The sequence below is a fragment of the Gadus chalcogrammus genome, chromosome 1 (genome assembly GCF_026213295.1).
Source record: "Gadus chalcogrammus isolate NIFS_2021 chromosome 1, NIFS_Gcha_1.0, whole genome shotgun sequence".
NCBI classification, from domain to species: Eukaryota; Metazoa; Chordata; class Actinopteri; order Gadiformes; family Gadidae; genus Gadus; species Gadus chalcogrammus.
This window is the reverse complement of record NC_079412.1, coordinates 3,516,037-3,587,974: the sequence shown is the minus strand read 5'-3', so window position 1 is coordinate 3,587,974 and position 71,938 is coordinate 3,516,037. Positions and strand designations below refer to the sequence as shown.

General features: G+C 44.1%; 4 protein-coding genes across 5 annotated transcripts in view; 2 read left to right on the top strand and 2 right to left on the bottom strand.

Moving 5' to 3' along the window:
- Positions 1–9,130, bottom strand: part of ppil1 (peptidylprolyl isomerase (cyclophilin)-like 1) — a 24,823-nt gene extending 15,693 nt beyond the window's left edge. The window contains exons 1-2 of the mRNA XM_056608647.1: positions 8,922–9,130; positions 8,423–8,577 (exon numbers count right to left, since the gene is read on the bottom strand). Coding sequence (XP_056464622.1) covers positions 8,423–8,577; positions 8,922–8,977 — 211 coding nt within the window. The 5' untranslated portion in view covers positions 8,978–9,130. The remainder of the gene's footprint in view (positions 1–8,422; positions 8,578–8,921) is intronic.
- A 2,694-nt stretch (positions 9,131–11,824) lies between these two features.
- LOC130403895 (E3 SUMO-protein ligase ZBED1-like) lies at positions 11,825–13,851 on the top strand. Of its 2 annotated transcripts, none has more exons than XM_056608462.1 (3): positions 11,825–12,243; positions 12,391–12,502; positions 12,639–13,851. In XM_056608462.1, the coding sequence occupies exons 1-3, from the start codon at positions 11,920–11,922 to the stop codon at positions 13,001–13,003; spliced, it is 801 nt and encodes a 266-aa protein (XP_056464437.1). In that variant the 5' UTR covers positions 11,825–11,919; the 3' UTR covers positions 13,004–13,851. The 2 variants fall into 2 exon arrangements, with proteins under 2 accessions (XP_056464437.1, XP_056464516.1); XM_056608541.1 differs by having other exon boundaries at positions 12,665–12,709.
- A 17,454-nt stretch (positions 13,852–31,305) lies between these two features.
- LOC130391705 (G2/M phase-specific E3 ubiquitin-protein ligase-like) lies at positions 31,306–39,776 on the top strand. Its single transcript, XM_056601959.1, has 6 exons — positions 31,306–31,403; positions 38,310–38,512; positions 38,656–38,834; positions 39,108–39,280; positions 39,371–39,583; positions 39,723–39,776. The coding sequence occupies exons 1-5, from the start codon at positions 31,306–31,308 to the stop codon at positions 39,534–39,536; spliced, it is 819 nt and encodes a 272-aa protein (XP_056457934.1). The 3' UTR covers positions 39,537–39,583; positions 39,723–39,776.
- A 10,481-nt stretch (positions 39,777–50,257) lies between these two features.
- Positions 50,258–54,665, bottom strand: LOC130403393 (uncharacterized). The gene is made up of 2 exons (XM_056607766.1): positions 54,382–54,665; positions 50,258–53,839 (listed from the first exon to the last, which is right to left on the bottom strand). The coding sequence occupies exons 1-2, from the start codon at positions 54,557–54,559 to the stop codon at positions 52,572–52,574; spliced, it is 1,446 nt and encodes a 481-aa protein (XP_056463741.1). The 5' UTR covers positions 54,560–54,665; the 3' UTR covers positions 50,258–52,571.
- Between the last annotated feature and the right edge of the window lie 17,273 nt (positions 54,666–71,938).

Here is a 71,938-nt window from a genome sequence, read left to right as displayed (position 1 = left end):
TCAGCCTTTTCATGATTGGCTTAAAAAAATGGCTTATTTAAATTTATACCAATACGATGGTGGGAAAAGCTTACCAGTTTGTATGTTTTTTATAGCCTACTTCATTTTTATACTTGATCCGCTGACCGCTTGGAAGCCATCGGAGTACATATTTTTTTAGAAGAAAGGGGTTATGTGGTAGGATCTTTAAGAATGCTTAACTGGGATATTTATATATTCATGGCTCAAATATTAAGGATCATGCTTTTGACGTGTAACTAACGCATTTACGCGGTCAGCGATCCGCTGCCAGGCTTTGGTTCTCCGGGTTGCAGAGGCTTTAGTGTTCCCTTTCCTTGTGATAATGTCCTTCTCCTCGTCATAGCTCTCCAGGAGAACCTGAAGTTCCATTTCATTGAAATAAGCGGCCCGTTTCGCCATTTCGATCAGAGTTTCCATGATTCATACATCACGTCTTCTTAGGTTTGGCGTGGACGCGCACAACCCTGTGTTAACCAACCCCGAGTTGATTGAACTAATGCATAACCGCTGCTGTGGAACCGAAAACTCTGGGTTAGTCGGCATAGGGTAAATCAACCTAGAGTTCAGCGTTAACTCAGTGTTTGTTAAACCTCCGTTCGTGGAACACCCCTCTGGACGAGTGTTTCGCAAGCTCTCTTGCGTTGTTTGGCCGCATGCATGCGCATGCGGATGCGCGGTAGCCAGGCGACCGTCTCATCCAATGGCGAGCTCAGTTGGCGCTGTGTGCTTCAAGATTCCGATTGGCCCAGAGAAATGTCAATTATAAAAAAAAGATTCTGAAGCAAGTGCTGAGATTCCGATAAGCCCAGAGAAATGTCAATTAAAAGAATGATCCAGTAAATTTTCGCAATTCTGGACCCCCCCCCCCAAAAACGACTCTCCGGTTCTACACGATTCACGTGAATGACCAAATTGACCAAGAAAACGGCGATTGTCGCCGAAAAGCGACAAGTTTGCAGCTTTGCATTGTACTTCATTTTGATCAATAGCCTCTGTGGATGTTAGTTTCTGCTGGTGAAGTCCCACCCACTGGCAGTGCTCTGATAGGTCTGTAGGGTCAGTGGGTCCTACCCCCTATAGGGGGGTGGGACTATTGCTTGTAGTCTTACGAGATTCCTCCCCTCTTACACTTCCTATTTATTTCTACGCAAAAATCGTCATATTGCGTCATCTTAAACAGGAAGTGTTGGAGATCGATACGGAACTCTCCAGTCTCTCCAGAAAATAAGGTAATGATGCACGACCATTCAAAAATATGAGTGGGTTTAACGATACAAAGCTTAATGGAAATGGGTGAAGTTTCCCTTTAAAGGAAGCAGGATTATTACCTAATTGTTCACTTTATTTTGTTTTTACACATTTGAAGATTTTATTTAAAGTCACATTTGTCTTGTTATCTTTATTGTTGTCGTTGGTCCGAAAATTATCCGACCCGTGACTCAAAAACCGTGACACGATCCGAACCATGAGTTTTGTGATCCGGTTGGACCCCTACTTTATACCACAGATACTATAGGGTTGATAGCAGCCGTTCTCAATCTGTGGCACGTGTACCACTGGTGGTACGCGAGCGCCCTCTAGTGGTACGCAGAGTATGAAAGATTTTTTGAAGGCAAGGCAAGGCAACTTTATTTATATAGCACTTTTCATACACAAGGCAGACTCAAAGTGCTTCACATATAAACGTTGTCATACAATTAAATAAAATAATAGATAAGTAGAAGAAAAACATATGCAAAGAAATGGGTAAAATAAAAAGTTAAAGGCATTTTTGTATTAAAATAGAAAATAAAGGCAAAGTTAAAAAAAGCTTTTTAGAAAGTGCAATGTATTTAAGATACATTGCATAAAAGTCTTCAGTCTTGTTTTAAAGGTGCTCAGAGTTGGGGCAAGTCTTAAATCCTCTGGGAGATTATTCCAGCTATTTGTTGCATAGTAACTAAATCCTGCTTTCCCATGTTTTGTGTTTACTCTGGGGATAATTAACAGATTGGTCTCAGAGCTTCTTAGTGGTCTAGAAGGCTGATGTAGTGGAAGCATATCAGTTAAATATTTTGGGCCTAAACCATGTAGGGATTTATAGGTTAGCAACATGATTTTAAAATCAATTCTCTGACCTACAGGAAGCCAATGTAACGATTTCAGAATTGGTGTAATATGATCAAATTTTTTGGTCTTTGTTAGAACTCTAGCAGCAGCATTCTGAACAAGCTGAAGCTTCCTCCGAGTTTGTTTTGGGAGACCTGTAAGGAGACCATTGCAGTAATCAAGCTTACTATTGATAAAGGCATGTACAAGTTTTTGTAAGTCTTCGGTGGACATGAGCCCTCTAAGTCTTGCTACATTTTTAAGGTGATAATATGCCGATTTTGTAACTGATTTGATGTGACTGTCGGAATGTAAATCTGAATCCATGATAACCCCTAGATTTCTGGCTTTGATTGAGGTTTTCAGGGACAGAGAGTGAAGGTGTTGGGTTACTTTAAGCCTTTCCGTTTTAGAACCAAATACAATTATCTCTTTTGTCCTCATTTAGTTGAAGGAAATTTCGGCACATCCGTTCTTTCACTTGCTCAATGCACTGACACAGCAGATACATAGATTTGCTTGTCATCAGCATAGCAATGATGGTCCATATTGTTATTTCGCATGATTTGCCCTAGTGGGAGCATGTAGATGTTGAATAAAGAGGGTCCTAAGATCGAACCTTGTGGGACTCCACATGTCACGTTGGTTGATTCTGATACAAAGTCGCCAATGGAAACAAAGTAGTTCCTATTTTGTAGGTAGGACCTGAACCAATTGAAGACGGTGCCTGAAAGCCCCACCCAGTTTTCTAACCTGTCCAGAAGTAATGTATGGTCTACAGTGTCGAATGCAGCACTGAGGTCAAGTAGCATTAGTATTGAGGTTTTGCCAGAGTCTGTGTTAAGACGGATGTCGTTTACAACTTTAATAAGGGCGGTCTCAGTGCTGTGCAGGGGTCGAAATCCTGATTGGAAGGTGTCACAGCAACCAGTTGATGCCAGGAAGTGATTAAGTTGCTGGAGGACAACTTTCTCAATGATTTTACTTATGAAGGGTAGATTTGATATTGGTCTGTAGTTGTTAATAATAGAGGCATCTAGGCTCCGCTTTTTTAAAAGGGGTTTAATAACTGCAGTTTTCAAAGCTTTTGGGAAATTGCCTGACTGGAGAGAGTTGTTAACTATCTGCAATATGCCTACTGCTAGGCAGTCGAAAACATTCTTAAAGAGGTTTTCGATCCTGGAAAGGATGGGAAGGGGGGATGGCTGTTTCAGAAGGGGGATGATTTTGATCATTTTAATTCCAAAGGGGGATGCCATCCCCCCTCAACTCGTGTGCTGGAAGCAGGTTGGATACTGAACCAAGTCTGAGGCTAAAGCTAACCTCAATCGACCCAGACATCACACCCCTCTCACTAAGCATGATAGGCCTAATTTTCAATAGATACATTCTCCTTCAAACCTAAACATAGTTTATATTCTGACCTTATGGCACTTACTGCAGTATTTTTTAATACTGAATACGTTGTTTTTCTATGATACACTTGTTCTTACTCATGATAGTTTGATTACAGTGTTTTCGCAGTACACATGATTTCTCTCTTTGCTGTGCATGATTGCTTATAACAGGATTGTTTGACTCCAGTATTTAAATATTCATGTTCAATTCTTTGAATGTTTTGATGCAGTACAATTTACCTCACATGATTGGTTGACTGCAGTTGTTAAAATTAATATTCAGTGCTCTGAATGCTTTAATGCAGTATACTTGTTAATAACCTCACTAGATTGACTGGTATGTTATATGCCAGATGATATCCCCATTTGCTGGGTAGCCCTATTGAAGCAGTTGTTCAATTGTTAGTATTATCCCGTTGCAAGTGTTTAAATACAATACAGGAGTTATAGACAGTTGGTTGCTTCAGTCAAGTAAATTTATGTGAATAATAAATCGTATTATTAATATTAATGCCTTCTGTGTAAACTCTATGTAGTTATAGGCCTACGCACTTTATTTTAATTCCGGTGCTACTTGGAGAGCCAAATAATTTCTAAGGTGGTACTCATGATAAAACGTTTGAGAACCACTGGTCTATAGCATATAAACGCGTTTTCTGATTACAGTTTAATGTAACAGTAAGCTGACATCGCTAATTAACACCGCAACTGCAATTAACCACACGGATAGGCCTGTCACGATAACAAATTTTTCTGGGCGATTAATTGCCCCAGGAATTATTGCGATAAGCGATAATATTGCAGTTTTTCAACTAATATAATGATAAAGTACACCCTTTCGAAGATCAATAAACCTTTATTTTTAATGAACACTGGAACTGGACGTCTGGAAGACATTTAAAATATCCAGAATAAATTAACAAAACAACCAAAAACAATCTATTATTAACAAAAAATACTCTTGAATAAAAACCAAACACCACCAAAAACAATAAATAAAATTGAAACACTAAATAAAAAGGATGTAAACACGATTGCGCCAGGACTCCGCCTCCCACACAGACAATGAACAAGTTAGTAGCCGCGTTTACATGGCACATCTGATCCGCATAGATTTCTATGCGGCATAGATCTGTTCCTAAAATGTGTTTCGAATGTAGGCTACTGTAATACATGGCAGTAACAAAAGTGTCCGTTCTGTCTCTCGCGCACACCTGACACATCTCTGGACCGGCAGCGACATAATGGATGTCTTATCACTATCGGGGATTTTAAATTTGATTTTAATGAAAGCACAGCAGGAGAGAGCTTTTCTCTGCCGGCTCCTTCAATTAAGAAGGAGGAGGACAGCGCAGCAACGTCAATTTCTCGTCAGATCTTTATATTTACCTTAAGCTCCGCCGCAAACAAGAGGAATTTGGATGCGAGTCTGCAGCCAAGACTGGTGGGAGAGAGTGGTCTTACAGGAATTTAGTGACCAGGAATCCTCAAAGGTCCATTTGCGAACTACTGCAGCTGCCATCTCTCTAAGTTAAGAAGTATTTTAACGTTCAGCCTGCAAAAGTACTACTAGTAGCCTACTCATTTACAGTTACCTCGGACGCGCGCGGACACTACGATACGCGAACACGTCATTAATAAACACCCATGTCCCGTCGCTTAGCAACCGGACACGCTTACCGGACTACTTTTACGGAGTGATAACAAAGACGTGAATCAGGCAATAAATCCACTTTCCTTGACAGCGGTGAAGTTCGGTGTGCTTAAAAGTACTGACGGAGCTCAGTGGACCAATTGCGAACTACTGCGGCTGCTCCAAGTTAAACCTCAATCTATTCGGAATAAGTGCATACATGGCGATTAAAACGGACTACACCACCTCTTCTATTCGGCATAGAATCTGCCGAACAGATAATTGTATTCCGAATGAGGCGTATACATGATCATTTTCTGTTCCGCATAGAAATCTATGCGGAACAGATGTGTCTATGTCAATGCGGCTACTGACACTTGACGAGGGGGTTTACTTGTTGTGCCCTGTAATTATGAGCCGGAGCCCGATTTCAACCCGACATTTGTTACTTAGGCCTACCCTGCTATATATATATAATATATATACATATATATAATGCATAGAACGCCGGTCACTATCGGGAAAATAAGCCCCGACAGGGCGAACAGGCGACCGACACGCAGCGGAGGTGTCTTGCTTCACCCTGAAGGGGCTTATTTAAGATAATGACCGGCGACGTTCTATACTACATCATCCCGCTTATTACAAGGCTACTTGCCAAGACGAAAAAATAACTTCACATGGTGTGTCTTTTTACTCATTTTAATTTATTCGTTAGCAGCATTCGTAGCGTTGATCAGCAGAGAAATAGTCCTTCAAAGACGTTGACGTTGGTTAGAAAACGAAGACGCTGGGGTTGACAAGTTACCGGACTATCTATGCAAGTGAACGGAGCGTTCCACGGCATTGAGAAGACCCGTGTAATAAAGGCCTATAATATTTCTGTTTATGGCATAGATTTCTTCTCAGATTAGGCCAATAAAGCAATGATTTTAAAAAAAAAGAGTGCAAATGGAAATTATTGCGGCCGGCAAAAGATTATCGCTCATTTTAATTTATCGCGCAATTAATTGATTTATTGCATATCGTGACAGGCCTACACACGGATATAACCAAGGCGACCGGTCAGACAAATGTTCTTTTTGCGATCATTCTTTAAATATCGATTCCTCCAGCCAGAGGTCCGAAGATTTCAAATGACTTTGAAATAACAGAAGCGAACTCGCGAAATGGTTTGGCCGCAAGCCAGCCGGGTATATCCACTTTGTTTCAGCGCACGCACCACCTGACATCATTGATATCGCTCAGGTCCTACTCATAACATAAAAATAAATATTTCGTCAGATGACGTTTCTTACTTTTTCATGGCCTTAATTTGGGCTAATTGCATTTACCACCAACCCTGCGGAAACCCTGGATATATCAAAGGGCTTCTCAGAAATGTACTTCCTGTTTGGCAGCTGCGCAGTTGAATTTGAATGGCTGCCACAGCCAATCTGTGTCAAGTTTCGAGATGATTGGACAAAATGTATGATAGGAGAGGTCATTTGGAAGGTTTTTGATAAAAACCAAGATGGCGGAAATCCATCATGGAGGAAAACGACGACATAGGGTGCGTTGAACTCGGATTGGCCCAAGGATTCCAATGAATCATGTTTGTGAATATTGGATGAATGGGTCAAAAGTTATAAACATGAATGAATGTCCAACTTTGACCTGCTGGTGGCGCTAGAGCTCATGAGCTAGCGACCCAAATCTGCATTTTTTAACCACTAATATTGCTCAAAATAGCACCAACCCTTTACAGTACCCTGCACTTAAAACGAAGCATCAACAACTTTGTTAGCATATCGGGAGTTCTTTAAAAAAAGAGTTTTACAAGTCTTTGCCTTACCGGTCGGTCAATGTTTTACAGGAAATCCATACAAGTCGATTACCGAATGCAGCGGATTTGAGTTCAAGGAGGAACTTTGTTTTAATTCCATGGAAATGCATAATTGTTCTTACACAACTTGTTTATTCCGAGCTATCGACAGCATAACAATCCAGCATCACCACAAACGGCTGGCAATGACGAATGCCCCAAGCAAATGCAATGTAAGCCATTTGGGCTGTTAGTGTTGCTCCGGGCAAGTTCTAATACTGGATGATCAACAAAAATAAGAAGATCTGTTTTCATACCGGAAAGGACCCTGGGCTCCATTTTCGCCGGAATTACACTTTAAGTGTAGTGTAAAGCAGTGGTTTTCAAACTGTGAAACTCTGGCGCCCCTGGGGGGCGCCAGAGTTCTTCAGGGGGGACGCGACGTGAGAAAAAAATAAACCCGAAAATAAACCTGAAAGTCGATGATTCAAATCATCAGTCGTACTTCAACTGTAAAAGTAACATAACTAAATCAATTTTCAACCGTTTATCTTCGTGCAAACCATTTAACATATCTACACACTTGTATCTTCAATAATATTCAAACAGAATTTCGATATCATTTAAAATTTCTTCAGAATCACAGTTTTAGTTTCATACCGCTTCGTTTTCAGCTGTTTTCATTGAAGACGTCAGCCCATTCTGATACACCTACTTCTAGACATCGGAACTCATTCATTTTTCAACCGTTTACCATCGTTCAAACCATTAAACAAATCTACACACTTGTATCTTCAATACTATCTAAACTGAATTTTTATAGCATCGTTTTCAGTTGCTTATAATAATTGAGGTCACCATAGCAACGCCGGTAAACAAACCCCGCCGAATAGTCGAATCTCTGGACTGAAAAGGCAGATCTGATTCGACTCTGAAAATTCAGAGTCGGGGACCCTGAATGAATCTGTGTAAACTGGCAGTTTACACAGATTAAGATGTTCAAATTTATTTAAAAAAGGTTAAGCTAAAACATGCTGAGATAAAGTTGTTAAATTGTGTTAAGAAATATGTTTAAAAACGCATGTTGTAATGTTTCAGAAATATGTTTAAAATATGTTTCAAAAATATGTTTCAAATGTTTTACAATTATGATCAGAGATGTTTAAAATGTGTCAAATAATTAAGATAGCTTTCAAAACACAGGTATTTAGAACTTTTTTTTTGGGGAGGGGGGGGGGGGGCTCAGCTGAATTTTTTTTTCTCTGAGGGGGGGCTCACTCTCTCGCACTTTGAAAACCCCTGGTGTAAAGTAAATCATTTCATCTGCTTCATTTACCTGTAGGTATTGGTTAGTGCATGGTAAGCTCACCTGTCCCGGTGGGGTCTGCCCCCTGTAGGTATTAATTAGTGCATGGTAAGCTCACCTGTCCCAGTGGGGTCTCCCCCCTGTAGGTATTAGTTAGTGCATGGTAAGCTCACCTGTCCCGGTGGGATCTCCCCCCTGCACCATGAAGTCCTTGATGATCCGGTGGAAACGGGTGTTGCTGTAGTACCCCCTCTTGGCCAGCTCGGCGAAGTTCTTGCAGGTTTTCGGAGCATGCTTCCAATACAGCTCCAGCACTATGGCGCCCATTCTGAAAGACAAGAAAATAAAAAAAAACGTTACCTCACCGGAGAGCCAACATAATAACGCACGGCAAACTGGGGAACCAAAAACGGCATCCTTTCTTACACTGTATCCCGGGCTTGCTATTTCAAATAAAGCAAGACTCGCAGGAAGGAACCAATGGGGTACAGATCCCATCACAAACCTTAAGACGAGCATCACAGTGGCTGAGTGATTGGTAGAGCTATCCTCCCACCAAACCAAGGAGGGTTTAATTCGTCTTTAGAAGTAAGTTATTAATAAATATGAACACTGCGTCGCTATGACTATAATGCTAATAAGGTAAGCATCCATCGGACCAACAGGACGTACGTGGTCTCTATGGTGACGGTGGGGGGCCGCCATGTGTCTGGTGGGATCCCGGACATCTCAGCCTCCAGTTTGTCCGAAGGGACTTCAGATTAAACTGTTTTCGGAAAGAGGGCTTCTGACGAACACGTTTATTCCAGAAGCTATCCCAGCCGGCCAGCAGTAGCTTGATGTTTTGCTTCTTCTGTTCGTTCAACAACGGAAACTAGTTCTCATGACTGCCATCTGCTGGACAAACAATGTAAAACCATGACATGACTGCCATCTAGTGGACAAACAATGTTAAACCATTACATGACTGTAGACAAATAATGTATAACCAGCAGGGACGTGCACAGGGGGGTTGCTCAGGTTGCTTGGGCAACTGCCCATATGCCCTCCTCGACTCACGTTGCCCTTCCGAGAAAAAAAAAAAAAAAGATTTTTTTTTTTTTTTATCATTTAATGGATGCAGAATTTCATGTAGGCCAAGATAAAAAAAATCGCCACTCGAAACATTTCATAAAGTAAGCGTAGCCTCATTCAATTCCGTTCGGGCACTGAGAGTGAAAGGCAGTAGGGGGAGGGCAAACTCTGCCGCGCGGCAACATTCGCTTTGGCCGCCTCCCCTCTGCCGCCCTTCCCTCATTGAAATTAATGGAGGCGGCGAGTTGCCGCGCGGCGTGTGAAACGTAGCTGCAGCGCTGCACGCGACCGGAACACCGGCACCTGTGAGACGACTGCCTTGATGTTGTCGGAAAAGGTGAATTTGAGATGTATAACAAACAAACAATCATCATCACGTTTTATGAAATGAATTACAATCTTCATAAATCCAGGCTCAGTTTGCCACGTAACGTTTAGCCTAAATAATCAGACAGCTAGCTAGCTTGCAGACAAGCAGCCCGTTATCACTATAGTCTACACTTTTTTTTTTGGTAGGCAAACTAAGCTACATGTCTGCTGATAGTTAGTTTCTAACATTTCGTTTTAACAAGAAGAATAAATGATGGAAGTAATGCATCACATGAATTCTTTCATTCAAAATGGTTCATGCCTAAATCTTATCACTATTTTGGGTATTGTTTGTTATTGTTTAGTGAAGCCGAAATGCCCAGTGAAAAGAGGAGGATTCAGGAGAGAGAGAGAGACAACTAAAGGAGGCAGCAAAGAGGAGCACATCACTACAGGGTTGGCCACGAAAAAGCCAAACAGCAGGTGGGACAGAGACTTTGCATAGTGATAAAAAATGATACTGTGTAGGCTAATTGATAGATTTAACCAGACTCATATTTTTGCCTACTAATGGCAATTTTTCATAATTACATTACATTTAAGATGAGGAGCAGCGACAAGCCTCCAGACACTCGGAAAATGTGGACCAGGAGGAGGCACATAGGGCAGGTAGGCCTAAGTGCTGATCACCATATATGAGAGGACCATGCTAGAAAGTACAGGGTTAAAGAGCTGCATGGGGGGGGGGGGTGCCCTTTTTTCAGGTCAGAGCAACTGCCCCTCAAAATCCCTGTGCACGTCCCTGATAACCAGTACGATTGGCTGCCATCAAGTGGATAAACAATGTAAAGCCATCACAAGACGGATATCTAGTAGGGGTGTAACGATACATCGATCTACATCGATATATCGATACATTGTCGAACGATCCAAATGCATCGATGCAACGCTCAAACATCGATGCATATCGCTGTATTATACGCTTTTATTTAGAAAATCTCCTTGCGCGGGTGTTTGTGACACTATTTCCGGTCAAGCGCGCCAAGCCGCTCATGTGCGTTACTGCGTCCAGCCGTCCACCTGTTAAACAAGGCAATAATGAGCAAGAAGAGCACATGTTTGATTGGGAGGGTGTCTAGTTTGGCTTCTAGCAGCAGCAGCACGGCTAATCCTACGGCTAACAGCCAAGATGATGTTCAGGCTATTGTATCCCCTCTCGGATACAAGTCAGCGGTGTGGAAATATTTCGGATTTCTGAAAAAAGACGGGTCAACGGACAAAACGCATGCTATATGCATATATGCAAAAAGTGCCGATCCACCATTAAATATTCGGGAAACACAACTAACCTATCCGGGCATCATAAAGAGAAACACGGCATTGACCCCCATGAAGCACGCGGCAACGTCGTCGATGTGTCCGACGGCAGCTCGGCATTGTCAACACCAGCCCTGAGCAGTTTTTTCCCGCAAAAACTGAACCACAACTCCAAAAGAGCCATGAGTATCACAGCTGCCATTTCAAATTTAATTTGCAAAGACATGAGGCCGTACTGTGTTGTCGAGAACGCCGGCTTTCGTGAGCTACATCATACTCTGGAGCCCAAATATACAATCCCATCCCGACAGTTTTTCAGTGAAACTTGCATACCGAAGCTATACAATGACGCTAAAGACAACGTTAAACGTGAGTTGATGGAAGCAAAACGAGTCGCTCTGACTACAGATAGCTGGACGTCCTGTACAACAGAAGCGTACGTAACCGTGACCAGCCACCATATTGACGCTGACTGGCAGATGAAGAATTTTGTCCTAACGACTCACACACGGATGCAAATCTTGCGGCAGTTTTGAGATGAGTGGAATATTCACGACAGAAATCCTGCGCTTGTCACAGATAACGCCAGCAATATGACGGTAGCCGGAGCCGAGGCGAAAATGACACCTCACATCAAGTGCTTCGGGCATACAATTAATTTGGCCACACAGAGAGGCCTGAAATGTGCGGGTGCAACTCGTCTTTTGGGCAGAGTGAGACGAATCATCACGTTTTTTCACCGGAGCACGGTAGCAACGGCAGTTTTAAAGAGAAGCAAAAGTTGCTTGGAATCCCCGTACACAAGCTTGAACAAGACATGAGCACACGCTGGAATAGCTCATTTGATATGCTCGAGCGATTTTTGGAGCAGCAGGCTGCTGTTTGTGCTTCACTCCTGGACAGAAAAATAAGGAAAGGTGTGAATGACATTCACACACTCAGTGAAAGTGACATCACTGTTGCAGAAGACATGGTAAAGCTCCTCGGACCAGTCAGAACCGCCACCACAATAATGTGTGAAGAGAAACAACCCACTTTATCGGTCATTGCTCCACTCAGAGTAAGGTTGCTGGTGCATTACCTTGTCACAGAAGAAGACTCTGCTTTACTAGGAGAGATGAAGGAAACTATGTCCAGGGAGCTATCACAGCGCTACAAGGATGTGCAGCAGGTCCTCCACATAGCATCTGCTTTGGATGCAAGATTCAAGACTCTGCCCTTTCTAAGTGAGGAGGAGAAAGAAGCGGCCTTCCAGAGCATCACATATGAGGCTTTAGAGCTGTGGGACCAGAAAGTAAGCTAATATTTTTTGTCTATTATAGTTATGTTTTGATGATACACTTAAAAATATAAATATATTTAAAATATATTCATCAATCTTGCCTTTTCTTATTGTTAAAATGCTTTCCATTTAATTGTGTGTGATCATGATCATCTACAGGGTGACACTTTGACAAATGTCGAGGAGAACATACCTCCTCCCTCATCTGCTGACCAAACTGATGAGCCTGACTTGGAGCCAACTCCTGAGACATCCCAGGCTCAAGAACAAGGTGTGTGTTTTTCCTGCTTGTGGAAAGTGTTATTGACTTAGTGTATGAATGAGTTTATCCATACTCAGCTAACTGTGTTTGGAGTGCATTAAAAATAGAATTCTTCTGTTCTATGTCATTTTAAAATATTTTCCAGCTCCCAAAAAGTCTAAGGCATTTCAGGACCTCTTTGGCGATACGTTCGGCACTGCTGACCCAAGGCAAAAGACCTCCAGAGACCTAGTCCATGCAGAAGTTGCCAAGTATAAAGACACTGACCCTTTGCCCCTGGAAGGTAATGTGTTGGAGTGGTGGAAAACACATCAGACTGAGTTTCCCCTCCTGGCAAACCTTGCCAAAACCTACCTGTGCATTCCTGGTACTAGTATACCTTCAGAACGTGTTTTCAGCACTGCTGGAGACATTGTCCGCTCTGAACGTAGTGTTTTGTCCGCAGAGCATGTTGACCAGTTGGTTTTTTTAAAGAAAAACCTTCCAAAGGACACTGGAGAACATATTTGATTATTATATTATTGATTGTTTTGGTGAAATTGTTACTAATACATTTGTTCTGAAAGAAATACATTTGTTCTGAAAGATATCACAGTCTCTTAGGTTAAGCTTGTTGTTTTTTTTGAAGAAAAACCTCCCAAAGGACACTGGAGGACATATTTGATTATTATATTATTTATTGTTATGGTGAAATGGTTACAAATACATTTGTTCTGAAAGCTATTACAGGCTCTTAAGTTAAAAATGTATGGTTTTTGTTTAACATCTGGAAGAGCAAAGCAATAAAATGTTTTAATTATAATTATGTTTTTTTTGTGAGTTGATGTGAATTGAACAGGTTGTGTTAAATGGGCATATGATATCGTCTCATATCGATCGCAGGCCACTGAATCGAATCGAAATCGTATCGCGGCAGACTTTTGATATCGGCAAATATCGTATCGTTGTCCAATGAATCGATATAATATCGTATCGTGATGAAACCAGAGATTTACACCCCTAATATATATATATATGTATGTATATATATATATATATGTATATATATATTAGAGCTGTCAAGCGATTAAAATATTTAATCGTGATTAATCGCATTAATGTCATAGTTAACTCTAATTAATCGCGATTAATCGCAAATTCTTTTTCTATGCTAAATATCCCTTGATTTTTTTGTCCCATAATTCTTCTCATTTTAATTCTCTTATCAACATGGTGAAGTGCATCGGCTTGCCTTGTGCAAATGATTTTTTATTGATAACAACATTGGCATATACACTGATCAAAACAGGACGATACAAAAAAAGAGCCTATAGTGCAATTAAACGACTGCTTTGAACAAATGTCATTTGAACATAGCAGTCAGGTTACTGCTTCTTTGTTTTGAGCCAAAGAAACAAAAACAAAAAAAATATTTTTTTTTTTGTATAAAATATTTGCGTTAATCGCGCGATAAAAAATTTAACGCCGTTAAATTTGGTTTGCGTTAACGCCGTTAATAACGCGTTTAACTGACAGCTCTAATATATATGTATATATATATATATATATATATATATGTAACAAGTGTTGTATGTTGTGTTATAGATTCCGCCCCAATTCATTTATTGGTTTAGTTTTATTGTATCACCCGTTGTGGTGTTTGTGTTTTTATTTTGAAAAGTCTTCGAAGTTCGCGCTGTGTCTGTAACGCCGGTTGACGCAACGTCCGGTTGTCTGACGTCAACCGAATAATTGGTTTCCACAAGCTAATCTGACGGCGGTTGCGCCCCCTACTGTTTGTGTGACACAGAGAAAATAAAAGTGTTCGTGTGGAGATCAACCCTGTGTCCTACTTCTCTGTCGTCACCTAATGGAGGCTGCTTGAATGAGGCCGGTTACAGTGGTGCCGTGACCCGGATCGTCGCTGCTCTTCAGCATCATCATCGCAAGAGTGGTGGACTGACGCCATTCGGTCACAGGAGGTTGTACAATAGAAGGAAAAAAAAAAAAAAAAACACAACGCAGATAAGAAGTAGGACTCTTAAAGGGATACTATATATAATTTTGTTTGATCTCCAGGTGTGGTAACATTCAGGAAACATTGTTTTGATGCAAATACTGATTTAAGAATAATCTATTTTATAGAAATTCAGTTTTTCACATGGTTTATTTATTTTACTATTATCATCAATCTTGGTGGAATATATCCAAATGAGTGTTTTCATTGACATGGACGGTAACGGTAGCTCAAGTGATCTCGGCTGGGACAGAGAGCTCGATGAGAGTGGTGGGGCTCCTCAGGGTCGTAGGGGCGTGTCTACATGTGATGTTGGGACACCAGCTTTTTGTTCAACGTGCGCTAGAGGCCAGTTGCCAATCAGCAATCCACCAACATTGTCATGTGTTCCCAATGCAGGGGATTCGGCCATGGATGTGTTGATTTCAAATATTGCGCAGCAAGTAAGCCAGGAAATCAGAGATCAGTTGAGCGGTGTGGGGGTGGGAGGAGCTAGTGGCGCCCGGGTACAATATGGGGCGGACCAAACAGCCGGTGAGCCCACCTATGTTAACCTGACTGGTGCTCGGTTGGTCATGCAGGCGGATGTGAAAGAACCACCCGTGTTCCGGGGAGATGGGTCAGATAAATTCACAGTTGATGATTGGCAGGAGATGATGGAGGTATATCTCCAGAGACGAGCAGTGCCCCTGTCCGAGCAGCACACTGAAGTAATGTGCAGGTTGATGGGTAAAGCTAGAGACGTTGTAAAAATAACCCTGCGGAGCAGCATGGGGTTAACAACACAAAGCGACCCAAAGCTAATTTTTGATGTGCTTAAGCGACATTTCGGTGGGTACTCATCATCTGCTATGCCTATGGCCGATTTTTACAACACAATTCCGGTTGCCGGCGAAACTCCAATGGCTTACTGGTTGAGGTTGAACAAAGCAGCTGATGCTGCCGCGGAGGCTCTTGAGCGATCGGGCCGACGTACTCACGACCCATGTCAGGAGTTACCAATGATGTTTGTTAAATACTGCCCAGACCCTGCGCTCTCCGCCGTGTATAAATTCAAAGCGCCCCAGCAATGGACAGCCGGTGAAATACAAGAGCACCTCGACCGCCATCACATTGAGATGGGGACCCCATACACTAAGCATGTGGGGATTCACACCCAAGCACCAGCGTTCAATGGCTCGGATGCTCAGCAGGACAGGAACGGCTACATGGAAAATGAAAGTGGGGTGATGGAAAAGTCGAGATGTGATGAGGGCTGTATGGAAATGCTGGTCAACATTTTAGACCGAGTTCTTTCTCAAAACAAACAAGAAACCAACAGGCCCATAAACACACAGACACATGGACCTGGTGCCCCATATCAGATGCAGGCTCAGTTATGTAAAGTCTGCAAGTCCGCTGAGCATACCACCACCGAGCACTGCAGGAAAGAACGCTTGTGCTTGTCGTGTTTTCAGCCAAACCACCTGATTCGAAACTGCCCAAACCGTCCCCCTCGCCGCGGTCAGAATACCTTGCCTCAACATGACTCGGCTGAGTTAAACTAGTAGGCCCGTGCCTCGGGGGTACAGGTGCGGGTGGTGTCAGCGAGAACCCCATCAATGATATTAGACAGCACTACCTGGAGGCATGCGCCGGGGCTCCGGTGGGTGCACACATTATCGCACAGAGGATTGGGCCTTATGATGAGCTATTTTATACCCCTGTCAGGATCAACCAATATCAGGTCAAGGGTATGCTAGACTCAGGTTCCATGGCGTGTACTCTCAGTGAGCAAGTGGAACAGCAGATGTTGGTCAACAAGTTGCTGCCCGCGGAGACTGCAATGAAAGAGGAGGTAGTACTGGTAGGCTGTGGGGGAGTAAAGACTACGGCGAAGCGCATGTATGAGGTAGAGATGGAACTCTACGGTGTAAAATGCATAGTGCCCATTCTTGTAGTACCAGGCCAGCGTGACGAGTTGATAATCGGATCGAACGTTATCCGGTACCTTACCCACCAGCTGAAGTCGACCGATGACTACTGGCGTGTGGTGTCCCAAGGCGGTGTACCCAAGCAGTGTGAGCAGTTCCTCGACCTACTGACTAGCTCTTGTCGTTGGCAGTGTTGTTTTTGGCAGGCATTTTAGATTTAGTTTTAGTCTTAGTCTTTTTGACGAAATGCTTCTTAGTTTTAGTCCTATTTTAGTCATTTCTATCTTTGAAAGTTTTAGTCTAGTTTTAGTCTGACGAAAACTCAAAAGGTTTTAGTCTAGTTTTAGTCCGACGAAAACTCGTCCACCAGCCTCTCTCTGTAGTGTATGAGTGTGTGTCAGCCGTGTGCGTGCAGGCGCAGCTGCGCGCGAGCACACGAGCCAGTGTTGCGGGGGGGGGGGTGGAAGGGTCTCACGTGACGCGTTTTATCCAATCAGGTTGCTTGGATGCTCCCATTGAAACCCATTCTATTCTACGTGAACCACCTACATGTAAGCCGCTAGAAGCAGTTAAAATCGGAGCGGACTGGAGCGGAGTCAAATCCCCGCTCCGGCCTTTGAATTTAAAACCGCTCTGCGCTCCAACCCGCTCCAACGTATTTCTTCCGCTCCGCTCCACCACCCGCTCCACGCTCCGCTCCGCTCACATGCTCTCACTAACAATTTAGTTTCGTCTAGTTCTCGTCTGACGAAAATGTCTAAATTTTTCGTCACATTTTAGTCTTTATATGGCTTTGGTGACGTTCGTCTTAGTCTCATTTTCGTCATGGAAAAAAGGGGTCTGACGACGTCATTTTCGTTTTCGTCTTGCCTGACGAAAACAACACTGGTCGTTGGAGGGGTGGGAATGCTCCGGAGAAAATAGTGACCTTAAAGTTGGGACAGGCAGTCACGTTATTGGCTAGGACCGAACATTTGGTTTGGGGGACGTTACCCAAAAATGTTCCGATGTCGCCGGGTAGCGCAGTTATTGTGGAGCCGACCACGTCCAAGTCTATGCCTCGTAGGGCTGTCAAAATTGCTCAAAAATGACATTCGAATGTTCGTTTGGAAAAAAATCACGAATTCGAACTATTCGAATATCTGGTTGCCTATTTTACGCAGTTGCCGTCAATATGTCAATAATGCGACAAAACCATGGTTCAAATTAGTGGGATATATATATATCCTATATATAGGGCGGCGGCTTCCTGCTGGGCATTTCCTTACTTTAAAACGAGGGACATCGCGAACAGACGGAGGCTCATTCACAAAGCAGTTAGGCGCTTGTACCGCGGGAGTGTTTTTTCACATTCGAATATTATGAGGGACATCGCGAACAGACAGAGGCTCACTCACAAAGCAGATAGGCGCTTGTGTAACCGAGCGTTGGCACTTAGATATTTATATGACAAGAATGACACAAGCGTGGAAGGGATAATAGTCTTGTTTACTTAGTACCTATCAGAAGTCACCCAGTCACAGCGTGAGAGCTGGAATACCTATATCCAAGTACGGAAACCCAGAGGGGATAAAATACATTCGCTCTTCACAATACTAGTCTGTTACACTTGTACCGCGGGAGTGTTTTTTCACATTCGAATATTATGAGGGACATCGCGAACAGACAGAGGCTCATTCACAAAGCAGATAGAGGCGCTTGTACCGCGGGAGTGTTTTTTCACATTCGAATATAAATTTTCACGTTCGAATTCGCGTTTTTGGATACATTTCGAACGAATATTCGAACTTCGAATATTCGTTGACAGCCCTAATGCCTCGTAACATTCTGGTTGCCCGCGTTCTCGCGTCCATGTGGGGGGATGGATGGGTGGCTATGAAGGTTACCAACTTAGCTGACAAACCCATAGTGCTGAGAAGGAACTGCAAATTAGCAGATGTGTCCCCCTGCTTAGCAGTGGAAGATTTTGATGTTGTCCAGGGCATTGGCAGGGTTGAAAGAGGGAGTTCCAAGGGTGGAGTCGTTGAGAGCCAGGTTGGGGAACTCAAGGAGCGTCTGCAGCAGGCCGGACTCACTGGTGTTGATATAGACGGATGTGACGCAAGTCCAGAAGGCAGGGAGAAGTTAGTTGAACTGCTCGAACAATACAATGATGTCTTTTCAAAACACACTTTGGATTGTGGCCAGGCCAAGGATTTTACCCACCGAATACGGCTGACAGATGACAGGCCGTTCCGATTGCCGTACCGTCGTGTGCCACCGGCCCAGTACCAAAAGCTGCGGCAGGTACTCTCGGAGATGGAGGAGCAGGAGATTATCCAAAAGTCTACTAGTGAGTATGCGTCTCCGCTAGTGTTGGTTTGGAAAAAAGATGGGAGTTTGAGGTTGTGCACAGATTTTAGGTGGCTAAACGCGCGCACCCTTAAGGATGCACATCCGCTCCCGCATCAAGCCGACTGCTGCGCTGGGCGGCAATGCCTACTTTAGCACAATGGACCTGACCTCCGGGTTTTACAATATTCCCGTTGAGGAGGGTGACAAAAAGTACACAGCATTCACGACTCCAATGGGGCTCTATGAGTACAACAGGATGCCCATGGGGCTTTGCAACAGCCCTGCATCATTTATGCACATGATGCTTAGCATCTTTGGGGATTTGAACTTCAGCAGTCTGTTGTGTTACCTCGATGACCTGCTTGTGTTTGCCCCGACAGAGAAGGAAGCATTAGACAGACTGGAAGTGGTTTTTCAACGACTAAGGCAGTACCATTTGAAGTTGAGCCCCAAAAAGTGCTATTTACTGCTGTCTTCCATCAAGTTCCTAGGACATATTGTAGATGGAAATGGAGTGTCCGTAGACCCAGCAAAGGTGGAGGCCATTCAAAAAATGAACAAGGCACATTTGATGGAGAATGACGGTTGCACACCCTCGGTGAAGAGAATAAAGTCATTTCTAGGCATGGTATTTTACTACCAACATTTCATCCCAAATTGCTCGGCTGTAGCCAAACCACTCTTCGCACTTACGGGTGGACAAAAGAGGCGGGGGAGGACGAAAAAGAACTCGAAGGTGGGGTCATATCGCCGGCTTGTCCCAGCTGATTGGACTGATGAGTGCGACAGGGCAGTGGAGAATTTGAAGGACAGTTTGCTAAACTGTGTTGTTCTGTCGCACCCAAATTTCACCCGACCCCTTATTTTGTCGATTGACGCGTCATTAGATGACCTAGGAGCCGTGTTGTCACAGGTGCCAGAAGGCGAGGAGAAAGCACGCCCCATTGCGTTTGCAAGTAAAACCCTCAGTAGTTCGCAAAAGAATTACCCGGCCCATCGGCTCGATGACACTCAAGTGGAGCGTGTGTGACAAGTTTAGTCACTGGTTGAGGGGAACCCATTTTACAGTATGGACGGACAACAACCCCCTCACCTATATCTTGACCCAACCCAAACTGGACGCATGCGAGCAACGGTGGGTGTCCAAAATAGCACCGTACACATTCGACTTGAAAGACATTGCGGGCACGAAAAATGTTGTCGCGGACACGCTCAGCAGGGACCCTTTCACTAGGCCAGTGAGTCATAGACTCATCACCGAACAGTATCACCATTTACTGACAGAGTCAGAGAATGTCGATTATGATGGCATCCAAGATACTTTCCGGTTGAAAGCCCTGTGCCAGCAGGTGGGGGAACCAGAGTGTAGTGAAGTGTCTAGCCGGCATGGGTCACCTGGGAGTTGGGACAGCGGCGCCGTTAGGGCGTTCTTAGAGTGTCATGATCAATGGGATGTGGCTGTGGGGTCAAGGGCGGTGGAGTTGGCACAGTCGGTACAAGGACTAGTACCGCCAGGACAGGACTCACTGCCAGTATTCACACTCGATGAGCTCCAGCGTTGCCAGGAGCATGACGATACGATCTCTAGGATTGTGCCGTTTGTCATCCGCAGGAGGCGCCCATCGAGGCGAGAGAGAGCCATGTTTAGTGCTAGGGATCTAGCGCTAATGAAGCAGTGGGAAAGGCTCAAAGTGCACGATGGTGTTCTGTACCGGGTCATAAAGGACCAGTTTACCAAGCAAAGAAGGCAACAGTTTGTTCTACCTGAGAGTTTGAAAGAAAAGGCGTTGCATGGTTTGCACAACACAGCAGGGCATCAGGGACAGGCTAGAACGTTACACCTAGCCAGGCAACGTTTCTTTTGGCCCAAAATGGAGCAGGATGTTAAAGAAGACGTTAAGTGTTGCCCAAGGTGTATCCTAGCTAAGACCCCTGAGCCTTCGGCTCGCGCCCCGCTTGAAAGTATCAGGACTTCTGCCCCTATGGAGCTTGTCTGTTTAGATTTCTGGAGTACGGAGGACAACAAACAGCGATCAGTAGATGTTCTGGTAGTCACGGATCATTTTACTAAGTTGGCGCACGCATTTCCATGCATGAATCAGACAGCAAAGCAAGTGGCTAAGAAACTGTGGGACCATGTCTTCTGTGTGTATGGGTTTCCTGAGCGTATACATACTGACCAAGGGGCTAATTTTGAAAGCGAACTTATCGCAGAGCTACTTAGGCTTGCAGGGGTCACAAAGTCTCGTACTACTGCTTACCATCCCATGGGTAACGGGGGGACAGAACGCTTCAACCGCACGTTGGGCTCAATGTTGCGGTCTCTTCCCTTGAGGGAGAAGGACAAGTGGCCACAGCAGATACAAACACTTACGTTTGCGTATAACGCCACGGTGCACGAAACGACAGGGTATGCCCCATTCCAGCTTATGTTTGGCCGAGTACCAAGGCTCCCTGTGGATGTCATGTTCAAACGAGTACTGCATGACCCAGTAGTTGTAGACTACAAGAACTATGTGCGTACTCTAGTTTCACATCTTCATGAGGCGGCTGGTATTGCACAAAAACATGCAGTGAAAGAACAGGACAGACAGGCCAGGGGCTACAATAGGAAAGTCAAGGGAACTTGTATTGAAGTGGGCGCTAGGGTGCTTATTGCCAATAAGGGAGTGTTGGGAAAGAGGAAATTGGCTGATAAGTGGAGCCCCAGGGTGTACACGGTCAGGGACAGGAATTTGCATACTCACACGTACCGGGTGGAAAATGACGAAGGCGTTGTCAGAGTAGTGCATCGCAATTTGATTTTGGACATCAGTTTTCTCCCTGTGGGGGAAGATGTGGAGCAAGGCGACACAAGTGTCGATCTGGGTGGAGACGAATCAGAGTCCGGACCATTAGATCAGGGACACAGTTATTCCTCGTGTAAATGATGTGGATTTGACAGTGAGCCAAGAGAGTCAGGTTGAGGACTCCTCTGTGGAAACTGACTCTGAGTCATCTATCATGTCTGAGGCGCTGGTGGGGGTGGTTGGTGGTCGCTTGCACACGTCGGACATGAGTAGTGATTAAGTGTCAGAGTCGCAACAGGCAGAGCAGAGTGGTTTAAATGTTCATGCCCCTCGTTTTGTGTCGATCTGGGTGGGGACGAATCAGAGTCCGGACCATTAGATCAGGGACACAGTTATTCCTCTAGTGTAAATGATGTGGATTTGACAGTGAGCCAAGAGAGTCAGGTTGAGGACTCCTCTGTAGAAACTGACTCTGAGTCATCTATCATGTCTGAGGCGCTGGTGGGGGTGGTTGGTGGTCGCTTGCACACGTCGGACATGAGTAGTGATGAAGTGTCAGAGTCGCAACAGGCAGAGCAGAGTGGTTTAAATGTTCATGCCCCTCGTTTTGTGTCCAGTTCTATGCCTTCATTTGGGGGTGACGGTTGTGATATTTCCACAACGTTGCAGGATGTTGCTAGTTCCCGTAGGGGGAGGGTTAGAAAACCAGTTCACCGACTGATAGAATCAATGGGGCCGGTTATGGTTTCGTGATACCATAGGATTTTAGGATCCTTTTTGATGTTGGTGTGATCCACTCACAGGCAGTGGGCTTGACATGGGATACAGCACCTAGGCAGGGTGGGACATTTTGTGAGGTTCTGCCTACCTTTTGTTGGGCGCGCGCGAGGTGAGACTGCAGGAATCGGTCCGGTGCTCCGGGGTCCCGAGGTCGTGCCGCTCTCCGTCTCTCGTTTCCCAGTTGCGGTTCAATTCAACGAAAGATCACGTCGGGGTCACCAAATTGAGGGGAAAAACGGTCTGTCTAGTTACTGGACCAGATGAAATGAGACGGAGAGGTAATAAAGTCTGTCGGCACGAGGACCTTGGATTTATTAAGTAAAGTGGCAACGGTTATACAGAGTCATAAAGCGTGAGAGATCGAATATGTCTAAGTCCCTAATCAGCGCTGATGGTTCGTCCGGAGCTTCGCCTCCGTGGAAGGTCTGCTTCAGAAGAAGGTCAAGAGTCCCTGTGTGATACAGTTTTATGCTGTATCCTCCTCTCGATGAGGTGTGTGCGTTTGAGGTGTGTGTGGTTCTGTGTGTTTTTGCTTGGCCTTGGCTCCCAGGCCCTGGGAGAGCTTCGTTACGGGGGAGAGCTCCTCGTGTCTCCGGTGTGATAAATTAAAACGGGGGAGTGCCCCCCCGAAGTGTCTCGTGTGTGATAATTTAATGTGGCTCTCAGGCCCCTGGTATGGGCAGGTGTTTCTCTTGGTTCCTTCTAACGGGGGAGAGCTTCAAAGTGTCTCCTGTGTGATAAATTAATGTGGCTCTCCCGTTCTTGAGGATGACTGGTGCATTGTCTGAGTGTCTACCATTTGCCTGGGAAATGGGGCCTTCGGCTCTGGCCTTGACCTGACTATATATTATCATGTTTGTGTTCGTTGGGTTAGAGCAAGAGTTGACTATATTGTAATGTGTCTGCCATGTGATGTGCTCATCAGGCTAGGGTAGGAGTTAGCTGTATTTATAATGTACATGTGATGTACTAACCCTAACCCTAATGTGATGTACTAACCCTAACCCTAACCCTAACCCTAACCCATTCACACACACCCAAACACACGTTGACGCATACTCGCTGACACGCACGTACACACTGACGTACACACACATGCACACACTCACACAAACGCACGTATACGGTCTCACTCACTTTCTCTGTACTGTGTGTTAGTGTGTCTCTCTGTACTGCCTTAATGGTGTGGGTCAACAGATGGGGGTGAAATGTGTTCTCTCTCTCTCATTCTTTCCTCACCCCCCTTAGGGTCAGGCAGCACTCAGGACCGTTAACAGATAAGCCTGGAATGCAATATCCTGAACTATCCATCATGGAACAAGGCCTAATAACTATCTCTCACACACAAAAATATCCTTCTGTCCCTTCATTCACAAATAACTTTTCACTTTATTATATATAATAATAATAATAATAATAATACATTTTATTTATAATGCACTTTATATTCAAGAATCTCAAAGTGCTTAGATATAAGCACTATATATCCGGATTAAGTCCCAGATATATAACTTAATACTGCTCCCCCTTTCCAAATTTCTATATACACAAAACTACGAAGCTGACCACCGAAATTGGTACAGGCCTCGTCAGGCCGAACCAAAACACCCTCACAGGTTCTAACTCCAATACAATTCTAGGGAGGGGAGCTACAACATGAGGTGGAGTAGAGGACTTCAAATATGGTGGATGGGGACCTCAAATGGGAGGACTACACATATGGGAAAGGGGATTACACTCTGGGCCTGAAAACCATACAGAGTCCCTTCTCGTGGTCCTGAAACAACCGTTCATTGTTAGAAAAACACGCACTCTATCGCTACCTCCAACTGTCTAGAGGGAAAATGGTCCCTCTCGATCGTCCTCCGACTTTAGCTCTCCTTGCTATCTCTCCTTGCTATCTCTCTCGCTCCCTCTCACACACACACCTAAACAGACCTTTCTCATTCTGTCTCCTCCAAACGCACACACAGAAACATCACCTCTTGCGTACACGCGCACAGAGACGCACACAGCCTTTCTCACTCTGCCTCACTTTCTCTCTCTCTCTCACGCGCATACACACTAGAGATGCGCGGATGGGCTATTATTTCATCCGCAACCGCATCACAAGACGCTTGATCCGCCCGCCATCCATCCGCAACAATTTTTTTGACCAATTTTCAAAACCGCACCCGCCCGCCATCCGCCTGTTGTTTTTAGGTATATGCGCTGCTGACGCGAGGCTAGAAAGTTCTTGCCTGTTCTTGAAAGGAGACTGATCCAATGCCGCAAAGATATTTAAAGGATAAAGTCCCTAGTATGAAAGCCTATTGGCTATGTTGTAGCCTATCCCCAGAATATTATCAGTGAAGTGACGTCTGTCTCCGATCGATGCACAGGGAGAAACTTTAAAATAGCCAAGCACATCGGCAAACCTGACCTTACCATAGGCTAGTAGGCCTACACTTTTTTATCATTGTAATAAAACGCAATTTGGTACACCATTTTAATATGGTAATATAGCCTACTGTGTTGTTTTTTTTGCAAAATGAAAGATAGACTTTTAAGGAAACGCGACTCGAGCCTATTAATTCCGAAATTTCACCGCATTGAAGGCTATATAGGCTACTGTAACAAGCCCAACACTTGCCTGCTTGCCTTGCAAATCAAAGTTTTCAGACTATTTTTCTTACCTTCTTTCTTAGGTGTTGATGTTACTGAGCTAGAAGTTTAACTTGTTCTGCACATCTCGCGCTGCCAATGCCTGATGTCACTTCTGAGTCAAATCACTCCATCATCTCTATGAAATTCCGTATTCCACGAGTGGTAGGCTACAATGCTGTTTTAAAATATAACTTATACGAAACAAAATAACCCAGGCAGTTTCATCTACGAGACGTTAAAGCTTCTTCCAATACTGACAGCTGTCTCATAACTTGCAGGTTTGTGGAGACGCGACATGGGACGGATCGTCACTTAATTTAAACTTTTTTGCTTCCGTTAGTGTGTGTGTGCGTATGTGTGTGTGTGATAGAGACAGAGAGGCCAATTTACTGCCTGATGAGAATTGGATTATTTCAAAATGTGCTTGGAAGTAGGTAACGACATTTAACAATGTGTATATATATTTTTGAATTTCGTTGGTTAAACCGCCAACCGCCCGAATTTAATTAAAATATAATTTTTTGTCACGTCACCCGCCCGATCCGCGGTTTAACCGCGGAGTCCGCGGTTGCAACCGCCAACCACGCATCTCTAATACACACACTGTCTCTCTGTCTCTCTTTCACTCGCGCATACACACACTGTCTCTCTGTCTCTCTTTCACTCGCGCATACACTCGTTCTCGACTCCATACACACGCACTTGCTCTCTGGTCGTGAAGGTGGGGGTGAGAGGTCTCTGCTATCCCTAGTCTGCGTCAGTTCAGGTGTCTGTCCGTTAGTCCCCGCATATGCAATGAATATATGGCCAAGAAATCGTTGTGCTTCTTCGGGCACCTCAGATTCACTTATCAAGGGCTGCGAGCCTTAGGCCTCGAGGGTGTTCTTTCACCACGCAACGAGCCTAGTTTATCTTATTCTCTCTGTGTGTCACTCATGCCCCAGGCATACTGTTTCCTCTGCAAAGGGACTCTAACCCTGATAAAGGACTCTAACCTTCTTACCACATAGAATTATTTAATACACATCCATTACTTGGCCATCGGTAGTCTTGTATCACTATGACCGATTCTTATAGGCCCTAGGGCAGTCATACTCAAGTAGCGGCCCGCGGGCCTTTTGTGGCCCGCGGGGTGTCTATTAATGGCCCTCGAGCTGTTTTGAAAAGTTTTTTAAATTATTAAAAAAAAAATAAAAAAAATAAAAAAAAATCGTGCTGGGCGCTCTTATTTTGAAACCGCGCGCCGCGATCTCAATACGAGGCTGGGGGTTGCAACGATAAACAGATAGCACTCCAGCCCACAGACCGCTCCAGCCCTCCCAAACTCGAGGCAGACAGTCCATCTCAGCAGCAGTCAAGGCCGATTTAGGGTCGTTTTAGACGCAGAGACGTAAGCACGTAATTTACACAAGGGACTTGTTTTAGACAAGTTTTGATTTACGGTTCCTTTAAGGTTCCTTAAGGATTGTGCGTGTTGCAAGGGGATTCTCCGCCAGAACAGTAGGGGGAGCAACGAACGAATCTGTGGGCGTGGAAGTGGAAATCGCTGGCTTGTTTATATTTATAATTATCATAATTCGTTCTTGTGTTTTCTTCTTCTCCTTCTTCAAAATTCTTCATTAGCTTCTGTCACGGCCTTTTAAAATTGGCGCTATTATGCTGTAAAACCGGAAATGTGAGACTCCTGAAAGGATGTGGTTAGCTGGCCAATCACAGTCTTTGCGAGCTGCGTAGGGCCGTAGTGTTTCAGTCGCATAGTCAGGAATTTTGGCCGACGCACTTAAGCACGTAAGGGGGGATATTTTACCACGCAAGGGGGGGTTATGTATCTTACGTGCTTACGCGTTACGTCTAAAACAGAGCATATATCGGCCTCAGTCACACGTATACCGACCGGCCCCTTGAGTCACTGAAAAAATTTTTTGTGGCCCCTCATCATTTCTACTTGAGTACCCCTGCCCTAGGGTCTCGAGGGTATTTCCTTCACCATGCAACGAGCCTAGTTTTTTTTCTTTTCCTCTGGGTTCCACTCATGGCCCAGGCATCCATTACTCAGCCATCGGTAGTCTTGTATCACTATGACCGATTCTTATAGGCCCTAGGGTCTCGAGGGTATTTCCTTCACCATGCAACAAGCCTAGTTTTTTTTCTTTTCCTCTGGGTTCCACTCATGGCCCAGGCATCCATTACTCAGCCATCGGTAGTCTTGTATCACTATGACCGATTCTTATAGGCCCTAGGGTCTCGAGGGTATTTCCTTCACCATGCAACAAGCCTAGTTTTTTTTCTTTTCCTCTGGGTTCCACTCATGGCCCAGGCATCCATTACTCGGCCATAGGTAGTCTTGTATCACTATGACCGATTCTTATAGGCCCTAGGGCAGGGGTACTCAAGTAGAAATGATGAGGGGCCACAAAAAAATTTTTCAGTGACTCAAGGGGCCGGTCGTTATACGTGTGACTGAGGCCGATATATGCTCTGTTTTAGACGTAACGCGTAAGCACGTAAGATACATAACCCCCCCCTTGCGCGGTAAAATATTACCCCTTACGTGCTTAAGTGCGTCGGCCAAAATTCCTGACTATGCGACTGAAACACTACGGCCCTACGCAGCTCGCAAAGACTGTGATTGGCCAGCTAACCACATCCTTTCAGGAGTCTCACATTTCTGGTTTTACAGCATAATAGCGCCATTTTTAAAAGGCTGTGACAGAAGCGAATGAAGAATTTTGAAGAAGGAGAAGAAGAAAACACAAGAACGAATTATGATAATTATAAATATAAACAAGCCAGCGATTTCCACTTCCACGCCCACAGATTCGTTCGTTGCTCCCCCTACTGTTCTGGCGGAGAATCCCCTTGCAACACGCGCAATCCTTAAGGAACCTTAAAGGAACCGTAAATCAAAACTTGTCTAAAACAAGTCCCTTGTGTAAATTACGTGCTTACGTCTCTGCGTCTAAAACGACCCTAAATCGGCCTTGACTGCTGCTGAGATGGACTGTCTGCCTCGAGTTTGGGAGGGCTGGAGCGGTCTGTGGGCTGGAGTGCTATCTGTTTATCGTTGCAACCCCCAGCCTCGTATTGAGATCGCGGCGCGCAGTTTCAAAATAAGAGCGCCCAGCACGTTTTTTTATTTTTATTTATTATTATTATTTTTTTAATAATTAAAAAAACTTTTCAAAACAGCTCGAGGGCCATTAATAGACACCCCGCGGGCCACAAAAGGCCCGCGGGCCGCTACTTGAGTATGACTGCCCTAGGGTCTCGAGGGTATTTCCTTCACCATGCAACGAGCCTAGTTTTTTTTCTTTTCCTCTGGGTTCCACTCATGGCCCAGGCATCCATTACTCGGCCATCGGTAGTCTTGTATCACTATGACCGATTCTTATAGGCCCTATGGTCTCGAGGGTATTCTTTCACCATGCAACGAGCCGATATTCGATGTGTCACGCGTTCAAGGTCAATCGGGTTTTATGGGGAAATGCTGGGATGCAGTCCTATTCGTCCCCACGAGACATCCCGTAGCGAACCGCTCTCACAGTCTCACCTCCTAATGTGGTTCCTATATAACTATGCAGAGTTTGGATTTTATCAACAGGTTCTGCCTACCTTTTGTTGGGCGCGCGCGAGGTGAGACTGCAGGAATCGGTCCGGTGCTCCGGGGTCCCGAGGTCGTGCCGCTCTCCGTCTCTCGTTTCCCAGTTGCGGTTCAATTCAACGAAAGATCACGTCGGGGTCACCAAATTGAGGGGAAAAACGGTCTGTCTAGTTACTGGACCAGATGAAATGAGACGGAGAGGTAATAAAGTCTGTCGGCACGAGGACCTTGGATTTATTAAGTAAAGTGGCAACGGTTATACAGAGTCATAAAGCGTGAGAGATCGAATATGTCTAAGTCCCTAATCAGCGCTGATGGTTCGTCCGGAGCTTCGCCTCCGTGGAAGGTCTGCTTCAGAAGAAGGTCAAGAGTCCCTGTGTGATACAGTTTTATGCTGTATCCTCCTCTCGATGAGGTGTGTGCGTTTGAGGTGTGTGTGGTTCTGTGTGTTTTTGCTTGGCCTTGGCTCCCAGGCCCTGGGAGAGCTTCGTTACGGGGGAGAGCTCCTCGTGTCTCCGGTGTGATAAATTAAAACGGGGGAGTGCCCCCCCGAAGTGTCTCGTGTGTGATAATTTAATGTGGCTCTCAGGCCCCTGGTATGGGCAGGTGTTTCTCTTGGTTCCTTCTAACGGGGGAGAGCTTCAAAGTGTCTCCTGTGTGATAAATTAATGTGGCTCTCCCGTTCTTGAGGATGACTGGTGCATTGTCTGAGTGTCTACCATTTGCCTGGGAAATGGGGCCTTCGGCTCTGGCCTTGACCTGACTATATATTATCATGTTTGTGTTCGTTGGGTTAGAGCAAGAGTTGACTATATTGTAATGTGTCTGCCATGTGATGTGCTCATCAGGCTAGGGTAGGAGTTAGCTATATTTATAATGTACATGTGATGTACTCAGCAGGTTATTTTGCCCAACAGTGGCGCGCAGACAGTGAGCGATCATCCGAGAGATGACAGAGAAAGAAGTCAGATAAGAGTGAGTAATACAGCGGGAGAAGGCAGATAAGACAGCGGGAGAAGAGTGAGAAGTACAGCGGGAGAAAAGTGAGAAAGATAGCGAGAGAAGAGTCAGTAATACAGCGGTAGAAGAGTGAGAAATACAGCGAGACAGAAAAGAGGCAGACAAAGTGAGCCGGAGACAGAAAAATAACTACACATGGCGCTCTCTAAGAAGAGAACATTGGACAGCGAAAACAGCTTTCAACCCAGAATGGACGGACTCATTCATGTTCATTCTTCCCACTGGAAACACAAAACCAGGTTGTCTCATATGCTCAGAGACAGCGGCACTCATAAAAAAGTGTCAACATGAAACGCCACTATGAGACAAAGCACAACGGTCTGAACTGCGGTCACAGAAAATAAGCAGTCTCAGAGCCCAATATGAACAATCCAACCGGATCCTGACCGATTCATTCACTGCCCAACAACTTAAATGTTCCCTCAGAGTCACTTGGATTTTGGGTCAACACAAAAAGCCAATTACTGATGTAGGGGTCGTCAATGAGTGCAGTAGCTGAAACCTTACTTGAGGGGAAACAGAAAAAAGATCCTTAACAAAATAAAGGAAATACCCATTTCAGCAGACAGCCGAAAAGAAAAGTGAAATTTTAACCCAGGATGTGCTAGCCCAGCTGGATGAAGCCATTCATAAGGTGTGTAGGCTTAGCTGTAGATGAGTTCATTGATGTGTCTGACAATGCTCAGCTGTTAATTCATCTAAGGTTCTTCAACCAAGAAAAGAAAGAGTTCTGTGAAGAGGTGTACCTCCCCTTAAGACCAGTTCAAGAGGAGAGGACATCTACCTGGCCATTAGGTATTTAAACTCCTGGCAGGACAAGCTAGAGCTTAGTTCTCTCACTGAGAAACAGAGAGTGGGGGAGTTGGATAGAAGAGGGAAAGAAAGAGAAGCTAAAACTGTTCAATTGTTAAGATGTGTTGCTATCTGTTTTTGAAATTGGTTGAAACTGTTAAAACATTCACAAAGAAACAGGGGAAACTCAAGCTGCTGCTATACTTTATTTTAGTTTTCAAAATAAAGTATATATTTTATCGATATTTTAAGATTATTATTATATTGATTTTCACCATTTTGATTTTAAATGTAGCCCTTCTTTTCCTTGAAGAAATTAGTTTCAGTTGAGTCAGTTGAACCTCCTTAAATAATACATATCTTCAGTCTTATTCAGTATAATTGTATAAAAGTGACAATAAATATTGTCGAAATGTTATTGAATTGTTCATCCTGACAGTCAGTTGTTGATTACATGCAGACGTTGCTACAACTACTAGGCTACTTCAATATCGCACTGAATCATAACGCAAGTTAGACATTATGATGTTCCGGACCTTTGCCTGAGGACATTTTCTCTAACTGGACCTATTAGAATTTTAGTTGAATACCCCTGATCTAGAGTTACAATACGTAACTATTACGGTGCGACCACACCAAACGCGTTACGCGCCTAACCTGACGCTTGATCATTGTGTGGTGGTTCAACGCTTCCAACGCGGCTAGATGAGCCCGCCCATTTTCTCCCGCTCATTCTCTTTCCAAAGCTCCACAAACATGAAGGTCACCACCATCGCTGCGCTGTTTGAGTTGTGGAAGTTGGAAGAGAGAAATAAACCCAAACACCGTCGTGTTTGGGTGCATGAGATCATGCGTAGGCGCTGGGTGAGTTTCACCACCTCCTCCAGGAACTCCGCCTGGATGACAGCCGGTTCAAGCGGTATTTGCGCTTGACTGTCGCCATGTTCGATGACCTGCGGGTTGGTGCCAGGATCTCCCGTCAGGACACCAACTACAGGCGCTCCATATCAGCGGCGGAGCGCCTGTCCATCTGTCTCCGGTAAGTTGCGGTTTCATAGGCTAATTACTTAATTATCTAAATCAGAACATTCTGTAGTCATATACTATCTGAAAGTGCATTCATCTATTTCCAATGTGCTGTTTATATTTGAGTAGTGACCCATTTATTCAAGCATCGTGCCCTTGGCTCACCCATGGCATAGGCCATTGTAACATGAAAGGCAATATTCATACTCTGTATAACCGTTGCCACTTTACTTAATAAATCCAAGGTCCTCGTGCCGACAGACTTTATTACCTCTCCGTCTCATTTCATCTGGTCCAGTAACTAGACAGACCGTTTTACCCCTCAATTACGTTGTAGATATCTCTAACTGGAGTTATGACTAGTCAAAAGGACGTTGTAGATATCTCTAACTGGAGTTAGGGATAGTCGTAATTGAATTGTAGATATCTATTATCAAGTTGTAGATATCTTGAAATTAATTTTGATTAGAGATATCTAGATATCTTTAACTTTCATTCTGCCTAGGCGAAACTGAATTAAAGATATCTTGAATTCGAGTTTTGACTAGGCGAAATGACGTTTCAGATATCTGTAATGACGTTTCAGATATCTGTAATGACAAATTATAGGACCGTTTACTTTAGGCGGGAGCGGAGCAGCTCCTCGTTCAATCATCATTCACACAATTCACCTGTGTTCACTGATTACATCGCTCACCATGTCAGAGCAGCCGGAGGTCGAGGGAGTCTGGGTTTTTAACCGTCTTTTTAACGCTGCGGCCCGTGCCAGGCAGGAGCTGGCAGCGAGCAATGAGGATTCCCGATTACTCTCTTCAACAAGAAGACTATTTCGCCGTCAAGTTCCTGGAGTTCGGGGTAGCTGTTAAATATATTAACCTATCTTGTTTTTCTTGGTTGACTATCGTTCACAGCCTCATACATATGTAAGTGTAACGTTAATTCAGCTTAGAGTTTAGATCGGGCCCAGAAAATCAAGCCCAACCCGGCCCAAGCCCGTGTATGTTCTGTCCGAGCCTGGCCCGGCCCGACACATTAACTGTAATTATGAGCCCGAGCCCGAGCCCGATTTCAACCCGACATTTTTTTTTTAATACATGTGTAACTTTGTACACATTTGTTACTTAGGCCTATTCTGCTAAATATATATGTAAGGCATAATCTATAGAACGCCGGTCATTATCGGGAAAATAAGCCCCGACAGGGCGAACAGGACACCGTCGCGCAGTGATCAACTGTGTCTTGCTTCGCCCTGAAGGGGCTTATTTTCGATTATGACCGGCGACGTTCTATACATTCTCCCGCTTATTACACGGCTACTTGCCAAAACGAAAAATAACTTCACACGGCGTGTCTTTTTTTAAAATGTATAATTCGTTGCCAGCATTCGTAGTGTTGATCAGCAGAGAAATAGTTTGCCAAAGACGTTGACGAGGCGTTGCTTAGCAACCAAAGACGCAGGGGTTACCGGACCCATGCAAGTGAACGGAGCGTTCAACGCCATTGAGAAGACCCGTGTAATAAAGGCCTATAATATTTCTGTTTATGGCATAGATTTCTCCTCAGATTAGGCCAATAAAGCAATGATAAAAAATAGAATAAAAACACAAATGCTCGATCAAAGGCCCGGCCCGACCCGGCCCGGGCTTTTGATGAATCACAGGGTCAGTCCCTCCCTGCCTGCATGCCTATACACCCCTCAGTACATTCATGTGGATATTTTTATTTAGTATATTATTGTCCATATTATTCATGTCGAATTTAGCCAAGAGTGACTGATGACAGTTATGTATTTGTGTTTACAGGATCTGGTGGCCACAGGGAAAAACTTTTTTGCCAAGCAAAACTTTTCCTCCTTCCAGGGCCAGATAGTGATCTTCTGCCCCCAACAAAAACACTTGCTGAAATGGCTGAACTTGGATTAGGTAATGTAAGATTGAAGCACATAAGAATTGAGTGTTATTTACTTTAACACCTTATTATCCAACCTTCTTGCCAAGAAAACTATGGAACAAGCTTTTTTGAATTCTATGTTAACTTTACCCTGTCTGGCCCCATTTGTTACACTGTCTATGCATTGGGAAACATTGAACTGTTAAAATACATTTAGCATTTGTTTTAAAGAAATATTGTAGAGCTGTTTACTCTTTAATGCATTTTCATAAAAGTTTCCATGTAGCCATTTTAATATATACACCTATGCCCTTCCAACACTTTGTCATGCCAAGGCATCATTTTTTAAAGTGTCCAGGAATATCACCCAATGAATCATTTTGCATCAGCTATCTAAAGTTAGTCAATGGTGGTTATGCTTAGTGTGAGGATCTGGGTGGTGCATTCAGAGGCTCAGCTACATCATATGTTAATGTTCTTTCACATATTGGCCCTCATTTATCAAACGAGCGTACGACAGAAAACGTGCGTAAAATGGACGTACGCTCATTTCAACGTTGAGCTTGGCATTTATCAATTTGAACGTGAGCGCAGGCTGCGATGAAATCTCACGACAGGTCTGAGCTCGTGTACGCAAGTTTTTTTGGCGCAACATACAGGTATTTCAATGACGAATAGTGCAGCACAATTAGCTCATGTTCAACATCTGTATTCATTACTAAATAAATTTGAATTAGCCCAGCCGTTCAAACAATTACAATCAAGTCAGGCCTAATTAAAAACAGCATTGCTATGAAAATAATTAGAATGTGACAGGTGAAATGTTCATTCAGCTGTCTATTAACAGGAGCTTTGCCAAATAGGTGGTCGTGTCTCAGTGATGGCAGATCTGGCTCTGTTAAGGACCTCAACGCACAGACGAGAGAGTTTTTCGAGACCGCGCCGATTCTTTTAAGGAGGGCGATGAATGGCTCTTGAGTCGTTTTCGTCTCCCAAGGCATCTCCTGATGGAGCTATGCAATGCTTTGGAGCCACAGTTAAGGCGAGAAACTAGGCGATCAAACGCAATACCTGTGCAGGTTTGCTCTACCTTGGGATTTTTGGCCACCGGGATCTTGCAGCGGGAGATCGGGGACAGGTCTGCTATTTCCCAGCCAAGTATTAGCCGAACCATGCCAGCAGTTTTGGCAGCTATAATGTCCCTCTCCAAACGTTATATTAAATTCCCATATAATAACAATCAGCAAACTGGAATCAAACGGGATTTTTATGCTATTGCTAGGTTTCCAAATATGATTCGTGCGGTTGATTGTAGGTACCCATGTGCGTATGAACCATCTATTAATGATTAAGCGTACATCAACCGCAAAAGCTACCATTCAGTTAATGTTCCGATTATTTGCGATGCCAGAATGTCAATCCTGAACATGGTAGCCCGATGGCCTGGGGGCATGCACGATTCTTTTATTTTCCAAAATAGCAACGTTGGGCATCGTCTACATCAGGGCGCACTACATGGTCAGAGTCATCTCGGTGAGTTACGCTGCAGTCGCACTGCACCGGCCTCCTCCCGTTTCTTGCTTGGCCGGCTACACAGCCGCAACACGTTTTTTGGTGCTGAGCTTCATGTCGGACCATTTTTTCTTCACCTTATTCGGAATTAACGGAATGCAAACAATAGCATATATGTGAAATGTTTTAAGCTGGATAACAGAAGTTGTACATTTAATTTATTATTTAATTAATTTAATTAACAAACCTCTTCCGTAGCCCGACGAACATTGGAAACACGATTCACTGCAACAGTTATTTCCTTCCATATAGCATTCTTTTGCTGGCCTTTAATGCCAGCTTTTAGGCTACCAAATAAAACCAGACGGTTCGCATCCACCAGTGACCCGAGCGTCTCCATTTGGGTCTCGGAAAAATTCCTCTATTTTACCGTTGGACGTTTCTCCATGTCGTAAAAGTTAGGGGCGAGACTTCTGAAGACGTGCTTTTATATGGGCGTGTTACGTTAATTACGATCGATCTCAGCCGCCGTATTTATCAACACCAAGATCCTTCGTACGCTGGGATTGGTGTGATACGAAGGTTTCGTAAATCTCACGTGGGTCCTATCGTAAGATGAATAATGCGTTCAGATTTGCGCTCATTTCTACGTTCGTTTGATAAATGAGGGCCATTATGTTCAGAGGCTCAACTGTGTGATGCCCTTGGGAGTGAAACCAGGCTCTTTCTTTTCATATGCACATTTTGTTTAGCTTTAAACTTTGTAGAAGCACAACTTATCATAGGTTAACTGTGGCAGTCATACAGGTCTACGTTGGTGGTTGGCAACACTATGATTATCTCTGAAAATATGACAACACAGTTTGGAAGCTTTGGTTTGTGAAATTTATCGTCTTTGAAACTGTCTTCTCGAACATTGTAGGAGTCCGGGCAAGATCGATAAGAACAGTTTGCTAGGATTCCTGAAATATCTTGTGTATATTATTAGCAACGAATGGCTGTTATTTTGCCACCAGAAACGGATTATACTGATGTTTACATTTCCATTTTTAGGAGAACCTGTGCAAGATTCAGCAGACAGCGGCACAAACTCAAAGATTGGGTTAAACTGGAGTCTAGCGGAATTAAACAGCTTTGTTTGTCACAGCTACCCTCGCATAAGCTTAAATTTGGTTGGGTTTGAATTAGCAAGAACAGGCAAAGGACGCAAAATCAAGATATTGAATGTTAGTTCTGTGAGGGAACTAAAAACAGCTGTTGGCAAAAGCAGACTTTACATCGTGACACGAGCCACTGTCTTGCAGGTATGGAATTATATACACAGGGATTTATCATACTACACTACAGTGCTGAAGTTAGTTTCACCTTCGTAACCTATTATTTTGAGGTTCTTGTAAATAGGCTGTTTGTGATTTTTACCTTGACAGTTATAATAATAATATACTACAATCAAATGTGTTAACTGTAATGTCTGCCTGTAACTGAAGTTACCCTCTCTGACCTCAGGAAACCTCACCACCCTCAGCCATGTCCCAGAATTCATTCCCACCACTCTCTGCAGCTCCAGCAGCAGATGAGACCTCACAGGTGGCTAAGGAAAATGTGGTTTCAGATCAGTTCTGTATTAAAATGATTGCACATCTAAGTTCACTATGCACTTTGTAGCGATGAGTGTCAAATATAAACAGTGTTTTTTTGTCTTTTTCTAATATGTATTAAAATGTATTTATTTAAACTGTGATGTTTGAGCAGTTACATTACCTAGGCAAACAGTTTTTGTACTGATGTATTTTTTTCTAATGATGTATTTTGTTTCCACTAAGAGTGTGTGTTGAAGGAGAAATCATTTGGATTTTCTGTGTACTACCAGGTGGCATCCACATCCTCTGCCATATCCATGGATTCATTCCCACCACTCTCAATTGCTCCAGTACAAGATGAGACCGCCCCTTTGGCTGAGAGTACCCAAGCTCAAAGTGTGGTTGCAAATCAGGTAACACATTTTGACATTATAGAATCTATTCTAAGTATTTGTTCAATGTATGTATATGTACTATTTGATGGTGATTTGTGAGAAATGCCATTTTTGATGTTTTACTTTAGGCTCTTCAAGAATGGCGAGCAATACGTTCCCAGCAAGACCAGGAATATAATGAAAATGTGTTGGTGGATCAGGAGAAGGTAATATTTCCAAGTTATTATTTTGTATGTTTTACATGCTATAACAGAATGCATAAATACTTTTAATGTGGTCTTTTAATAGGAGAGGAAGAAACTAGCCTCAGGCCTGTGAGGAAAGGCGTCAAAAGGTTTGTTTGTAATATTAGTTTGATAAATGAACTAGCCAAAGATTCATTAGATTTTTCTTTTTAATGAGAGCAATAACATTTCAGGCTATTGAAGCAAGACGTCAGCGTCTATCTGCATGTGAGGTACCCTCTGATGGGGTGTGGATCAAATTTAAATATCCAGATGGACACATCAGCATGAGGAAATTCAGCTTGTCTGAGCCAATTCAGGGGATGTGTGTTCAGCTTGAGAAAATATCAAGTGTATTCGCAGTGGGTTGTAAAATGTCACTGGTGTAACACTGTTTCACATCTTTTTAGGCCGTGTTTGCATTTGTGGGACAAGATGATGGTGCCAGTGAAATCTTTGTGGTACAAGAAGCCACATCATCAAGATCAATTGAGAGCAGTTCTGCCGGGTCAATAATCGATCATGGCATAAAACCATCCTCAACGCTATACGTACTTTGGTTTTCAAATCAGCATGTACAGGTAAATGTATATTGCATTGTATTTCCTGTCTCAAACGGAAAAAAAGATTGTGTTTTGTTTTGTGCAAGCTCATGCATGTTTTTCTTCAGGAAATTCTCTCGGGTCAATGAAATGATGGCGCTTATGCCCTAAACCATACGTCTCCTGTTCAGTCGTCGCTGTCTGAGCCCTCCACCCAGCCAAGTATCTCTGTGTCCTCCACCCACTCACTGCTGTCTGAGCCCTCTCTCCAGCCACTGCCATCTGAGAACTCTATCCAGCCATCGCTCACTCTGATCTCACAACCGCAAGAAATCCTGACTGTTGAAGAACCATCACTCCCTCCTTCACCTGCCCAGGAACCAATCATTCATCTTGACGAACAAGAGACAGTTTCACAAAATCAGTCTCCTGTATCAACACATCATCTTGGAGGACCTGTGGATGAGTAGGTTTTTCGCATTAACTTGACACTGATGTTTTTGGTGTATGTAAATATTACATTTTCTATACCATATAAAGGACTAGCACTAAACCAAAGTCAGTGTGATGCTTATATCCTATAACATTTAATCAGGTGGTTAAAACCGTTATAAAATATGGTACATATTTGGCATATGAATAAAATGTATGAACTTCTTTGGTTGCACGATTGATCTACAGACCATATTGAAAAAACTGGTAAGCAAAGTAGATGACAACTTCTCTCCAACAAGCAACCAAATAAATATGTGCCGGGACAATGTTTTACTATGTAGCCTGCGGGCGTTTAAACGGAAGTCCTTCGACCCTGAAGCAAAACTGTATGTTGTCTTTGTGGATGAAGATGACAATGGTGAAGGGGCAGTTGACGAAGGCGGCCCGACCAGAGAGTACCTAAGGCTGTTGATGAGGGCCGTCCACCAATCAAACATCTTTGATGGACATAAGAAAGGCCGGCAGTTGCGTCTTGATACTCAAGGTAAGGAAGCCCAAATTCTTAGGGCTGTCTTCATTCAACACGCAGAATTCTAGAAATGTATACACAGAAACCCATTTAAAAATTATTGCACTCACATATTTCTCCGGTCTTGATTTATTGTGTTTTTTTTGTGTTCATTTTAGCTTTACAGAGTAAACTGTACACCTGGGTGGGGAAAATGATTGCTGTGTGCGTCATTCATGGAGGAGTTGGTCCACATTTCTATTGGGAAAGGCTTTTCCAGCAAATCTGTGGAGTAGAAACGACCCCGGCCACGGTCGATGAAGTTGGCGACCATACTTTTAGGCAGCAGTTGATGAAAGTAAGCAGGAGAAAGGTGTTATACATCGAGTGTACAGTCTACTGTGACATAGCCCTCCAGTTGCTTTCTATTAAATTTCTATTTATGAAACGCTTCCTTTCATAGTGTACAACTATTGACATTTAATTTATATAGGGAAGGTGTCCTTATAAGACAATTTTGGATTGTAGACTCCTGCACATTTTAATTATCCTTGTATTTATGTGCCACTCACTATCTTTCATTCTGTATTTTTGTCTTCTTTCTGTCTATTTGTCTTTCTTTTCTTTTTAGATACAGGAAGCAACAACAGTCAGAGAGGCAAACGACACAATTACAGAGGCAGCAGATAGTCTCAATATTGTAGGGGCCTTGAGACATGTGTCCAGCCTTGAAGAGAAGGACTCCCTTGTCAAGTCAGCTGCTGACTTCTTTGTAAACGGCAGATTGGCGACTGCCATGGACCAGTAAGTAATTGCCTCACCTGTCTTATCTGTCCGAAAAATGTAACTGTCAATAGCCCAGGACAACTCACACTATGGCACATGTTTTCATAGGTTTGCTGATGGGTTACAAACCCTTGGATTACTCCAAGAGATTAGGGAGAATCCGGCAGTATTCTTCCACTTCTTTGTAAATGAGGAAATTCCCCTTCAGGCAAAGGACCTGTGCAAGCTATTTGTTGTAGACTTCAGTGCAAGGCAGCAACCGGAGAAACCGTGAAAATGCAACCATCTGCTTCTGGCGTGACTGGTTGATTGACGTAGAAGGTATACTAATTATTCTACCAGTTACAATATTGTACGTGAAAACATTTATTTATTTTAAATTAAGAACTTTTCTCCAATTCCATCAAGGTGTGAAAGGCATCACTTAATCACTGTTTCTCACCACTTTCTTGTGTTACAGAAGGAGAATGCAGTCCAGTCACCCTTGAGAGGGTATTGGAATTTTCATCTGGAGCCTCTAAAGTCCCTCCACTGGGATTTCCATACCTTCCTCAAATCCAGTTCATTCATGAAGACAACCGAATCTTCCCTGAAGCAAACTCCTGTATTATTATATTACGCCTGCCGCTGCATTCTTCTTGGTCTTGCATAATGTTGTTTGTTTTCCATTCATTGCAGGTTGTTAGAGGGCATGCCTCTATTGTTCCAATTGATCAACTCATACACACTCATATGCTCTCACTCATACACCCTCTTTCTCACACTCATACGCTCTCACTCATACATACTCTCTCTCACACTCATACGCTCTCACTCATACACACTCTCTCTCACACTCATACGCTCTCACTCATACACACTCTCTCTCACACTCATACACATACGCTCTCACATACTCGTACACACTCTCACACTCAGGCAAACGTTGATCCATTCTTTAAATTGGTTTAGAATGTGTTAAGTTATTTTTTATTTTTTATTTTGAAAATATTTTATTTAGGTTTTGAATAGCTCTAATAGCTCTAGTATTGCCCCACTTAACAAATGGCTTTGTTCAGGTCTTTTAAGTTCACCTTCACTTTTAATTACGTGGTACTGTTAATCTGTTATGTCCAATTTCATGCACTTTTAAATATTCACTTTAGATCAGCGGTTCCTCAAAGTGTGGGGCGCGCCCCATTGGTGGGGAATAGAGACGTGACAGGTGGGGCGCGAAAAACGGGTGGAAATTTCACTAGCCGTGTTTACATCGACACTTCTCCGAATTGATTTCTAATCGGAAAAGACCTATTCCTAACATGCAATCTGAATGTACTATATGGAAATTACAAAAGTGGTAAGCATACGTTCGTATGTCTCTTACGCACAACCGTTGTTAGTCTGGGTTTATGAAATAGTCCGCCAAACACATTGAGGTTGCTTAGCAACAATGGTTGGGATGGTTAGCAGGCTGGTGTGGGCAATAACACAAGATGGGTACATTTGTGACACGGACCTCAAAAGTTGTCCATCCATACAATAATAATGAGGGTTGCGCCAGATGCGCGCTGGACGCACTGTCATTCACAGGGCAGCTCAGCCCTGAACTAAATTAGGTTTTGACAGAAGTTGTGAGCGTGGTAAATTTTATCAAAATCCGACCATTAAAGGCGCGACTGTTCTCTGCACTTTGTGAGGAAATGGGAGCTGATCACACATCTGTGCTGTTTAGTCCATCACCTCTGTAAAATAAACTTAAAGCTTGCAAAATACTTCAGTTAGGACTACCTAAATGTGTGTTCTGAACAATGGAGAAGAGTAGGATAAACTATGAGTTATCTGACTCCATTAAGAACAGTTACCAATTAACTTAAATGTAACCAGGTAAACCAAATTAAACAAATCAAGTTACATTTAATGTAAAACAAGATGAAACAAAGCACATCGAATGCACATCGTGTACATCGAATACAAAACCAAAATAGAGAAAGAGGGAAAGAAAGGGAGAGTGTGTCAGAGAGAGCCACACACATTCCCGCAGAGGCCAATAAAGAAGAGACAAGACCAAGGACTTCAGGGACAGTTTTTCAAAAGTAATGTGATTTATACAAATCTGGTATTTTTCTCAGGCTAGGGTAGTGCGCATCCATCCAGCTGACTTATGATTGGTCAACTGATGTGTGACTGAGGTGTGAAGTTCAATTTAACACAATGTACATAATACATAGGCCACAACTTTGCATATGCTTAAGATTGCCATACAACCATAAGACTACTGTCCACAAGGATTAATTCAAGACCAAATATCAGTATGCTACATTCATAAATACACTAGCAGATAATTTCAGTATCACAACTATAACTTCTTTGTCTTTGACTCTGAGGTGTCAATGGGGTGTGCTTATTAGATTAGGCTGGCCACGCCACCTGGGTAGCCATTACAACGAGTCGTTGTAATGAGTTTGTGTGAATGGCTCAGATGTCTTCCAGACAAAGTTAGAGTGCATTAATTACATTCCTACAGTGGTCATCATGTACAAGAGTAAAATAGGAAATATGCAATTTACCTGTCTCTACCTTCTGAATTACACAGAATGAACCACCCTCATTCACACACACACACACACACACACACACACACACACACACACACACACACACACACACACACACACACACACACACACACACACACACACACACACACACACACACACGCACGCACACACACCAAATATGAGAAAAGGGAACAGAAAAGATAATCTGCATAGCTGAGCCTTGTTTCAGGTAGCTGGTTTTGAGGCAACCCCGAGTTTGTTCGCTCTGAGTTAGTGGAAACTCTGGGTTTTCCGTTTCAGGTAGCAGGTTCAGCGCAACCGAGAGTTAGTTGCTGCGGCAACATACGCCGTGGACCTAATCTGCTCGGGAGGTGGTTAGACCTACTCTGAGTTTGTAGTCTATAAGGCTGAAGGCAGCTCTCCGACAGAAGGAAGTGTTAAAAATGGCATGTCCTTTTCTACGAGAGCCTGTGGACGTAGAGGCTGCGATCCTCAGAAGGAATCTCCGTGAGGAACGATTATTAAGACCCCGGTTGGATATACTTTATTTTCCTGGTAATTGTCTTCACGAGCGCTATCGTTTTTCAGCGCAATCTATCATTTATTTAGACCACCTTCTCAGCCCCCATGTTAACTGTCAAACGCACCGGGGGCATGCTTTAAGTTTATTTATTATTTTTGTATCGCAATTAACGCATGTGCAGAATGATCCGCCCCGTGCATCCCACCCGCTCTGTACTACAGTCACTTCAATGTTGTGGCTTTCCCATGATCAGAGTAGCTGACTAACCACGGACCTATAACTGCTGCAAGTCAAGAAACTCATTTTAAGAATGCAAGGCAGAAAAGACCCTGGTACTGCTTTTTTTTTTTTTTTAAGTCAGAACCTATGCCCTTATCCTGTGGCGTCCCACAGGGATCGATTCTCGGCCCTCTTCTGTTTAACTTATACATGCTCCCCCTTGGCGCGCTCATCAAACAGCATTCCATCTCTTATCACTCCTATGCTGATGATACCCAAATCTATCTGTCTTTATCTCCTGATGATCTCTCCCCCATGGACTCTCTCTATCAGTGTTTCACTGATATCAACACCTGGATGTCCCAAAATTTCTTACAGCTAAACACTGAGAAAACAGAGGTGATAACTTTTGGTAAGGAGAACCAAAGAAATAAGCTTGCTGTTCAACTTAATACAAAGAGTTTTAAGGCAGTTGATTCTGTTAGAAACCTAGGAGTGATTCTTGACAGTGACCTAACTTTTAGCAGCCACATCAAGTCAGTCACTAAATCTGCTTTTTATCACTTAAAAAATATTTCTAAACTGAAAAAATGTTTTTCATATGTCGACCAAGAAAAACTTATTCATGCCTTTATTACTAGTAGGGTCGACTACTGCAATGGTCTTTTCACCGGCCTACCTCAAAAAACAATTAAACACCTTCAAATTATTCGAAACGCTGCAGCCAGGTTACTTACACAAACAAAGAAAAGAGATCATATAACACCCGTACTAAGGTTCCTACACTGGTTACCAGTATCATTTAGAATTGATTTTAAAGTTTTATTACTTGTTTTTAAATGTCTTCAAAACCAGGGACCCCTTTATCTTAAAAATATGCTCAGAATCTACTGCCCTACCAGATCTCTTAGATCTGGAGAGCTTTGTATGCTGGTTCAACCCTCTGCCCGTACTAAGCAGGGCGAGGCTGCCTTTAGTAACTATGCGGTCCGTTTGTGGAACCAACTACCTCTGGATATTAAAACAGCCCCCACTGTTGCCACTTTTAAAACCAAACTAAAAACGAAATTGTTCAGAGATGCCTTAATTAACATGTTCTCTATGATTGTATGTTTTTACTTACATTACTACATTTTAATTGTAACTCTTATTATTCTTATCTACTTGCTACTATTATTGCTTTTGTAACTTCTATTTGTATGCAAGGACCATCCTTTTTTTTTTTGACTTGTGAAGCACATTGGGTTGCCTTGTTGTATGAAATGTGCTATACAAATAAACCTGCCTTGCCTTGCCTTGCCTTTTAACCAGATGCTGTTCTTCTCTACATGCACATGCTCAGCATAATCGTCTGCATTGTTCACTGAAGTAAAACCATTTGAGTAAACTGTTCAACAAAATAACTTGTCCCACCACAGCCCGTGTTCTAATAAAGAAAATCTACCTATTATGAGGATTTTTTTATTTCCTGAAAGCACAAAAAAAAAAAAGTCATTTATATTGGGTATGTTTTTAGAGCAGGGAACAGAAGCCTATCCCAGTTTGCACCTCACCCACCGATAACTTATGTTCCAAAATTTGGATCTCCAAAGCATCCTTTTGCATCTTTTGAATTGTTACAATTGCATGGAGGTTGGTGAGGGCATCTGGTTCAAGTAGGGCGATGACGCCATCAGTAACTGGAAGAAGATGATTAGACAGTGCAATTATTACTTGAGCCAGAATATTGCCCCATCTAATTTGCAACGCGCTGGGTTGCGTGTACATATTTAATTATTTTGAATAACCAACCTCTTATACTGTAAAGGCACTTCTATCCTGGGGGGTGGGGGGGATCAGAGGAGCTCCCCCCAGGGATGCCCTCAGCCACAGGACGCATACTCTGTTGGCTTAGGGCCATCTCCTCAGCCTCTGTGAGGGCTGCAGGTGGTGGACCCCCTCCAGTCTGCCGGGCCTCTGCATTTTTTCGATTTGCTAACATGGAGGAAAATGTTACCCTAATATTCAGTAAGCGCTATTTTGAAGACACATATATTTATAATGCATTTTGCCTAGGTGTAGCCTTCTAATATATTTAAATCCTATTAAATATTGGCAGTGTTGGGGTGGCTGGGAAATGTAGGCCTACTACTTACATTTACTGCTTAAATATAGTATACAAATATATAATACATGTTGAACATAGCTGTTAAATTAGGTAGAGCAGGCAAAACAGCACAATTGATTTGATTTCAATTAAACATTAGTTTACCGGTTTAAACTATATTTTTGTACTTCATTTGCTGCCAAGTCCTCGTGGGGCAACTCGGGGTTGCGTAAATTGACAAACACACACACACACACACACACACACACACACACACACACACACACACACACACACACACACACACACACACACACAATTTACATATTGAATAAGTGGAAGATATTAAACTTTCCTAATTTATTTGACTCACGCATTGACTTGTTCAGCTATTTCCTGCCAAGCTCTCTCTCTCGCTGCCGCGGCGGTATTGCTTTTTTTTGTTAAAATGGGTAACTGCTCGGCATACACGTTCATTAGAATTTCCAATTCCGTGGGGGAAAAGTAAGTGGATCTACGCTTTTGGTCCATGTTTGATCATGTTATCAGAGATCCATTGATGATGGCTCTTCATAGTCAACAGGCACGCCCTCAACCCAGAGTGAACATACTCAGAGTTGATTAACCCAACGCTGATCACCTGTTCTGAAACCGAAAACCCAGAGTTGCTTTTCAACCCTGAACTCTGAGTCAACCAACTCAGAGCGCAGGATTAAACTCAGAGTATGTTAAACCAGCTACCTGAAACAGGTTTCTGTTGACTGTAGTCCCTGCGACACATTTTCAAATACGCACACAGTTGAGGCCTGATTTGGCCAATTTATTGTGTTGGTAACTTCACTCATAAATCTTTCTACAGTCAAGTATGCATTGAGACAAATACGATAAAATGTCAATATAATATGTGCAACCTTTTATGTGTGGTTGTTCAAGACACACTGAAGGCATGGTGCCACCATAGGTTTGCAGAGAACTATATACAATATACACACTGAAAGCATGATGCCACCATAGGTTTTGCAGAGAACTATATACAATATACACTTAAAAGGGGTGGGGTGGTGGTGTGGGGTTGTGAGGGCCGCTGTAACCCATGGGGTGGAGTCCTGTCTCCATGGGAGGAGAGGGGGTGGAGTCCAGTCACCAAGGGAGGAGGGGGTGGAGTCCTGTCTCCAAGGGAGGAGGGGGTGGAGTCCTATCTCCAAGGAAGGAGGGGGTGGAGTCCAGTCACCAAGGGAGGAGGGGGTGGAGTCCTGTCTCCAAGGGAAGAGGGGGTGGAGTCCTGTCTCCAAGGGAGGAGGGGGTGGAGTCCTGTCTCCAAGGGAGGAGAGGGGGTGGAGTCCTGTCTCCAAGGGAGGAGAGGGGGTGGAGTCCTGTCTCCAAGGGAGGAGAGGGGGTGGAGTCCTGTCTCCAAGGGAGGAGGGGGTGGAGTCCTGTCTCCAAGGGAGGAGGTGGGGTGGAGTCCTGTCTCCAAGGGAGGAGGGGGTGGAGTCCTGTCTCCAAGGGAGGAGAGGGGGTGGAGTCCTGTCTCCAAGGGAGGAGAGGGGGTGGAGTCCTGTCTCCACGGGAGGAGAGGGGGTGGAGTCCTGTCTCCAAGGGAGGAGGGGGTGGAGTCCTTTCTTAAAGCCTGGATAATATATGCAACCAATAAAATGTTGTCTCTTGGCTTGGTATTGGACTATACCTGATCAGTTTGCAAAATTCTGATAATTGCAGTACAGCAAGCCTGATATTTTATCTTCAAATCAGAAATGTGTTGGATTGCATTGTGCTCAGATGTTTGTTGTTGCTGAGTGAGGATGAGTTGAGGTGGCTCTACCCTTACAGCTGGGAACTCTTCCTCATCAAGTGTAGGCAGTGTTTGAATTCCGTACTGCGCTAGGATGGCCTCAATGTTTTGGTAGCTGTAGGGATTTTCCCCAAACACATTGTTGACAGCTGTGCTGTCTGTTGCAATATTTCTGAGCATGCCCTCTAGTCTAAACTGCTCCAGTCTGTTTTGAATCTCCGGAAGATAAACAATATGCAGTGATAGTCTGTGGACATCATTATCTGGGTTTAGAACCTCTGAATCCTCTAAGGCATTGGTTCTCAAAATGCGGCCCGCGGGCCAATGGCGGCCTGCAGAAACATACCTGGCGGCCCGCAATGACATACAGATGTAAGTTAAAAATATATATATATTGTAATCTATATATTTTTTAATTATTATATCAATATTAATTTCAACAAAAATAAATGAATATAAAGAGAAAAGTCGACTATCTAGCTTTCAATTAAATCCTGTTACATTTGTTAGTTCTAATCCGACTGTACAATACTTTGAAAGGATGAACCTCAGTTTCGTGATTTAGACCTCACTTGACCTCACTCCCAGAGGTCCACGGTGCAATGTTTCTTTTCACCACTGTGATGCTGACGGCGTTTCCCGCCTAATCTTTTTTCCTTTGGCGGCCCTCAGTCAAATTCTGGGTTCCTAAATTGGCCCTCAGCTGTCAAAACTTTGAGAACCCCTGCTCTAAGGAGTAGAACATTAGGTAAAAGTGCTGCATCACATGCAAAAATACATCACGCCAAAGGCGTTCAATTCTCTGATTGTGAACTGATCGTCCGGTTATGAAACCTCTGTGTTCAAGTCCTTGAACTAGATGCATGAACAAAACCACAAGAGCGTGTTACTCGGCTAAATGGGCGGCTTTCCAGAAATGGTGCACGGAGAGGGGTTGTGATCCCATCTCCTGCCCTTTGCTGCGTGTGCTCTCTTTCCTCCAGACACTGATGGAAAGAGGGCTGGCCTTTAGCACGGTTAAGACGTACGCGGCTGCCGTTTCATCATGCCACGAAGGCTTCGGGGATAAAACTGTTTTTAGTCACCCCTTAATGAAGCGCTTCCTAAAAGGTGTGAGGAGAGAGAGATCCGTGACGCGCGCTCTCACTCCAGAATGGGATTTAACAGAGGTGCTGCGCGCACTGGTTAAAGCCCCATTTGAGCCTCTTGACCGGGTGCCCCTCAAGTTTGTGTCAGCCAAGACAGCTTTGCTTGCACCATGAGTCACAAACGCTCTGGTGGAGCTTAACTGTGTGGGGAGAAAACAGCCGTCTTTAGTAAAGAGGTGTGTTTCGCCGTCACGCGCTTCTCCCTCGCCCCGCAATTGTCGCCGGCGAATGTGGGGCGGGGCGCCCGCTGCCCAAGGCTTTTGCAGGCCGCTCACCGCGGCCTGCGATGGAGGTGGGCGGGGCTGGTAAGCCGGGCGGGGTTGCCTTTTAAAAAGCAATTAAAAGCTGGCTCGATCGATTATACGAGGTTTATAGACGGTCTGTCCATATGTAGTGGGAGACGCGTGTGAAACAGTTATGGCCGAGCCGATAGGCTCCGGCGCTAACTGGGGTGCGTGGAAGAAACAGCCGTCTTTAATAAAGAGGTGGGTGGCTCTTAAAAGAGCCGTTGTTTCCTCGCGTCACACGCTTCTCCCTCGCCCCATCACAGCCGGCGCTTGTGGGGCGGGGCATTGCCCCATGGGCCCGTTGCCTGGGGCCCTTGCTGGCCGCTCGCCGCAGGCTGAGACTGAGGCGGGCGGGGCTTGTAAGCCGGGCGAGGCTGGTAAGCCGGGGGGCCAGAAAGAGGAGCTGCCGGCGGCGCCGTGACCGTGGCTGACGGCCTATGGCGGCGCAGGAACCCGGGGCGGAGCGCTGATGCCGGGGTGGAGGGCGGGAGACGTGTCTCCGGAACTTCTCCGCCTCCTCGGACGCAGCCTGCATCTCGTCCACCAGGGACGACAGGCGAGGCCCGAATAGCCCGTCCGGGCTGATGGGACACTCCGATGCTATTCATGACAGCCTCCTGCTGCATCATGCACTGATGCGCCCTGTCTGTCAGCTTCGCCGTCAGCTGGTCTTTGGGAGTGGGGCGGAGGCCGCCGAGCCCCGGCTTCACTCCAAAGGCAGCCCACAGAGCGGGATCCAGCGGCGGTACCGCCCTGTAACCCCGGTCCGTCAGACCCTCCGCCTTCGGGACCTTGATGAACGTCTTCACCGGGGCTCCGAGCTTCCCGGGCACCGCCGCAGCCCCAGTATGGGCTGATGGCGGGAAACATCGGCCAGATCGGGTCGAGACGGGCGCCTTACAATGCCGACACAGGCAGAGCGGCGAGAGCGCCAAAAGGGCATGTTCATGCCCCAGGCAGCCCTCGCACACTTCATGGCCGTCATGAGGCAAGATGTAACCCGTGTTACATTGCTTGCAGATGGTGACCGTCCTGGAGTCCATGTTCGTATCTTCCAGTATGCTAGGAACGCTGAAGAAAACGGGAGCAGAACGTCCGCCGGCGCCCGACTATACCTGCGAAATGCGGACGTCGTTGAGGCACGCGCTGTTGGTGGGCGGGAATTACAAATTTTTCAGTGCTACGGCTCACGCCTAGGGATAACCCAATAGCGATAGCCTTAAAAGGCGAAGCCTATACGACATAGAACTGGGGACTGCCAAGAAGGGAGTCGATGCTCTGTTTATAATTGATGCTCTGTTTATAAAAGAGCATCAACTCGCTTAGGCCATGACGTTCACCCAGCCCTTCCTCTGGAGCAACCGCTGCCGTGTGAATAAGAGCCGATGGAGGACATCGCAGCTTCGGTGGTGATGACAGAACATGATTTTGGTTCTGCTCTTAAACCAGGTTTGTCAGTGTTTGTTAGTGTTCTGAAATATTGGCCTACTTGTACCCCATACTGTTCTTAAACCACCTACCTTACAGGATGTGCTACCTATGGTTTAATCACAGAATGGGCTCTTAGTAGGTTATACCGAGGAGGTAGGTCAACTTTTCAGAACTCGGGCACAAAATGTTTAGTCTTATTGATGTCCCAGCATTTGACCAAACCACCATGTGAAAAGCTTCATCACAAGTACAAATGTTGCATTTTATATCCTACTGTTACGTATTTTAAGCACATAAGCTGCCCCCACATAGCCATTAGGAAGCAGGACCGAACATATAAGCCGTAAATACTGTACATAGCCACAAGGGGAGCAGGACCTTACTGAAGGCTGCAATAGCTGCTCCATCCACAAAAGGCAGCACCTCAGACAAGTGAGGAAGCCGAGGCTAATACGTCACATAGGCCACGCCCACTTCACATAGGCCACGCCCACTTGACGGGCAATAGCGCGTGATTCAAGGGGAGAGGAGAGATACTATTCATAAGCTTCATCTACGTCACGTTTTCTGGAACGCCGCCATTTGCACGACCGATCTCGCCAAGTATGGCCGCCCACACCGCTCATCTGGACGTTAGCGAGAGACAAAGATACCTTGAAAGATTTTAGGCTCCGATCCTTATTTGTTACCCCCAGTTTTTTTTAGTCCATTAGTATCGGCCTCAAGCTTGCCTCAAATAAATTTCCATGACATATATATTTATTTAGTCCACAACCCTTCCCCGTACACTGGAGAGAGCTTGAAAGCGTTCAAGAGCACTGATGCATATCAATATGCTGTGGCTGGATGGGTGAAGGACGCTAGAGTGAGGCACTTGGCCACCAATAATCTTTATCTGATAATGGCAAAGGTAAGTACTATATATTCGTGACTTTTTGTGTTTGTGGTGGGTTACTATCATTGATCGTTGAAATCAGTCATCAAATCATAGACGATAATTTCGCCGGGGACGCTTGGGACGATTTTCGTCAAGATTCATTTTGTACCCACAACACAACCCGATTTGAATTATTATGGATTATTTTGGACAATGAATGAGGTATTAATACCAATACTCTTTGGCTGGGACGTTGTCAACATTGGGTAGGCCTATATGGAGCAGAACATAGTGGGTCATATGTCAACGTTTTTTGTATGCATTTTATTCATTAGTAAGCTACATGGATATGCCATCTTTCAGAACCTATCATTACCTGCCGTAAAGAGAATAAAAGAGCGCATCCTCATTGTACCCAGCACTACTGAATGCGTCTCTGTCCAAAACACATTTCCAAACAAACTGACGCACATTATGCTGAGGTTATGTCATAATGTACAATCGTCTCCTTTCCCTAAATTAACTAATTGTGTTCAATGCTGTTTCTTGGGAACCTGCAGAGCACAAAGGATACAATACAATACCTGAGTTAACAGTTATCTTTGGAGTAGACCTTCAAGTTAAATAAAATGGCAAACTGGCACAAACAATGCAATTTCTTATTTTGGTTAGATCTCATCTCTTAGTTATGCAAAAGGTTTACAGAAGAAAGTCATGTCATTTGTGAACTAGATAGGATCTATGACTCCAGCTATCATTATGTCACCCATTAGAGCAATATTAGGAGAATTAACTTTTGAACAGATATTCACTATTTAACGGTTTGTTCTTCACTTAACAGGTCCTTCATTCACAAGCTCTTAACACTAAGCCCACATGGCCATGGGTAGTTGTGCAGGAGGAAGGGACTGTCGTCATGGCACACTGCACTTGTATGGCAGGACTGGGAGAGGTGTGCTCCCACGCAGCAGCACTAATGTTCTCACTCCTGGCTGCTGTTGAGCGCAGAGAGGGACAGGCATGCACAGACAATGCATGTGCATGGGAAGACCCAGGCAAGAAACTTGTGAAGTATGATGAGCTATCAAACATATTTCAAAAGGAGAAGGCTAAAAAACCAGACGACCACCATCAAATGAAACCATCCGCTGATGAGCTCAAGCAGTTTTTTGAACAGCTCCACAGCAGTGAAAACCAGGAGGCCATCCCTAAGAAAAGTGCAATTTTGTCAGTTGTTGAAGGCCATTCCATCAGATACATTCCCAACACTGTACAGTTGGATTTGCCACCACCTCTCCCTACTCTGTACTCAAGCGCCTGTCTTGAAATGGATTTGCCCTCACTGCTGGAGGAGGCTGCTAGGCGTTTTGAGGAGCTTCATCTCACACCGGAGCAGGTAAGATATTGAAAATAACACAAAAGCTCCACTTTTACCTCATCACGCCAACGTGATAAAAAAATCACGTTAGCGTCAGAATCTTCTCGCGTCAGAATCTTCTCGCTGCTATTAGACATAGGGTTAATGTTTTTGATCAGCTGGGAGACGCTCAGCACGTGCTCAACACGCTTCCACCTCCTTTTGCTCCATAGTTACCATACCGAAATACTTTAACAAATAAAGTAACTGTTAAAAGCTATCCTGGATTGGAACCCTTTCTTGGAAGAACTCTGCAATAGTAGGAGCATCGCCAGATGGTGTGGTGACCTGTGATTGTCATGGGACTGGTGTGCTTGAAATAAAATGCCCTTTCAATGCAAATGGCCGCGCTTTCAGGGATTGTGTCAGCGACCCACGTTTCTGCCTTACCATAACTGCAGACCCAATGTGTGTAGCTGGGGTAATGTATGGAGATTTTATTGTGTGGACACCACAATAACTTTTTATGCAGCGGGTCCAATTTGATCAATGTTTTTTAAGCGCTTTGAGTACGTGAAAAGCGCTATATAAATTGAATCTATTATTACTTGAGGGTGGAAGAATTCATTAGAACAGGGGTACTGCCTGAGCTGTTGGGTAAATGGTTTACTGTGCCACGCCTCTCAAGTGCTAATTTTGAGACAGCACCTGAGGGATGTTACTGTGGAAACCCTATTGATGAAGCAGACATTCTTTCTTGCACATCTGGGCAATGCAAACGAAAGAAGTTCCACAAGTCATGTCTGAAGCTGAGCAGGGTGCCAAAGAGTTGGAAATGTGTAGAACAAAAGAAATGAGTTTGGTATCCAGAAACATTTTTTTTGTTTTGATTTATTCAATTGAATTAAATTCTTTTTTAACCATTGTGTTTGTAGCAATGTGGCAAATAAATGCGTTCCATACATAAATGAACAATAAAAATATATTTTTTAATAACTATGTATAGTAGTTGGTCTATGTAGTTCCGAGTCAGAGAAAACAATTGTACCACGTCTCTACTCTGTAGGGATGACTGATGGGCAAATATTACACAGAGCACAGCAAACTGTCACCATTTTGTCGATGGAGGTAGGCTGTCCATGCGAAGCGGCTTGGCAGAGTGTCAGAGGGATGGTGGTCTGAAGAATAGTGTACTTATTCCTCACCAGGCCAATGACTCTCTCCACATGGATCCTGACAGCTGCCAGTCCCCTTGTTGCCTCTAGCTCCAGTGGATGCAGCTGTGTCTTGCCTTTGGTAAATGCCGGTATTTTCAGCTGAGCACAATACAGACCCATGGTATCTTTAACATTAAAACCTCTATCAGCTAGAATGACATCTCCTGGTGACAAATTATCAAGATATCCACAATTTTCTGTTATGTGCTTGTCGCTTGTGCGACCCCCCCAACCTTTTGACACATAGGATATAACACCTTGTGGTGTAATTGAGATCAGAAATTTTGCGGTGTTGTGGTGCTTATATTGTGAGTATGTCTGTGCACGGCATCTCAGGTCCTTTGGCTTTTCTATAAATATTTCAAAACAATCAATTATGGAGGTGCAGTTTTTAAAGTTATTGCGAAAACACATTGGGAGACTAATTTGAATTTGTTCTTTAGGTGGCCATACGATAAGTTCTGATAATCTGAAAAACAATACATCTAATGTGCTGTTAAACACTCTGACAGCAGTTGACTTAGAAAATCCAAAAAAAAAAGCTAAAAAGTGAAGCGGCACATTAAGCCTCAGTCTCATTAATGTTAGGATCAAACATTGGAATGGGGTGATTGATTGTCCAACTTTTATAAACTTCTGAACAAAGTTAAACAAAACTATTAATTTGGCGAAGGTTGGAAGACCTGTTAGATCCTGCACCATGGTGTCATTGTCCCTGAATGCCTCCTCATTCAAGGACCGCTCCTCTACCCTAGCCCTTAACCCACTGACCTCAGCTCGGAGCCGCGCACACTCACTTTCCAATGCAAATGTTGTAGCCTGGCAGGATGGATTCACACATGGTTCTACAATGCCAGGGCCTGTGTCTCTTGAATAACTGTGGTCAGTGTTGTGGTCAGTAGTGACTTCATGCTCCTCCATGTCAGCAACATCGGTGGTTGAAGGGTCAGCAAGACATATGCTGGTCTCGCGGATCTTGCGCTTCCTCTGCTGAGTCTTCAGAAACTTTTGGAAGACGTAATTTTGCTTTTCCCTCTCCCTCACAGAGGTATGTGCAAACAGGCTGGGCACAAAAGCAGGGCTCAAGGGGTTGTCCTGTTTTGCTCCTACAAAGGCAGAGCATAGTAAAACAAAGATTATATGCGGAACACATGGTCAACCTCAGTAAATACATCTCTCGCAGACTATACAAATGTAGGTTGTAATATGGGAAAAGGGGCAATAATCTGTTCCTTTTGACTGATATGGAATAGTACTAAGCAAATTACAGTTGTAAATCTAATCATGAAGTTACTGCATGGGCTAAACATAGGGACTGACAGTGATTTCATCCTACTTCAGGAAATGTGTTTTTGTGAAATAACAGAGTGCTATGCATTTATTGCATTGCATGTCTTGTCATATTTGTTGTCTTGTCTATGTTGCTGCTATGACAATGTAATTTACCTCTGGAATGAATCAAGTAATTAGCTATCTATCTAATACAACACAAACGCATTAGTGCTACAGAGGCTGAAAGACATGTTTACAAAACACGTGAAACTCAGGAACTTCTTAGTTACAAGTTTTGTAAGTGATCTCCTGGTTCTCCAGACATATTACAGCTCTTGTTAGCCATAGCTGCTACTAAGTTGAAGCAAAATCTTACCTGACACAAAGTGCTCCGAGCACAGCAAGCTGTGAGATGTGGGCGCCCAATGATCTCGTCTTATTGCGGCTAACCACTTATCTCTTCTTGATTTTTCGGTTGGTAACGAATAAAAAATCAAGCCGGGGTTCCTCGTACGGCTGTTGTTACAGCCCACTGCACAACAAATTGCCGGCATGACTGTCGGTGGATTGTGGTCGCAGGTGTTGCTGTTGGTGTTGACTGAGTTACCACTGAAATCAGTGGGTCAGTGGGTGGGATCGGTCGTCAAGATGGCGGCGCAAAGCTACAGTGACGTCACGTGAACCGTATGAATACACTAATCCACCGCGAAATCTACGGGGGCCGCCGGGGCCGTTGCTGGAATGTTACTTGCCGCTGCCCTCTAATGGTTTTTCAGTGAAAAGCATCCTGCTCGTGGACTTTTCGTAGTGACAGGTGGAAACAACATGGACAATTGGATAGATGATGTCAGGCACTGGCCAAAAACGTACAGATGAAGGTAATTTATTGACAACGTAATGTATTAAGATGTGTATTGATTGATGACAACAATAAAACCTAGCTGCCATTACTAACTGTGTTTGCTAATATGTTCACATCTGGGTTAGGGTACTACTATCAGGTCCAGGTGGCAATGCACTGTGCAAAAAAAAGAAATTGTAAGTTTATGGTGTGGACCCCAAATGAACATCTGATCGTAGATGTACCCTACAACGAAGAGTGGACAATGAACAAAATCTGCCACCTGAAGAGGGTGTACTTTCAGCATCTGCTACCAGCAGTAGAAACAATAATTAGACACAGGGTTCATGAAAGTTTGTGGGCTCAAGTAGCTATTACACTTTAATGTGCTTTCACATGACAACTTACCAGTAATACACATAAAGAGTTTGACATTTGTTCACAGTTTAAACCTGTACATTTTAACTATCTACATTGTTGTCTGAAACTGTTGGTTGCTCTGTTGATTTTTCTGTTGAAATACAAATTAATATTTGGTATACTGTACACAGTTCAGGTGTTTCTTCTTCAGTACTGTTACGGATTAACTGAGGTTGCAAATTACATAACCCTGCATAAATACTTACAATCTCATCAACACTTTGCACCCTACCACACATAACATTACACAAAATCTTAAAATTTTTCAGCCCTCGAATTGCTCGCTCAATGTGAATTCTGACATTCGCTAGGCGTCGCGTGGATGTCACCTCATGTTCAGACAGCTCCTTACGTCCACGTGTGAATGCAGGAAGAGCTAGACTCACTCCTGGAGGCAATATCCATGATGTTGAATCCGCAATCTGCTAAAATCTCATCACCAGGGATCAGGTGATGAACAAAACCACTGTTCTTTGTTATGAAATTATAACTGGCCCGTCCACCAAAAAGTTTTGATACAAACATGACATAGCCATTGGGGGCTATAAAGTATAGGAGTTTAGATGTGTTATGATGTTTGTAATTACTATAAGTTTGTGATCTTTTTCTTAAATTCCGTGGCCTTTGTACGAAGACCTCAGTACAGTCAATGATGCATGTAGCTGTAGGATAATTTTGGTGAAATGACTTGGGCCTGATTCTGTTCAGCGTTTCCCTGGGCAACCAAGCAATCACCTTTTCCCTCATAAAGCTGGCAAGGATTGGTCTCCAAAATGTAAATATTTCAGATGCCGTGCTTCTACTCACACCAAATCGTTAACCCAAGTCAGTACAAAATAAACTCAAATGGAGTCTCATTAAAACAAGCAAAAACTGTTGATGGACGGCCAATTTGTTAATAAGTGGTTGTGAGCAAAAAGTCAACAAGGCTCGCAAAAGTTGCCAGAAACTGTCAGCACATAAACCTGTATAAAATATAAAGTCTTTGTTGTTGAAATCATGTGCTGATACTGACGGTGTTGGATCCGTTTGAGTGCCACAGTCCTTCAGCCGCTTGTTACCGCTGCTGAAATTGTAGTTGTGATCACATAGATCTGGCCACTGGGTTTCGACATCACAATTCTGCAGAGCCATATTCTCCAAATTCCCAACATCCACATCTGTTTCCATAGCTTCAGGTTCAGCTTCAGGTTCAGTAGTTGAGTTCAGGTGTAATGGCTGAAGACATCTTCTTTTGGGGTGAGGTCTAGCTGGTGTTACCTAAAGGGATAAAAAGAAGAGAGATGTGCATTAGTTAATTATGACAATCAAGCATATTTAAATCAACGAAATGCAATGCAATAATATGGCTATCCAAGAGACCTACTTGCATGACATTCATAACCCATGATCAACACAGGATAGGGGTTTTCTCTTGTGGGTCGTCCATCAGGAAAATGTATCCCAAACACCTTGAAGTGGTAATGAAGATAAATACATAATGAGCAATGCATTGGTTGTAAAAGTACTTCTCAAATAAGTGTGAAGAAAACAGCACTTTAAATACTATAGCACTCTGCACTTTCTCTTATTTAACGTCAAACATTAGCATAATTGCCCTTTACCATCCTATTTATTATGATGCGTGAAGGGGGTGTATTTGATTGTAATTCTTTTTTGTGGGGTGAGGGGCCAAAACCGTTGTTTATCCTGTCCTGTCCATCTTATTTGTTTTGTCTAGTCTCTTGCGATAAGTCTCCTGTTGTATCAGATGTACTATATGGCACAAAATAAGTTTCCGCAAGGACGAACATCTACCTATCTATTTATAGTTGACATGGTAGTTTAATTAGTTAATATTACCAATCAAACAATAATCAAACAATGACCAGTTGGATGAGTACATTTACCTATCCATCTAGCAGACGTTTTTATCCAAAGCAAAGCAACGAGGACTAACATTTAAGCTGATTCACGGAGAGGAACTACAGTTCATACCAAGCAGTAACGTAAGAGCTTCAGTCTTGTGAATTCATATTTGCACTTTGTGCAGTTCCAGCTACACAGCAACATGAAAGCTCCAGCTTTGTTTTCGCCTGTGGCTATCGATATTGCTAGCAAACCTAGCTAGCGCTGTTTCACTGTATGTTACACCCACTGCATGCAACCTGTGGCATTAACAGATTGGACAGTCAGAGCCAAACTTACCAGGGTGTTCTTGTTTGGCTGGAAGCCATCTCGGTTAATGTATTTCATCCACTTTTGACGCACATCTTGGTCCTCCGCTTGACCAGGAAATCGATGCAATCCATAAGGCCGTATACATGGCCAGTCAACGTGAGGTTTGTGAATTTCACAAGTGGCTTTAAGCCAAACCTGACACCGTTTCATTTAATTCGATTTAAATCACAACCCCTTTTAAAAGTTTGTTACTAATCAGTAAAAAATACATGGCTTGTGTATTGTGGTTCTAAATAGTGCCACAGAATGAGATAAAGATATATATATGGAAAATATTGCAAATGAATGCATTTAAATTATTGAATCTAAATAGTATGGTGTGATTTGTTAAACCACCTGTAACTCAAGTCGCATGGCAACTGGTTTGGCTTAGTTAGCCAATCAGAAATTAGACCCGCCTCTTTTTAGCTCAGCAGATACAGTGTTGCCAGGTGTACGATAATTATCGTAATTGTACGATAATTTGGCCCTCTGTACGATCAATAATCCCAAAAAAGGCCAAAAATACGATAATTTGACCATTCAGTGAATGTGTGGTTGTAATATGTTGTAATCAGCCTGTCGCAACTGTTTTTTTGTGAACCCTGAAGGCATCTCTTTCCATGTGACAAATTTCAAGCCAATCGTGCTTTTCTAAATGTGAGCTTGCCTCAGAACAACGGCAATGATTGGCTGAATAGTCCGCTGCGCCCGCCCCAGGAAAAAAAAAAAAAAAGAAAAGAAGAAGAAGCAGAGTACAATATCTTTATTTGAGTTTTAAGCACCATAGCAAAGAGAAATACGGTCTTTGACATTCCTGCAACATGTCAACATATGTCCGCTGCCTTACTATGTTCAGAACAGAACATAAAATAAAATCACATAGAACTGCACTTTATTTTAAGTTAGAACCTGGTGTAGGCACTTTTAAGTTTTCATAAGTGCAGTTTTTGTTTATTTTATGAATTGTTGTCATTTTGAGGACAGAGACAATGTTGTTTCTCTGATAATAAAATTTCAATCTGTGAAACCAGATCTTTATTTTCTTGTCAGTTATCATGAATACTATTTCCCTTTTAAACCTGGTGCTATGTCTATTTCCTAACAGTGGGTGGCCTCCAGGCCTCATGATTTGGCTCATTAGTTCCCACCCGTCATTGTTTATGGGGGACACGTTAGCCCAACGCAACTGTGGGGCTGCTGATGAATCCATTCCGTACCAACGCAAAGCCGTGAGTGCCCGTTAGATGCTATTCAACACTCGAGTGACTATATAGCGCATCAATAGCCACCTTATTTTGATTATGACGGGTGTACGATAATTTCCCTAAAAATACGATAATTTTATGTCTCTGGTACGATAATCCTACATTTCCCACCTGGCAACACTGAGCAGATAGCAGTTACAGAGATTCGTCCTTTTCGGGACGAGCCACAGATGAGATTCGACGATAGACTACTGTTTTTTAATAGTAACCTAAAGAAGAGAGATTCCCCCGCCACTAAAAGTCCCGAAAAGCCTGTGCAGCAAATCGAAACCCTTGGCGAGTCTCCTTGTGTAAACATTTGGATTTGAATTGTGTTTTTGGGTGAGAAAAGAACGTGATAAGCCGCTAACTGGCCGCAGCTAATGTTGCTTGCTAACTGCCTAGCATAGCGCGTGGTGTCGCTGCACTTGGCGTGCCGTGACTGATGTGGGGGAGGGGATGTGAGGCCCGTTGCTGGGGCTGCGGGCAGATTGTAGTTTTGACGTTGGGTTATGCATTTTCTTCACTGTTTGATGTTGCGGTCTGTTGATGGGTTAGTGATGTTGCTAGCTGTGTTCATTTGCTTTATGGTGAAAAGGAATTTGTAAATCTGTGATTTATAGAAGTTATCTTCAAAATTCTAATCTCTTTCAGTAACTGAACTATAATAATAATAATAATAATACATTTAATTTAGAGGCGCCTTTCAAAACACCCAAGGTCACCTTACAGAGCATATAGTCATCATACATATTTAAAAAAAAAAACAAGACATACTATAGCTTGCTGAGTGTAAAAACACAAAGAAAATACAATTCGAATGGGTTTTGAAGTATTTTATTTGAACCGATTTATATAGAGAGTTAAGTGTAAATCATTTATGTTTTAAACTGTGTTAAATTAAATATTATTGATATAAAAGTGATGGAAATGTATTATATAGATAGACTATTAACTAGTCTTTTGGCTTTGCTGTCAAGGCCGGGGTTTTTTTGGTTGTGGATTGAGATTGGATCCTGGATTGTCTGCATCCTGCTCGCCCTCCCTGGAGGTCTGCAGCGGTGTACAGACTGGCGAGCTAACCCCCATCGGAGCGATCCTTATGAACCCTGAACGGAAGGAGCAGGTGTTGTAGTTTCTGCAGTGTGATTCAGGGATGTTTTTTTAATTTGGTCAGAGGTGTTTTAAATCCTGTTGTTTTGTGTATTTTTGTTGTTCTTTTTGTTTTGTAAGGTTGGACTCTTTTCCAGGGTCTTTTTCTTTATTTTTCCGGAATAATTAGAGGTTTCCTCGTTGCAAACAATAAACCAAATATATCTATATATATATTTGAAATATATCCCTTGTTTCCGTGTGTCATTCTTGTGCAGACAGTACCATATCTCTCCTTACGAACACCAGAGTCTTCTCACGATCTGGCCCATAGACACCAAGGATTGGTTACACCAACGCACAAAACGGGGCTGAAATTGGCGTACGTGACTTTCCACACCAAGGTTGTGATCTATAAAAAACCAACTTGACGGGAAAAATGTGCGCAGCCCTAAGCAAACTCTGACCCATGCGTACGCATGGTTTGGAGGATAAGGAGAATTGGCGACACAGATGGTGTGGTGGTGAACTGAAATCAGACCGATCAATTGTAGAGTGAGAAGAACGATTATGTTTTATCATCGCCCTTCATAAATTTAATTTCAACCCGTATCATGCGTTAAATCCTAATCAGAATAATTTAAGTCAACTGCGTTATTTCTCAGTTATTACTCCAGAAACATCTCCTTAGAATAGAAATAAAAAAAAATCTCTATTTAATCCCGTCACTCCATACTGTCCACTGACGGCGCGACAGCATGGAATAAAGCATCTGTCCAACATGTGTCAATAACATAATATTTTTATGTGACACCAGTGTTTCCCCCACGTTCACACAGCAGCGGCGCGACGCCGCTGCTGAATTTTCTCCGCCGCTGCAATAAAAATCCTTCTCCTAATTATTATTATTTTTTTTACGTAGCTCCTTTTAGAAAATGTACAGCGCGTAACGTCAATTGCGCAGCACGCGGTACATCGTCACGTAACCAACATCAAAGAAGAAAAATACACAGCGAGAGTGGCAGTTGTTGGCAGTAGGCTACCCTACACGGTTGCAAAGTTACATTGATTCTAGCAGTAGCGAGTGAAGCGGAAGATCGAAGAAAGAAGGAAAGAGAGAGACAGAGACAGACAGACAGACAGACAGACAGACAGACAGAGTAAGTTGCTAAAATGTGTCGCTACATGACCACCAGTGTTAAAAACCCTCTGAGCCCAATCATTTTATTGTATCTATAAACCGCAACCTCCGTGCCTTTTTTCCTCTAGTATTGTGTGTGTGTGTGTGTGTGTGTGTGTGTGTGTGTGTGTGTGTGTGTGTGTGTGTGTGTGTGTGTGTGTGTGTGTGTGTGTAGGCCTATGTGTGTGTGTGCGTGTTGTCGCTCTTTTTGGGATCACTCATAGCCTTTACAGGAGCTTATATCCAGTCAGGAATTTATAGCCTAGGTATTTTCGGGAACTTTGAAAAATGAATCCATACTGTTAGATCCGATGTTGTTCTTTATTGCCATATAAAATCTGTTTTCATCGCGTATCTAAGATAGGGATTTATGCTAATCGCATGTAAGCATGTGGTCATTAGCATCTGGCGACTTGTTTGAGAGTCAGCATCAATGGCCCCCCCACCACCAAATTCCCCTACAGAAGAGCCCTGGAGCTCTTCTTTAAAAAGCCCAGGAGAATTAAATGCTCCCAGGCTGGATGTAGCCTTTGTGGATGAGCAAAAACTTCACAGTTCTCCGTCTGTTGTCTTCTTTGTCCTCATCCTCCTGTCGCTCTCTTGTCCTCTTCCCCTGACTCTCACTGTCTCACAAAAGGAGCTGAGCTCACCTGAGGTCTATTTGTAGTGCTAAGGCTCACACTGATTGGTATTAAATTAGCTTTATTTTTTATTTTTCATGTGTGTGAGTCTGTGTTCTTTTCAAATTTTAGTTAGGTTTATAATTTAAAAAAGATGTGTTTCATTTTTTAACAAAATGTCTTATTTAAAAAACAGTTATGCTTTGGGCATAGCAACCATGTTTAGTGTTTAAGCATTAGGCAAAATTCTGTAAATAAATTGTGCAAATTATATTTGCGTTGTGGCATTTTTTGTTAAATATTACTATACAAAAATATAAAAATCTGTAAATGAAGACACAAAAGGCAAAGTTACAACACCAATAATCCATCTACAGTAATACACAGGACTGTTTGAATAGGATTTAAGTGCATATTCTCCTCTCAAAGTGCACCAGATTCATGCATTCCAATGTAAAGGGTACAAAAAAAATTCGGCCGAGGGAACCCTTAGAGGGTTCGGGGACCACACCACCGCTGCTGAAAAAAATCCTGCGGGAAACACTGGACACTGTAAACACATAACCAAATGTCAATTAAATCCCAAGTGTGGAAAACCAAGCCACACTCCTCATCACAAACGTTGTCCGTTACTCTTCATTCTTTTCATGACAAATCACGCATTAAAAAGGGGTTATGTTCAAGAACATTTACGTGGGTGATTACAAACTGATTATCCAAGGTGTTCTCGGTCAGTATTACAACCGTAACCCTATAAATACAGAGGTCTGCGCCGTGGTAATGCTGCACTATATGGCACTTCTGGCGGACCATGCAAATGGCAGGATTCGGAGGGAGAGGGTATTTAGGGACCATAACAATTTATTGGTAGGCTACATAAAAATATGTAACTCTATGTCAGACCACTTCTTTTTTAATTCTGGGACTGTGCGCTCCGTGCTACTGACAGAGTTCACTGCTGCAGCAACATGTTGCCACTCACTCTGCTTTTTGTTGTTGGCGATCCCAATCCCGTGACCGCCGAACAAAACTACCTTTCGGGCCTCCATCTCACCCACAAGTGTCTCCACTTCAACCTCCGTGAAATTTCGCTTTTTTGCTTTTCTCAGTACTTCTGCCATTGTTTCCGACAAGACATAATACTTGCATCTGAGTCTGTTTATATGCAGATCGAATTCATGAGGTCATTTGCATTGACCATTTATGGTTAAAAAGGGGCGTGTACAAGGCGGAAAGTGAAGCTGATTCAGCTGCGCACACTTGTAGGCACTCTGTGATTTATAAAGCAAAGATTGCGTACGGTGTACGTACGCAGGGTTTAATAAATCTGAATATTATTTGACGCGCAAAACGTGGCTTCTGGGCGTACGCACATTTTTAGTAACGATCCCAAGCACAGTTTTATAAATGAGACCCCTGGCCATGTGTGGGGACCAGAATGTAAATTTAGTATATTTGTTTGTATATTTGAGGGTTTGTGTGTGTCTGGGTGCTGTAACACGGGGAGCCAGTCCCTTGTTAATATCGGCAGAACACGCAAGTATTTGTGTAGGTTGTAATCACTGTTTTTTGATACACCAACATTAATAGTTTAAACGATCTGTAAATGTTTACATTTGTACCAAATTTGTTCTTTCTCTTCAGGCCTTGGCAACCCGAGCAGTGACGGATGCCCGGCATTCATCAATTTAATTGTTTACATTACTACAAATATTCTCTTTTCTCTTCAGGAAGTGGCAACACAAGCACTGCAGGTTGCCCAACACTCATCATTTTACTTCCGTGCATTGATCTTAATATTCTCTCTCTCTTCAGGAAATGGCAGTAAATGCAGTGACGAATACCTAACACTCACAGACATTATGTTTTTCAAGTTTGCTGGGCCCTTCTGTCTGCTTTCATGCGTTTTGTATAGCAAGACAGGAGTGCAATAGACACTGGTTGTGTCATGCACATTGATATTAGTGAACCAGGATGGTTCAAATAGACACGGGGTTCAACTGCTAAAATAATGTGTATAATTAATAAATGATGCACATGGTTTTAACCGGTGCACAAGGAGGGAGTTAGCTCAACTGCTGTAGTACAATTACAATACATTTTTTTGCGAATATTATGATATTTTGTTAATGTTACGAATTTAGGTTTTGTATGTTTGTATTTTCCCATGTGGTCTTGTCACCCTGTTATTCTGCAGGGTTGTTTAAAATGTAAACCTTTGAGGTTAGTGGTCAATCTGTTCTCACTCTGTTCCTTTGTTATCTTGTGTTGGTTTGGGCCTGTTTTACTTGATCCCCTGGGGAGCGTAGAGAAGCAAAGGGTGTTAAGGAATAGCCTCAACCACCTTCTTAACCTCTGAAGAAACTTCAATCAATAGATTAATATCTGGTTAACAAAGGCTTTTGGTTTGTTGGGAGACAGCTGCCCTCAACAACCCATTCTAAGTGTGTAAGAACTCCTGGCCACTCAGCGGACTTCTCTGCAGACCTTTTAGAGAATGAAGGGACCCGCAGGGAGAAATCCCATCTGAGACCTCAGATTATTGAATAATATGCCTGTTTTATTGTCTGTTGATGCATGTTATGATGCATCTTCGTACGTACTTTTCTTACGAATGTGTGTATAAAGATAAAAGATAAAATGAAAATAAAAATAAGTAAAAGTGTAAAATAAAAACAAATGGAGGATAAATATACCATGTGTGAATGTCCTCTCGTGTGTGTCAGAGCCACCAAGATAATGGAGGTTACTCGACAGTTACATACACGAGGAGATATTGACAGCATACTTCAGATAAAACTATAGGATAATTTGGAAGTAGTTTATAATAATTGACTTGCAATAACATTTGTTTCAACCAATAACTTCTGAATTTTTCTTTTAGGTTCAGTTTTTGTTTTGTTTATAGAATATCACCATATATTTAATACCCAGATGTGCATAATTGTTGTGAGTTTGGATGACTCTTTATTCTACCTAGTTTAGACAGTTTTGATTGACCTGGCTCAAGATTCCTCCCATAGACTTGGTGTCAGACGTAGGATTGTGGCACTCCTTGGGAGCCTCCGAGCCACACGTCGACTGACTAATCGTTCCTGCGGGTTCTGGAGTGGTGACGGTGGAGCTCATGGGGAGGCTCCAGGAGAGTTGGCAATCACGGGCATACAGGGAGAACTCAAGTAGGTCAAGATCAGAAAGTTGAATTGATGTATTGATTTTTATGTTGACCAACCAAAAACTAGATAATTATAATAATAAATACTGTTCATGTAATGGTATAGTCAGGTCTGGGACCTGCGTAGCTAACAAAACTGTTTTGGAAATAGTAATGGACGTGTCCGGGACATGTATAGCTATAAATAAGTAAAGATAAAACTGGGTTTTAATTTACATCACTTTGCTAAGACATATGCACGTTTGATGTGGTAAGCAAAAGGTAGCGCAATAGGATGTTGTGCAGAGAATAAGGTGTATGCACGTTTAATGTGGTATGCGATGTACATAGTGAATCAGTGTGGACAACATCAAATGCGAGCAATAGGTAGAATAAATGAAGATTAGGTCATCCAATATACATAGTTAGTGTAGGACAATCGGGTAGTATAATGAAGGTAACTGTTATTATGAGATACGTTTAACACAGAAGTGATATTGAACATGCAAATTTTAACATTGTTATTTCCCTTTTCAATGCATGCTGACATCTTTTTGGTTATGGATAAGATTGGATCAGCGGGAAGGAATTACATCTGCTGGGAAGGGAACCTATATGTTAGGTTCTCAATTTAGATTCAGAAGTAGTTGGTTCACCTTTCAAATGCCACAGCTACTGCTGTAACGCTTTGATACAACGTCAGCGTTTCATAGTATGATGTTTTTTTAACTCGGATAAGTTGCGGCACATAGGTATACTGACTCATGTATCATTTACGGTTTACTGCATTTGAGAACAGCGTGGTCTCAAGACGGCTGCGTAGGCCCACCAATATCGACCTTTGGTTTTGTATATACTGGTCTTGATTTCTCTTCACAATAGATTGGTTTACATACAGATGATTAACACTAGAACAGCCGTCGAAGGGGTCAAATGACCCCTGTGAGTTAAAATAAAATAGATCTTTGCACTCGATCACGTCCCAAATCCCTACTTTCTTGACTTTTCCTAAATATGTCTGTTGTACCACCCTGTGTTCATACTTTTTTTTTTCAGACCGGGAAAGCTATTATAGAGCATTTTTTTATGTGTTCCTATTTAATTGTTTTTTTTCCAAGGATGCAATGCTCTTTCTTTGTCAGCAGAGGTCGCAAGGGAACATTCTGAAGTGAATAAGATTGATATCTATAGGTAGATATGACAGACAGACAGACAGACAGACAGACAGACAGACAGACAGACAGACAGACAGACAGACAGACAGAGGTGGCCAATACGTCGACCGCGATCGACTGGTCGACCACGAGAGTAGTGCGGGTCGATTGCGTGACATTAAAATAATTATAAATCAATGTTTATATATATTTTATTTTATTAAAGGGACACTGTGTAAATATTACTCCCATCTAGTGGTACAATTGTATATTGCAATCAAACTAATAGTGCTCGCTTGTCCAACAACTACGGTGGGCAGTATGTGCCAAGAAGCTGTGACATGACACCTACTACCTCATCGAGTCATTCGAGTGATGGTGAGGTTCGTTATTTTTAACAAACTTCGAACGGCATTGAATCATTAGTGTAAGATAGTGAATTATTTCAGTCATCATTCACGATAGTCATTATTTTAACTAAATTAATATTATTTCAACTTCATGAACCGTGCTGATTTTGAGGGGGTTCGAGTAATTACTCCTCGAGCAAGATATGAATTATGTTCTCGTGTTTATATCGTTTTTTATTGGTAACATTACTATCACAGCATGGCGACTAAGGGTGGATTACCCCACGGGCACACCGGGGCACATGCTCAGGGAGGCCATAAGCCAGAGCTTCTGTGTGAAGTCGCTGTTAGTAACTTTTAATGTTGCATTGTCGAGGCAATCAGTAGAGAAATAGAAAAATTCAATCTAAATCAGCAATAGCAGGCCTATAACTTTTTTTTTAGTGGGCTAGTTTATATTGCTCTGCTACAACGCATGAATTATGTGCTTATTAGTAATGAAACATTCTTTATCTGTTTACTTTTCGATGTCCGTCCATTGTCAGGGATCATCATCAGGCGATTCAACGGCGGTAGGGAGAGGAAGAGGGAGAGGGAGAGGACAGAGAGGCAGTGGATCGGTGGGAGCTAGGCGAGGAGGACGACGAGGAAGAGGAGAACGAGAGTCAAGAGAAGATCTTGATAGGATTGAACGTTTCCAAAGGCAGAGAAGAGAAGCGACAGAGGTTTGTACAATTTATATGGCTAGCAGCAAATGAACAGGCTATGAATTTCCAATCCTATGCACATAACGAGACCATAGTCACAACGTGATGTAATTGAGTGTTTTTGAAAACAAAGGCTTTTAGAAAATGTTAGAGTATTTGTTTATTTTGCACACCATTGAAGTTGTCTTTTGTCAACATTGATAAATATGAGATCCTTTACACTGCATTGCCTCCTGTGCACTATATTGCAAAACATGTTTTCCAACCTGTTGGCTTTATGTCTACCTGTATACCTAATGGCCTAACCCCATCTTATTTCCTTCCATTTCTTCAGAGATTACTGCAGGAGATGAGCCTTGATGATCACAGACGCCTCGCAGCAGGAATGTTGGAGAGGCAGCCGGGTCTGATTTTTGATCTGCTGCTGGAGCATCAGCAAAGACATGGTGCTCCTACATCTGCGGAGGTACCGGGGGTACCTTGGTGTACCTGTGGCAAGTGCAGAGACATGCCGACGGACAGGGAGAGGAAATGCTGTGGCCAAGACCCTATCCACTGTGTGAGCCTCCTGCCCCATTTCACACAGTACTGCCTGGATGAGGGTTACCTGCGGATCCATAGGCAGTACCGGGAGAACCTCACTGCCTTAGGAAATGTAAGGGAGCCCGGCGAGGACAACAGGGAATACAGGCATGCCGCTTACAGACATTATATTTTCTGGCAGCATGGCGCATTAGGACAGGGGAAACGGAGAGTGATTCCCAGCTGCTGTGTTTGGAGAATAAGGGACAAATTCCCTGACCCTCAGGGACGATACACAGGCTACATTCCAGGGATCTGAGAGATTGGCCTGAGTAGTGTTGTAAATATTGGAGTAAATTGTAAAGTTATATTTATATCTATTTAGTATTCTGTTTAGTTCTGTTTTTTTGTTACGAAGAATAAAATATTTGTTATTTGAGTCTGTGCTGTATTTGTTCTACACTAGGGATCCAGAAAAATGTCAAAATAAGATTCAATAGCAATTTCATGAACAGTACGATTGAAATTTATGTTTTTGTTAAAAACAAAAGTGATTTATTCATATTTACAACATTTTTACACCTCAAACGCCAGCAACACCAAACAACTGCTCAATCGGCCTCCAAGTTGCTAGCAGCATCGAGGGCTGATCCTGTAAAAGACATGGAGTGCCATTAGTCATGTGCACACAATGGATTATCATTAACATGCATGTGCACACAATTCAGTATCAGTTAGAGGCAATGGCATGTGCTGAAATAACAGCAGGTAGATGTGTGTCACTTACCTAGGCCTCTGCTGACATGTGTGCGTACCAACTCTGACATCGGTGGTGGAGGTATTGGGGGCACAACACCAAGCTGCCTTGGGTCATCCGGGCGTAGGGTCCTCTTTCGTGGCATCCCAACCCCGCTTGCAACTCTTCCGTTCACAATAGGAATCATTTTATTTCCAGGTGTCTCAATCAGCATTTCAATATTTGTGCACAAACATTTTATCTGTTGACCACTTACTCAAAAGGACTCCAATCTGGACATGGGCATCCGTGCAGAATTCCACTACCTTTATCTCATGGGTTAGTTTTTCCACGGTCTGGATAAAACCTTCCTTTTCCATGATATTGGAGTTCCAGTTTGTCTGTAGTGGCCACATAGACAATTTCCTTTGAATCAATCTCCATGGTTGTGTAGCTGAAGTATTGTGCCGAATGCCCTGGTGAGTAATTTCTGCCATCACCTTGAAAAATAAGTTAATTTCAAAATACAACACATGTATGACAGATGCTTGCAAAATCGGTATCATTGTGTAACACCATACAAATGTATGTAGAACAAGGTAAAATATAAAAACACACACCCAAGAGCACAACATCTTTCCCTTGAAGTCGGCTGATGGCCTCAGACCTCTTCTCTTCCCAGTATTCTTTGATGGTGTCAACACTGTACGTGTCCTGGATTGTGTAGTGGGTGGTCGGGTTAACCATTCGGATGTTCATGAACTTGAGGAGGAGAGCAACTTTAGCGTAGTTGTTTCCAGACAGCAAGATGTTTGAGGAAAGTAGAAAGTCCCCGGCCTGCATGCCAAACTTCAACACAGGCTGGGAGTTCCACCGCCATAGGCAATGTCCATCAGGGCAGATCTAGTGGTCAGAAAGAGTAGCCTTATAAATTCACAATGCATATACAGTGCTGTCTGTTACCATTCGTTGGGATTTGAAGTTACTGTCAAGGCTTACCCATTCAACGCTCATTGCAGTGCCCCTGGTGGCGATGACTGTTGGAAAGGGAGCAACACTCTCACACACCGAACCGTTCCTCAAGACACCAGTGCATGTGTTGTGGCATTCCTCCGGTGCCACGCCCCCTATTCGGGAGAGTCGAGGCCGGGATATACCGCCGGTGGCCAACAGCCGGTGACAAATCCCGACCTCCCGAGAGCCGCAATCGGGAAAACGAGGAACACCTGGGCGGGAGACACCCAGCTGTTAAAAGGAGGCCACCGACCGACAGAAGGAGGCCAGTCGAGTGGAAGAGAGGACGACACCGAGGAACCAGACTCCGTGGAGTGAGCCGCACGGCGGACACGTGGACCACGTCTCGAGCGACCCCCCTTTTTTGATGTACCTCGTGCGCTTGTGTGAACCTGTAGGATTGATTGATACCGAGTGAAATAAACCGCCGTTTGAGGCTTTGGACCCTCATTCCCTGCCTGGTCCTTACTTTGAGCCCCCTCTACCGTACCGAGTTACCACATATGGTGGAGAATGCGGGCAACTCGGTCCACGTACGGCTCACGGTAAGGATCCCACCCCGGTTTTTGGCAGTGGTTTTTCGTTTCCCGGTGCGGTTCCTACGTTCGCGGAGGTGATTACCCGCGGACGTCGATGCAGAACCCCGGGACAACCGCAGGACCAGCCGGCCCGAGAGAATCGGACCCCAGACTGGCCCTGCTGACGGAGGCGGTGCTCCGCCTGACCCAGCAGGCCACCCGCGACCCGCCGAACACCGCCCCCACGAGCCGGCTCACGAAACTAGGACCTGACGACGATGTGGAGGCCTTCCTAGAGACATTTGAGCAGGTGGCAACCCGAGAGAGGTGGCCAGAGGCCCAGTGGGCCTATATAGTGGCCCCGTTTTTAACCGGTCCCGCCCAGCAAGCGAGTCAGGACCTCAACCCCGGGGACGCGGGACGGTACCCCGCACTCAAGGCAGCCATCTTGGCCTACTATGGACATAGCCTTGCTGCGAGGGCCCTCAACTTCCACGAGTGGACGTTCGACGTCCGAGGACGAGGGGAACCCGAGACCCGGTGCTGCTACCACTGCGGACAACGGGGACACCTAGCCCGGGACTGTCCCGACCGACAGGACGTCCCCATGCCCTCCGCGTGCACCGCCCCGAGAGACCGCCCCACCTGCATGCTGGCCACCTGCTGGGCCCAAGGGGCCAAGGACTCCCCCACCGTCCCCATCAAGGTGATGCACCAGGACACCCATGCCCTGTTGGACACGGGGAGTGCCGTGACCCTGGTGAGGGCAGACCTAGTCGGGGGTAGACCGGGAACCCCGATGCAGGTTTCCTACGTGCACGGCGACACCCGGACGTATGATACCTGTCACGTGGTAGCACGCACACCACAGGGGGTCTTCGTCGCCCGGGCCGGAATAGTGCCGACCCTCCCGGTACCGTTCCTGATCGGCCGGGACTGCCCCATCTTCGCTCGCTTCTGGAGCCCAACGAGGGGGAACCGAGGAGGACGGGAGCTGCACCGTCCGGCCGGCCGAAGTGGGCGACCGGCCCAGCGAGAGGCATGGCGACCGACGATCCGAGGGACCGCGTCGGAGACCGGACCCGCCCCGAGAGTGCCGCGTCGACCGACGACCAGGGGGACCACCGCAGACCACGGACCAGCCCTGGGAGCGACCCGCCGAACGACCGCCAGGCGGACCGAGTCGGACGACGAGCCGGATCCCGGAGGAGAGGGTCCGTCAGCGCCGGGAAGCCCGGCCCGATCCACCGAGGACCAGGTACGACCGGGACCGGGAGACGGAGCGGGGCCCAGTTCCGACACCGTCACCGCCTCCGAGAGGGGGAACACTCCCGCTGAGCCCGAGAGCTCCCCCCTAACTGGGCTGTCGGACTTCGCCCAGGCTGGGGGGGAGAACTCGGCCCGGCCGGGACAGTTCGCCACGGCCCAGCATCGGGACGATGCCCTGCGGCACGCGTGAGGACATGTGGTCGCCCACGACGGTCAGGTGAGGGACTCAGTGAGCCACCTGACCCACCCCCACTTTTGTACTCAGCGAGGGTTGTTATATAGGGTCGACGAACGCGAGGGGGGGGTTGTACGTCAACTGGTGGTACCGCGACCATACGTGAGTAAGGTTTTATTCATGGCCCACACACATTTGCTCGGCGCACATCTAGGCATGGACAAAACGCGAGAGCGAGTGGTGGCGCAGTTTTATTGGCCCGGTGTACGAAAAGATGTAGCGCGTTACTGCCAGGAGTGTCCCGACTGCCAACGCGTAGCCCCGCGGGCGGTGGAGCGAAGCCCGCTCATACCGATGCCCATTATCGAGACCCCCTTTGAGAGAATAGCGTTGGACATTGTAGGACCCCTACCCAGGATGAGTCGGGGACATCGGTATCTCCTCGTCATCCTAGATTACGCGACCCGATATCCTGAGGCCCTCCCACTGCGTGCGGCGACCAGCAAGGCGGTGGCCCGAGAGCTAATGCTACTATTTAGCCGGGTGGGACTCCCGAAGGAGATCCTCACCGATCAAGGCTCGTGTTTTATGTCCCGCGTGGTCAAGGAGTTATTAAAACTATTGCATGTCACCCAGCTCCGGACCTCGGTGTATCACCCGCAGACGGACGAGCTAGTGGAGCGTTTTAACCAAACCATCAAGCTAATGCTCAAAAAGAGCATTAGGTGCCCCAGG

Coding starts and splice junctions, on each gene's coding strand:
- LOC130403895 (XM_056608462.1), top strand. CDS start 11,920: ATGGTAAAGCTCCTCGGACCAGTCAGAACCGCCACCACAATAATGTGT. Junction 12,244..12,390: donor TAGAGCTGTGGGACCAGAAA/GTAAGCTAATAT, acceptor GATCATCTACAG/GGTGACACTTTGACAAATGT. Junction 12,503..12,638: donor ATCCCAGGCTCAAGAACAAG/GTGTGTGTTTTT, acceptor AATATTTTCCAG/CTCCCAAAAAGTCTAAGGCA.
- LOC130391705 (XM_056601959.1), top strand. CDS start 31,306: ATGTTCGATGACCTGCGGGTTGGTGCCAGGATCTCCCGTCAGGACACC. Junction 38,835..39,107: donor TTAGGCAGCAGTTGATGAAA/GTAAGCAGGAGA, acceptor TTTTCTTTTTAG/ATACAGGAAGCAACAACAGT. Junction 39,281..39,370: donor TTGGCGACTGCCATGGACCA/GTAAGTAATTGC, acceptor ATGTTTTCATAG/GTTTGCTGATGGGTTACAAA.
- LOC130403393 (XM_056607766.1), bottom strand. CDS start 54,559: ATGCCGGCAATTTGTTGTGCAGTGGGCTGTAACAACAGCCGTACGAGG. Junction 53,840..54,381: donor CTCGGAGCACTTTGTGTCAG/GTAAGATTTTGC, acceptor CTGCCTTTGTAG/GAGCAAAACAGGACAACCCC.